Here is a 60,948-nt window from a genome sequence, read left to right on the forward strand (position 1 = left end):
ATGTACAGGCATACATTTAACTAAGTGGAAGCGTATCGTGAAGTAGAAGCGTATTGTGAAGTAGAAGCGTATCGTGAAGTAAAAGCGTTAACAAGTATAAGCGTATCACGAGGTGGAAGCGTTAATAAGTAAAAGTGAAGTAGAAGCATTAACAAGTATAAGCGTATCACGAGGTGGAAGCATTAATAAGTATAAGTGTAGTAGAAGCGTTAACAAGTATAAGTGAAGCAATAGTATCTTAACCAAGTAGGAGTATAAAAACATGGAAGAAAACTTTGATGAAAACTTTGGAAAACCTTAATACTTCAGAAAATCACGACTTGGTATTCTTTTGTAAAATAAGTTTGAAAACCTTTCGTAAACGAGTTTTAAATGAAACTTTGATAATACATTCAGCGCGAGAGTTAATTTGAGGAAAACTTTGAACAAGTAAAGACGTTTTAGAAAACCATTTACAGTATCATACTTGGTAAAACAGTTGACAGTGTAATAAATCATCGTGCATGCGGGTTATCAATCACATGTGATTGATATGATAACTGGCATGTTTAACTTGTATTCCCCCCCCCCCCCCCCTAAAACATGTATAAGCAGTTGAAAAGGTTCATTAAGGGGTATGAACTCACCTGTTGTAAGTGGATCGGGTGAAGGTGCCGGTATAGGATGCTAAGTGTCAAGTGAGGACTTGACCACACACGCGAATCCTATTTAACATGTAATGATAAATTTAAGTATCTAATTATTCATTTAATAACTAATTAAGCAAGTAAGGATGTCTTACGACATAAAAACACTTTGTTACAAGTGCTAGAAGTGTCAAGGGTTGCATAGAAGGTGTGTATGGACTCACATTGGAGTTTACTCTTCAAATGATATCCCTTATGGGTGTTTACGGTTTCAAGAACCTTTCCCCCATGAGTTTACGGCCGTAAACTCATGGTAGTAGTGTCATGGGATGCTTAAAGGCCTTAACTCACTCATGGAGTCATGCTAGAGTTGAATTAAGGGCTAAGGAAGTGATTGGGGCTCAAAATGGGCACAAAATGGAGTTTACGGTCCATTGTTTACTCTTTGAGGAGTTTACGGCCATAAACACAGAATTTATGGCCGTAAACTCATGTTTGCCCATTCCTTTGGTTGTTTGGTGGTTCTAACTCATGTATGTAAGGTTCTAGTGGTTTTTAGAGGCATAGGAAGGTGTTTAGGGCACTTAAACACCTTGAAAAGGTGTTTACGGTCTAAGGAGATGCACTTGGGGAGTTTACTACCTTAAACACATGAGTTTACGGCAGTAAACTCATGTTTGTCACACCCCAAAACCATGAACAGCGGAAACGTTCAGGGGTGGAGGACGTCATGTACAGTATCACAACAGTGTAATATAATAAACAAGCAACAACACCATCCATTGCATTATAAGTAAAGTTTTAATACATGTATGTTCTTTCATTGTAGTAAGACACCAAAAATATACAATCAAAATAAAAGACGAGACTTGTCTGCTCCGTCTTCTCAAAACCTGGCCTCCGTACCTGTCTACTGATGACCTGAGAATATAAATTATTTTGAAAGAGAGTATCAGCTTTAAAGCTGGTGAATTCATAAGTATATTAGTGTCATTGCCTTGCTTGCTAAAAGCTGTTTTAAAAGTCATGTAAACCTTTAAATGAAAATGTTGATGTAGGTATGAAAAACCCTAGAAAATCCCTTATTTTCTATCAGTTTGAGATGTAGTCTTCTACCAAGACCCGAATGTTTTATAAGTAAAATGATAGTTTTTCCTTTAATTGTTTAGTACTAAAGTACTTAGTCTAACTCATCGTTTATGTAATAGTATCACAAAATAAAGTAAACAGGAAAATGTACTACTGTAAGTGTTGTCACTGGGTACTAGGACTAACACAACATCGCATTAAGCGAAATATGTAACCTAATGAACATCCGAAGATTGTCCAGAAAAGTATTAATGTAAGTGTCATCGTTGGGTGCTAGGAGTAACACATCATCGCAATAAGCGAAAGGTATAACCTTATGAACAATCGAAGATTGTCCACTTGTCCTCTGTAGCAGCATCAGGTGGGTGGAGAGGTTAGCCCCGGTTATCGATCTTCCTAGTATAAGTAGTAACCTTAGACCTCCGTAGATGGTCATCGACCACTCGTAGTTCTAAGTACAAGTATCCAGGTAAGTGAATACAGGATAATGTACCTATGTAACAGTGTTCCTCTATGATATTCATGTAAGTTTGTTCATGTAACAGGTAAGTATATGTATATGTACTCATGTATCAGGTAATGTACTAGTATAGACTCATGAATGAACTGACTCTTGTGTGATTCCTTGTAATAGAAGTAATGTTTGATATCTTCAAATTATCCCTATGATAATTTACTGAACTATAATTGGTTGATCATGTAGGTTTATACACTCTTAATACTCAAGGGTGTGGGAACTAAAGGAAAGATGTAAACTATAACATCAATACATATATAAGAATATAAGTGTATATGCATACTTTAGTTCAAGAATGTAAAATGGTTTTGTAAGACATGTTATGGGTTTTGAACAATAATTAACAATGACTTGATGTCATTTTAATAAACATTTCAAAAGTAAAACATTTGATAACAACGTATTTTTAAGATTTAAAACCATTTCATGCATCACATTTTGTAGTATGTGAAATCTGTTAAATGACAAACATAGTTATAAAATACATATCAATGATTTAATAACATGTTTGTTTCTACTTGTATTCCCCCATTAAAGCATTTAAAATCATTTAAAACATTGATTAGGGGTATGAACTCACCTGTAGTTGGTGATTGGGATGAACTGAACGGTATAGGATTGCTAGGTGTCAAGCGAGGACTTGTACACACACTACGATCCTAACGAAGATATAATCACACATATATGCATTCAATTAGTCTTAAATCACTAATTGATAATGTTAAGACATCCTAGACGTAATAAACACTTTATATAAGTGTTTTAGGCCCTAAGGATTGCATCTAAGCTAATGTGGGACAAGGCACTTATGTTTAGGGTTCCAAAGGACCCTATATGTGAGTTTACTCCCCATATACCATCACACATGGAGTTTACGGTTGTAAACTCTTGAGTTTACGGCCGTAAACTCCCAACCATGGGGTATTTGTGTGTTTTGAAGTCCCAAATGATTTCTAGAATTATTCCAACTTGGTGGTTCAATTCTTGAAAGGGTTTAAGGCATAGAAACACTCCATTTAGGAGTTTACGGCCCCAAGGCCATTTCCCTTGGAGTTTACGGTTGTAAACTCCCTTGGGGTGTTGTTTTTGTTGTTTTCAAGTCTCAAGCATAGGTGGTATAAGTTCTAGGCTTTTATTCCAAGCATATGAAGACATTAGGCACACTTTGGTGCCATTCTTTCATGTTTACGGCCCAAGAACAACGTCTTTGCCGTAAACTCACTTTGATAAGTGATTTTGATGTGCTTAAGGCCTTAGATTAAATGGGAACAAGTCTTGATAAAAGTCTTAAAGCTTTAGGTGCCTTAAAACACCATTTTGAGTTTGAAAAGGGAGTTTACGGCCTAAGAAACTCTTGGGCCGTGAACTACCAAACTTGGGTGATTCTTGGTTGTTTTCTTGTCCCTAACACACATACATATGAGTCTAAGGCAGTTGCATAACACAAGGGTCGGTCTTGGCTTTGTTTCGGGAGTTTACCACCCAAGAACACCTTGGGGAGTAAACTCCTAGATCTAGTGATTTAGCCTTCTAAATCATCTTATAAACACATATAAAGCTTTCTAACACTACTAGAAAGAGGTACTCACGATTTGGGATAAAAACCTGAAGATCCGTGAGAGAGAAAATGGCTTTTCTCTAGTTGGAAATGCGAATAATGAATGAATTTGGTTCAGAATTCTATTTATAGTCCCGAGATATTTTTGGCAGAAAATATTTTTATTTCTAAAATGATCTCTAATATAATAGATTGTTGGAATAACAGTGTTGCACAAAACCCTAGTGCACCCACTCTCCTGATATTTCCTGAAGTGTAAACCCTAAATTACTCAAACTTACACGAAAAGTCTGAAATTAACTGTGACTGCTATAACTTCTATTGAAGTGATATAGTTTGTACATAATGGAAATTTCGGGTTGTCACATGTTAGTCCCTAAATCATGCGCTTGTGTGGTTGTCGGTTAAGCATACGGAGTTTTAGGTCGAATTCCAAGCCATACAAAGTGTTAAGGGCACTTTAACACCCTTTGTGGGTGTTTATGGTCTAAGGATGTGTGTTTACGGTCCAAAAACCTTCTTGGGCCGTAAACTCAAGTGTGACATGATTTTGTGTGCTTTGGTGCATAAAATGAAGGAAAATAAGGTTCTATGCACTCTAGAAAGTTCATGGACGCCCTTGAAGTTGTTTGAGGGGTACTTGACACCATAAAAGGTGTTTATGGTCCATGAACATGGGTTTACGGTCCAAGAACATTCTTAGACCGTAAACTCATGTTTACTCCCCATTTGGTCCGATTTTGGTGTTCTAAGTCCTTTCGGGTAAGCCTCTAAGCCATTTCTAAGCATAAGAAGTGTTTTGGAAGGGTTTTTGAGCATCAAAACCCACACTCAAGGGGTTTACGGTTTTGGGAGGCTCCCAAGACCGTAAACTCATGTTCTTGAGGTTTCTGGATGATTAAGTCACGAATTTGCAAGATAGAAGTGTTAAACAACAAGCTAGGGAGGTTTACTTACCGATTTGAGGCTCAGAGGGACGATTTTTGACCAAAACCCATTTGTAGAGAGAGAAAGTAGAGAGAGAGAGAGAGTCTAAGGTGGTAAAAGGTTTCTAAGGAGTGTCCACCCACCCTTATATAGGGCTTGGGTGTTGTACCCTGTATACGACTACCCGATACTTATGTTTAACGGGGTTTAAAAATTTTACCCAGTTAAATGGCCGTAAATAAAAATAAACTTTTTCCAAATAAATGGAAAGATTATTTACGTGACTTTATTTTCGCTTGGCGAATATTAATTAAAATATTCCAACGGGTTTAAGTCCGGTCAAAAATATTTTCGGGATAAATTTGGCTAATTTTTGACGTAACTAATTTCGACGTTAACTTTGACGTTAAAACTTACGGAAATTTTTGGGTTGTCGTACCGCCTGCTGCTCAGGCCCCCATCGGAAGACTACGGCCTTCCTTGTTAGTCGCGTCAAGGGTACAACTATCTTGGAGAAATCCTGGATGAATCTCTGATAATAGCCCGCTAATCCCAGGAAACTCTGAATCTCAGATGGAGACTTCGGAACCTCCCACGTCATCACTGCCTCCACCTTGGCCGAGTCTACCGAAATTCCATTCTGGTTAACAAGGTGCCCAAGAAACTGCACCTCGCGCAACCAAAACTCGCATTTGGAGAACTTGGCATAAAGCTCTCCATCCTCAAAGTCTCCAACACCTCCCGCATGTGCTCCTCATGCTCCTCCTACGTCTTGGAATAAACCAAGATGTCAACAACAAAAACTATCACAGACCGGTCCAGCATCGGTCTGCATACACGGTTCATGAGGTCCATGAAAGTAGCAGGAGCATTGGTGAGGCCAAACGGCATCACCACGAAGTCATAATGGCCATAGCGCGTCCGAAACACGGTCTTCTGCACATCCTCCTCTCTGACCCTCATCTGATGCTACCCCGAACGCAGATCAATCTTGGAGAACCAAGATGCTCCCTGAAGCTAGTCGAAGAGGTCATCAATCCTCAAGAGTGGGTAACGGTTCTTCACCGTCATCTTATTCAGCTCCCGGTAATCTATACACATCTGGTGCGACCTATCCTTCTTTTTCACAAACAGGATCGGGGCTCCCCAGGGAGAACTACTCAGTCTAATGACTCCCTTGTCTATCAGCTCCTGCAGCTATGTAGACAATTCTTGCATCTCGGGAGGAGCCAACCGATATGGTGCCTTGGCTATCGGAGCCGCACCAGGGACTAAGTTGATCCTGAACTCCACCTGTCGCTCTGGAGGTATCCTAGGAAACTCCTCGGGGAATACATCCGCAAACTCTCGAACCACGGGCACATCACCCACTGTCGCCTTACCCGCCTCCTGGGCGTCCATGACATAAGCAACATATCCTGCGCAACCCCGCTGAAGGTAACGCCTAGCTCTCGCTGCTGAACATAAGGCTGGTCCTCGCTGTGGCCTCTCGCCCTGAATCACCAGCTCTCCCCAACTTGGGGTCCTGATCTGCACCAACTGCTGCGCGCAGTCGATCACTGCCCCATTGGGGCTTAACTAATCCATACCGATAATAACCTTGTTTCCTTGTAAAGGTATGGGAACCAGGTCACCGCTCCTCAAAATATCTCAATACACAATCCCGGAAGACCTCTGATGCTTGCACCGACCAGTCGTCTGCAATCTCAACCTCTAGGGGGCAATCCAACATGCCCGATGACTCAAGAAACTTCTTGCTAAGCGTAAGAGAAACAAATGATCGGGTAGCCCCCAAATCAAACAACACCTGAACTGGGATACCGTTCACATGGAACGATCCTAAACAGATCACATACATATAATATATCAAAATTACAGCAGCATAACATAAAGCATAAATAAGAAATCATACACGTCACCACATCGGGTGTGGTGCGTGCCTCCTCTGTAGTCAGCTGAAAGGCCCGGCTCCTCACCACTAGAGCCTCCGACTTGCCCTACCAGCCATCTGTGATCCTCAGGGTCGCTGGAGTTGGCGCCTTCACCGACGCTCATGCTGCTGTCAACTGGGGACAATTGGCCCTCTTGTGGCCCCTCTTATTGCAGTGGAAACAAAGCAACTTAGATGTCTGAACAACCGAGGCAGGAGCAGTACAATCCCTGCTAAAGTGTCCCATCTTTCCGCACTTGTAGCAGCCCGACGATCCCAATCTACATGCTCCCTCGTGCGACCTGCTACATTTCCTGCAGCGGCCCTGTCCTCCACCCGATCCCTTGGGCTTCTTCCCCGAAGCCCCAGCCACCTGCCCCGTCTCTGCCTTCCTCTTTCGGATATGCTCCAAATCAATCTCCCTCTCCCTTGCCCTGGCAATCATGGACTCCAGGGTGGGGCAAGCTGAAAAGCTAACATGCTCTTGGATGTCAGCCCGTAGCATGTCATGATAGTGGGTCCTCCACATATCCTCATCTCCCGCATACTGGGGCACCAATATTGCCCTCTCCCGGAACTTGGCGGTGATCTCCGCCACAGTCTCCGTAGTCTGTCTCATGTCCAAAAACTCTCTGGCCAGTTGCTGAAGCTCTACCGCTGGCGCAAACTCTACTCGGAACCGGGTCACAAAATCCGACCATGACATAGCCTCAACAGCCGAGGCTCCCAATGAGTCACCAACAGACTCCCACCAGTCTCTAGCTCTGTCTCTCAAACACCCTGCTGCATATCTCACCTTCGACCCCTCGGGGCAGAAGCTGGTCAGCTGTGCGGACTCAATGTCCACAATCCATCGTCTGGCAGCAATGGGGTCCTTCGCCCCATGGAAATCCGGCGCACCACTGCCCATGAAGTCCTTAAAGGATAGTGTGCGAGATCCTGACTGGCCAGATGCCATGTCACTCCTGAACGCCCTAAGGCGGTCCTCCATCAGCTCAACTATCCCTTCCTTGATCGACCCAAAAATGATGGGGGTCGACTCAAGGATGCCTCTGGTGATCTCTGACGCGATGAACTTGCGTAGCCTCTCGTCTACTGGCTCGGAACATGATCCCGAACCCGATCCCTCTTCAGAACTGCCAACTGTTGGCCTCTGACGTAGTACCACCATTTAGCAATACATATAGGCAACCATTAGTGATACTAATACCTCTAAAGGGATCACATCTATTACAAGTTCCCCGGTCTTGTCTTAGCCTTCCTCAATTCGGGTACGGATCCTCTGCTTTCAGTAGTACGGGCCCATACTACCTTCCACATCTATCCATACCTTCCTCAAGGACTGCCTTGACTCCACCAGATCCCTTTTACCACTACTGATCTCTGCTACTCTTATCCTAGGCTTACCCTAGGAAACCTCTGACTCCACCCAACCCAGTCCTCAGCTGCTGAAGGTCTCTTTGTAATGCCAGTTAGCCATTACCTGAATACAATCACATGCAACGAGGCTCGGATAATCCTTCGAGTAAGGGACTCATCCCTACAACGGTTAGGACTCAAACAAGAGCTACACAATAGGGTCAAATCCAACACTCTGGGATTATTCGACCCTGATCACATGTGACTTTAACGTATTCACCTAATGACTAACTTCCATCACGTAGAGTCCCACATAGCACAAAGCAAGAAACATTCGTACGGAGGAAAACTACTCAAGCAAGACGGTCCTCAAAATGAGAAGCTGAACCAGCTTATAATGCTAAGCTCATACTACCAGGCATAACCTAATTAGGCTATCCTACTACTATCTACTCAATACTAGCATGCAATTCTCATAAGTTGAAGCACATAAAGCAAGCACATAAGGCATCATCCCTAGATCCTTAGTCCTACTCTAGCATGTTGTTCTACTGAATCTGATAAACATAATATAACATTGTTTGGGTACTTCGGGGAATACATACTTGAGCTCGGCCAGTTGCGCACATCACACACTTCATTCTTTCTTAAAACTCTTTACTTAATCCTTTAGGAAACTTTTTCTTTTTCGAAATCCTTTAATCCCTTGATTTGAGTTCAGGCACCCCCAAAGGTGTGTCCGAATCCCTCAAACCAGGGCTCTGGTACCAACTTGTAACGACCCAATTTTCACGCCCAAAAATTTCATTTAAATTAAGTAGCTTGTAAAATATTTGTAGTAAAACATCGTCCGATCATATCATTTCATAAACATATCTCGTGTCTGAAAACCCAAAACATGAAAATAATAATAATGTTAGAGTACAATCCTAGAACATCTCATAATGCGGAAAACCAAAGTGTGTGTGTATGATGTGCCGCTACCACGCCAGCTCCTTCCCCTTCGCTGAAGAGGTACCTGAAACCAAAACTGAAAACTGTAAGCACGAAGCTTAGTGAGTTCCCCCATCGTACCACATACCATACAATCATATAATGAACAACTAGGAGATACGGGCCTCACCCACACTCCGCTATCTTGGAGATACGGTCCTCGCCCACACTCCGCTATCTGAGAGATACGGGCCTCGCCCACACTCCGCTATCTAGGAGATACGAGCCTCGCCCACACTCCGCTATCTGGGAGATGCGGGCCTCACCCACACTCCGCTATCTGAGAGATACGGGCCTCGCCCACACTCAGCTACTAAACCAAAATATACAAGTATCATGCAGACAACGAGTATAAACAATTCTACGACACTAGCATATATCATCATCAAACTCAACTATGAGATACGGGCTCTGCCCACACTCCAATACAATCATATCATCTATACAGGCCGACCTTGGTGCCTTAGACTCGTTCCTACTAAAAGGAAACTCACCTCGAAAAGTAGCTGCTGAAAGTCTGCTTGCTAGACGTCTGACTGCTGAACCGGTATTCCTCCGGCTATAAATCCATAACATAGATTAGCCACTCATAAATACCCTTAGGTCAGATGACTGACCCACCCCTGGTCCAAGGTCAACTCCATGGTCAAAGCCAACTTCCAGTTGACTGGACTTGCTGAGTCATGGCACAGACTCGCCGAGTCCTTCTCCTACTAACCCAGTACTAACTCATCAAGTCCCTCTTCCACTCACTGAGTCACCCATAACTCACTACTTGGGACGATTTGACCGACTCGCGATCCGACTCGCCGAGTCCGAGAACAACTCGCCGAGTCCCACGAGCAGATCTCCTACTCGATTTCAAATCCTCACCAGAGCATCCATCTTGAGGACTTGGGTTTCTGGGACCATTGCTACACGTTAAATTGCTAATTCCGCGTGCAGCTACGAAGGGTTGGACCTTCTACACTTAAACCCCTCTTACTCAGTAACAGTTCATATGACTCGCCGAGTTTGAAGAACAACTCGTCGAGTTCCAGGAAATCGTCATAGGACTCGCCGAGTTGTTCATCCAACTGGCCGAGTCTAAGACCATCTTCATAGAACTCGTCGAGTCCCTTCGACCCACTTCCCATATAGACCAAATCTGAGACATGCAACGCTTCCAAACCATAGATCTATGTTCCTAGGGCATGCTTATCACGTAAAGTTGCAAACTTTACGTGCATGCATGGCCCTATAAGCTCCAATAGGCAAATCCAAGCTCTTCATGAGGTCAGGCACTTAATAATGACCTCAATCACTTCAACCACAAAGTCTTTATACTTCTAATACATCCATAAGGTCTAGATCTGAAGTCCCTTCGGATCATAGAGCACAACACATGGAGTTTGGTGTTTTAGGGCTTGAAAACCACCAATTAGGGACAAAAGGGGATCTAATGAACTAGTGATCAAGGTAGGGACTTTTCTACCTGAATGGAAGCCTCTTGCAGGTTAGATTTCGGATCTACTTCCCCTCCTTGCACTATTCCACCTCCTTCTCCTTCTCTTAAGCTTCAAACTTCCTTCACAAGGCCAAAATCACTCACAAGGACAAAAAGGGGCTAGGGTTTCGCTCTACAGCTCTTCTGGAAGTGTTAGGGACAAGGGAGGCCGAGTTAGAGTGTTTAAATATGGTTCAAACACCCGGGTTAGGGTTTTTTCCCAAGCAGGGCCTACTCGCCAGTCCGGAAACCGACTCGCCGAGTCCAAAGCTTAGACCCTACGTCTCATCCTGCTCCTACTCGGCGAGTTGGTCCTTCAACTCGCCGAGTCCAAGGCAAAATGCATTATTTAAGAAATATTAAATTACAAGGAATACGTACCAGGAACCAGGTGCTACATGAGGTGTCACACTTGGGGCACTAGACACTCAAGCTTCATGAAGACATTCTACATCAAAGAGGTATGTAATTCTAACTTGATATATTCATATGAATCAATGTTATTATGCTAGTTAGGATGAATACCTTGGAAAGTTCATATTTGCATGTATAATAGAGAAAACATAGATCCAAGGTATTTAGGGTTGCATGTACACTTAGGAGTGTTAGAATGCTCAAAACCCAACAGTGGTATCAGAGCCTAGGCTTGCTTTCTATTATACTTGATGCAAATACATTTTTCGAAGCCAAGAAGCTGTCCAGACAGAAAACTCGACGAGTTCATGGTTTATTGCATGAACGCGACGAGTTCTCTATAGAACTCGACGAGTTTTGGCCCCTGATAGCTTATCTTCGTGTTTTTTGGCTGGAATTAGACTAGTAACATTACCATAAGCTGTTTTTGGACTTATAAACTTGTTTTTGATGTGGTAATGTTCATGCTAATCCAATTTCAAAGATAAATGTCAATAGGTTCATGTTTTGTATTAGTTTAAAAGTTATGCTAATTACATGAAAAAGCTTGATGTGAATTATCTTTGTTCATATGAGTTGCTTAGATTAATAGATAAGTTAATTGATTATGTGTTTTCAATCCATTTTAATCTAAGAGTTGATTCTAAAATGTGTTTTTGTAACTTGTCCTCAAGTTATATGAAAAGTCACATTTAAGTTTCATAAAACTCCTAAAAGTTGGCAATGGTTACAAAAATGAAGAGTCTTGTCCTCAAGTTATGGAGGTTCAAGAGTCACTTCATTAAGTAATAAAATGTGCAACCTTAATTAATTTCATAAGTTACAAAATAAAGAAAAGTTACATTCTTTTATTAGTTTAAAGTCTTCCATAACTTGTCCTCAAGTTATGGAACTTGAAGAGTCTTTTAATTAAAACTACTTTAAACACATCAGTTATGGAATTAATTAGTTTTGAATAGTTTCAAAACTTGCCCTCAAGTTTTGGAATTTGAAAAGTTTTCTCTTATGAATACTATAATTCCAAGTTAGCCCTTAGAATTTTAAAAGTTAAAATTCAACCCTTATACTTTATAATATTATAAGTTAATTATATATATATATATATATATATATATATATATATATATATATATATATATATATATATATATATATATATAAGAGTAAAGTCAGTCTTACCGTTAGTAGGCCTCATTCACGAAGCCGGTCTATAAGGGGGGTATAAGGTTACTGCCTATAAAATGGCAGTTTAATGGGTGTCCACTCTCACCCACCGCTTCCTTGACTGGTGGAGGGTCATTAGCCGAACGGGTAGGACAAGGACTATAATTCTCCTTTCAATAAAAGTATTAATGATAAATACTAAGTAACTAAACTCTTTATAAATACCCAATCTTAGTTACTTAGGAAAATGTGAATAAGGTGCTAATCCATGAAATTACACTTTGCACTTTGTTTAAGCCATTAGTGGAGCGTGTGTGGTTAACCAGAACACTAACCTAGACTTAACAAGGTAGGCAAAGGGTAACTTAATATTTATCATAGTATCGATGGAGCGTGTGTGGTTAACCGACACATCAATTAAGGGGTAAATATTCAGGGTACCAAGTATATTTGCATGGTTATTCACACCTTGTTTTGTAATCCTCGGCTTCCCAGTCACAAAACCTGAAGGGCACACTCGAGATTGAAGCATGCCATTGAAAAGTTCAATGAATCTCAAAAGAATCTAGGAGTTTCAAAACCAATTAAAACCTAATAATACATTTCGTTTATCTTGGTGGAAATTGGTGAATCGTCATTCACCTACCTTCAAATATTTTTTTAGCTTGGATTACAGCATCCCTCTTCCAAGTTATAAAAGTATTGTGTTGGGTCCTAGCCTTAATATTTCATATTGGGTGTTATATTAGGGACTTTAACTCAACTATCTTGAATATCTCCCAAAAGATGTATGGTTTAGACATTTATGATCCTCCCAAATCTCTTGAAACAAGCTTTCCTAAATGAAGATGATGTCCCATGGAAACCATATTTATTTCACCTCCTCCAATTATTCTCCCTAACCCACAAGTTCTTGAAAAGTTTAAGGTCACTCAAGCCCTATTGGCAAGTAAAGGTCTATGTGTGGTCACATCTTGGAGATGTAGTCACATATTGACAAGCCGGGAGAGTTGGGTGTCAAAGTCTTGAGAAAGTTGGTGGCTCAATCACTTTCTAAGTCACATAGGGAGTTCCTTTGGGACTCCTATGAAATAGACTATGACAAGACCCTTAATGATCTTATCTATTTTGCTAAGATCAACTTCCTAAAACTTTATGGACATTGACAATAATGACATTGGATGTCCAGTAAAGCTCGCTCTTCCCAATGGAAAGGGATCGGCCATGTCAAATTGGATGACCAAATGGTAAAGAGAGAATCTAATTCTGTGATAGTCCTGCATACCATTACCAAATGGTCCATATGTTTATATTACCAAAGGAAGGGGCATTAGTTGCGAAGCTGCCAATTTTACCTAACTCTGCTAAGTTTCTATTATGATATTCTTGATAAATGATGTGACTGGGTCACATGTTGATGTTTTAAGAATCAAAGAAAAGTGAAGAAACTTAAAGAAAGAATATGTTGAATCTGATCGCGTGGATTGATTTCTATCGCATAGTTTGAAGATCAGATTCTTGAGCTACTTCTTAGGAGTTATGATATTTTGCTTAGGAATAGATAACAACAAGTTTTCATGTGGATTGTAAGGATAAGTTTTTTCCGCAAAGTTTTAAAATAAGAGGTAAATCTTTTGATTTTATTTATTTTAAAATATCCTTACAATGGCATTTGTGAAAATCTGTGTTGCTTATAAGATTCCATTAAGATCAGCAGTGGAAATATGAATTTGATTCTTTCATTTGTGGTAGTATCTAAATTTACCAAATAAGGAAAGATTCTCATCACCCCAGTTTCAGTTGGATAGAGACTTGGAATCATGCAAGTTGTATAGCATGATGGATGAGAACTTTCAAGCATTGGAAAAAAATTAAGACTAACTACTTGTTCACATGGATGTGTGAGTCAAGTAAAGGACTAAGGGATCGAGTACACATTCTTGTGCACTGGTTAAGTCCACCACAAAAGATCGATAAGACTATTCATCATTATTTACTAAGGTTTAGTAAATATGGTTATACTTACAAGCTTAAGTATAAGTTCTAAAACATTGGAAAAGATCCAATGTATGGCAGAGCGAATAAGAAGAATCAAATTAGGCAGAAGGATAAAAGTTTCTCAAATCTGGAAAGATGGGAGAGTACTTTAGTATCAGTTTTTGTGATCATCTTAACGATTAAGAAACCATATCACAATTAGTTCTCTAAGGAAATCTTAGTGCAATCTTATGACTAAGAAGAGGAATCTTGAATTGTTGGAATGGTTAAATCAAGAAGATGATTCATAATTCGTTCCAATACTAGTCTTAGAGTCATACTCCAAGATTGTAACTTGAGTGACATGTCTTAGAGAAGGTTTAAAACACTTGTCAAATGTAAGAGTAAAAGTTTTCTACTTTTGTACATTTGAAATTGGTAAGTTGTGATGTTTTGGATAAAACAAAGACCAACTAAGGCCAATTGTGTGAAGTGTTTGTCTTGATTAAAATCCACACTATCTCTTGAATATTTGACAAAAGAGTCTTATATGTCAAGAGGAGAGTGGGAGTCTTAAAGGTCTTGAAAGTCTCAAGAACAAATCAAGAATAAAACTTGAAGTTCTTCACTAGCACATGACTTGAGGTTTATAACCTATCGTGTGGACATATTCTGTGCCCATTCCAATTAAAGTTGGCTTTGCATATGAGTTCTTAGAGTTCGCAATTGGTTGCACAACAACTTGGAAGCAACGGCAGGCCCTTGAGCTGCCAGATGGCAAGAAATTAAGATTGAGTTCAGTCCATATGAGTTTGAATTTGTGATTATCCTTGTCTTGTGACTATGGTTTTGACAATTCACATGGATAAGAACACATACACCATTAAATCTAAGTGTCATAAGGTTTCTCTCTGATTCATGAAAATGATGGTGAGGAAACTCTTTCACTAAGTAGATTTTAGCTAGGTAGCAAGTGTGATATTTGCATTCTCAAAGTCGTTAGTGGAGTTGTGTGGTTAACCGACACACTAACATGGACTTGTGAGAAGCGGCAAAGGTCTAAACAATTGAGACTATGATTACGACATCCCTTTTCATAGTTTTGAAATTGTTTAGACACACCTATGAGCTATCTAAGATAAGGTGTATGATTTTGATAAAGTTTTATCAAAGCAATCTAGTATCAGAAATCTGAACTTTGGTAAGAAAGTCAATAGGGTATTGATTTCTAGAAGTCCAACTGATTTCTGAGTACATGTCAAAGCTAGTGGGAGCATAAGTGTTATGTTAATAATCATCATGTTAGTGGGAGCATAATAATTATGATAAAGGTTGCAAGTTAGCAAGGTTAATTATAGAAAACAAAAGGTTTCAATTGGGAAAAAGTTGTTTTGCTATAATTAAGGGAGAGGAACTTATACTTCATCTCAAATCTAAAAGCTTTGATTGAGGTTTTTAATCATATTTAGTCAAGGATATATATATATATATATATATATATATATGAATTTCATGTTGGAATGGCTCAACATAAGGAAATTCTGTATATGGGTCTATTATTTGCATTCTCAAATTCGATTATGATTACGGCATCCCTTTTCATAATCTGAAATTATGAGAACTTGGCAAATAGAAATATTGTAGCAAAAGGACTGGTCTAGTATCATGTCTTTATGTGAGACATCATGAATTGTGTCCCATATGCTTCGCATATAGGATCGATTACATGTGCTATATTCATCCTTTCTAAAATTTTCCAAATGCCTGGGGCATTAAGAAGAAAAAAGGTCTAGAATTAGATATGACTAAAAGGATTAAGCAATTGTTGAGGACAATCTAAGGTTTACCAAAGATTGGTTGCTCAAGGACAATTGAAAGTATAGTGTTAATTGTTGGAAGGACCATATTGACATAATCTGTAAGGAGGCAACTCTTGTTCAGAAGTAGTCAAAATGGAATATGGAAATGTTTCAAAGTTAGAAATTATTCAATCTATGTAAGATTAGGAAACTTAATGAAAAAAGGATGTTTCCAAGGAGTTGATCTCCTTTGGAATGCTTTGTAATGTTTGTTGTCAAGTCTTTGTGACTTTGTGCATAATCATTACAAGAAGATCAATGCATATAAGTTTAGAATCTAACAGATTTTAGTAAATGGCATGAATTTGGAATTCTTGCATTTGCAGTAAGGAATTGGGAGTGTGAAAAGAGAATCGTTGAAGTTATGTTCAATTGGTCTATTTCGCAAAGTAAAGATCATAGACAAACATAGTATGCATACTTGGTGTGTGACATGACTAATGTTTAGAAAACATACTGTACATGCTTGGAGCATGGGACAACTAGTGTTTTAATTCAAGTATAAAGTTGATAGTTTGAAACAGTATACAATGAATACTGTGTAATCATATGGTGATAAATAAAAGGTGTTTTATTTATATTCATAAGTTCTGAGACCATATTGGATTTGATTATTATTGTGTTTCACTTTGTATGTTTTGACTTCCAGAATAACTAGGTCATTGTTCTGAATGACTAAGTTATTCAAACCATCCACATTCGGTCATATGTTGGAAGTAGATATGAATCAAGATAGTCATGGTTTGGCTTGTAGAGGTCTAAGATGTTGGACAAAGGGCTATAACACTCATGAGTGCTCATAAGTTCTGAGTATTGGATTCAACCCGCATTCATTGGAATCACTTCATGGATTTTATCACGAGTGATCATGAGACGATAATATCTTATATTCTTCAAACCTAGATATATGAGTTGTTACTATGAGTGGGTTATACATTGATTGCACGAAAACGCATTGGTAACTCGATGTTATAAAACGTGCCTTTGTGTATGATTCAACAAGTAGTAGAATAAGCCATGTGAGTCAAAGTTTATCCATTCCTTTTACCTACGGGATAAAAGTGATATTTGTGGGCCCCTCGATGATTTGGTGATGACAAATGTAAGTGCTCGTCCGGGCCAGGACTGATTTGATTTGTTCAATTAGTCAGTCGTCATAAATCGGAAATCGGGAAACAACAAATGGACAGAGAGAATGATTATAATCCATGTCTCATTCCATATGATATCTAGAATGGAGGAATATATGATCCCTTATCTAATGGACAAGTCATCGACAAAGGTCATAGATCATCGGCAAGGTCAGAGTTCAACAGAAGCTTTTGAGAGCTACGATTGCCAGTCGGTTCTTGAAGTCATACTTGCAATAATAGTTTTAGACTTATCCAAGTGGGAGATTGTTGGATTAATGTCTAAGTCCATAACTATAATTGGTAAGACTTGACCCGACCCGACATGGTCCATTTGGGTTGCATGGCATCATGCATTTGGATAGACTATAATGAGAGAAATAACACTTAAGGTTTGTTAATATATTATAAGTTCTAATATATTAATAAGATTATTTAATTAGAATTGATCAAGAATTAATCTAGGATTAATTAAGTGATCAAATAAGACTAATTAAATAGATGGGTTGATTGTGTAAATCATCCATACTTGTATAGTGGGCTAATGCTCCATGGATTATCAAGTTGGGCTAAAACCCATAGGATGCTCCATGGTGTATTTGAACACATGGATCCAAGGAAATGGAAAGCCATGACAATTAGGGTTTACCCTAATTGTGACACTATATAAAGATCTTATTGGTGACAAAATCAGCACTAGAGTATATGTGAAAGGGCTAGCCGATTTTTATGAAGTGTAGATTTCTCTCAAGTCTTTCCAAGTGTATTTGGTGTTGTGTGAACCATTTGAGGTGTCACACTTGGGGCACTAGGCACTCAAGCTTCATGAAGACATTCTACATCAAAGAGGTATGTAATTCTAACTTGATATATTCATATGAATCAATGTTATTATGCTAGTTAGGATGAATACCTTGGAAGGTTCATATTAGCATGTATAATAGAGAAAACATAGATCCAAGGTATTTAGGTTTGCACGTACACTTAGGAGTGTTAGAATGCTCAAAACCCAACAATCACGTGGCCTCTCTGCATCAGAACAGCTCCCAAACTTGAAATAGAGACGTCACAGTAAACCATAAAATCATCCAAACCCTCAGGGAGCGTCAGAATTGGGACCTCACAAAACCTCTGCCTCGGATTGTCAAAGGCTAACTGCTTATTAGGCCCCCATCGGAAGGTCACATTCTTCTTTGTAAGGCGAGTTAGGGGCACAACAATCATAGAGAAATCCTGGATAAATCTTCGATAATACCCCAAGAGATCTAATAAACTCCGAATCTCAGATGCGGTCCTTGGGACCTTCCAACGCATCACCATCTTAATATTGGCCGGGTCGACCAAGATCCCCTTTTGGTTGACGATGTGCCCGAAAAACTGCAACTCACGCAACCAAAACTCGCATTTAGAGAATATGGCATAAATCCTCTCCCTCCTCAAGGTCTCTAACACCTCCTGTAAATGTTGTTCGTGCTTCTCCTTAGTTAGACCATAATATCATCAATGAAAACAATCACATACCAATCCAGCATCGGCTTGTAGACCTGATTCATGAGGTCCATGAACGATGCTGGTGCACTGGTGAGCCCGAAAGGCATCACCACAAACTCGTAATGACCATAACGAGTTGTAAAGGTTGACTTTTGCACATCCTTATCCACGACACTCATCTGGTGGTATCCTGACCGCAAATCAATCTTGGAAAACCAAGATGCACCCTGCAGCTGGTAAAACAGATTGTCAATCCTTGGGAGTAGGTAACGGTTCTTCACCGTCAGCTTGTTCAACTCCTAATAGTCAATACATATCTTGTGTGGTCCGTCCTTTTTCTTCACAAACATGATCGTTGCTCCTCACGAAGAACTGTTAGGATGGATAAAACCCTTGTCTAGCAGCGCCTGCAGCTGCGTAGACAACTCCTGCATCTCAGGTGGTGCCAGGCGATACGACGCTTTGGCTATCGGAACCGTACCAGACACCAAATCAACCCAAAACCCAACCTGCCTCTCGGGAGGCACTCCTGAAAAATCTTCGGGGAAAGCATCAGGAAAATCCGCACAATGGGTACCCTGCTCAACTCCGTCGTGGCCTCAACCAGCGTGTCAGAAACATAGGCTAGAAACTCAGAACAGCCTTGCTGCAGAAATCTCATGGCCCTCACAGCTGAACAGTGAGCTGGCCCATGCGATGCTCTCTCGCCAGTAATAACCAATTCTCTCCCACTTGGGATTCGAAATCTCACCAACTGCCATTCGCAATCAATCACGGCCCCATTAGGGCCCATCCAATCCATCCCGATGCAAACCTTCGATCCTCACAAAGGGATCAACACCAAATCAATAGAGAAACTCTCGCTAAACATGCTCAGTACACACCCACTAAAAACCGTCGAAACAAAGACAATACGGTCATCCGCAATCTCCACATGCAATGGGGAATCCAAATTCCCTGGAGCATCTCGAAACTTCTTGTTGAGCGCAACACATACGAAGGATCTGGTAGCCCAAAATCAAGTAGAACATGAGCATACAAGCTATTGACCAAAAAGGTCCCTATACAGGATCATAATAAACATAATCATAAAAAAGCAAACAATAAAAGATAGGGTTAGAACACATATCGATCACTACATTCAGCGCTGCGCGGGCCTCATCGGTGGTTAACTGAAAAGCCTCGCCCTTCACCACAAGGGCCACCGACTTACCCTGACGACCATTAGTAATCCTCCAGGTGGATGGTGTGGGTGCCACAACTGCTCCCCTAGACAATCTCAGAAAATCAGCCTTTTTATGGCCAATCTTATTGCAATGAAAGCAAATCAGAGCCCCCTTGGGGCAATCCCAACTCATGTGAACCGACTAGCCACAACTGAAACATCTTGAACCTGCTGCTCAGTAAGCTCCACTATGCGACTTGCCACACTTAGCGCAAGGGCCCCGACCCTGCTGGCCTCTGGTGTGGGTATCAGAGGTCTTATGCCTCTTGGCTTGACCCACGACTGTCTAAACCTGCTCTGGCTTCCACTTCGCCTGTAGATCCAACTCAATCTCCCGCTCGCGGTCCTTCTCGATCATGTCATTCAGGGTCTTACACCCCGAGAAGACCACGAACTCCCTAATGTCGTCCCTCAGCATAGCATGATATTTCGTTTTCCTCATCTCCTCATCCTCAGCATACCGTGGCACCAACAATGCTCTCTCCCTGAATTTGACAGTGATCTCCGCCACAGTCTCTATAGTCTGGAGAAGGTCCTAGAACTCCCTCACCACTTGTTGCACCTCTATATCTGGTGCAAACTCCCTCTGGAACCTCTGAACAAATTCATCTCGTGTCATCTCTACCACCCCTTCCGTCCCTACGACTCGGGTAACCTCCTCCTACTAGTCCTGCGCTCTGTCCCTCAGTAAGTAGGACGCAAATCCCACCTTTTCCCCCTCAAGGAAAAAGCTTGTACATTGAGCATTCTCCATGTCAGTGATCCAGCGATGACTAGTGATGTTCTCCTTATCCCCAAAGAACTCAGGCGCTCCACACACCTTGAACTCCGAGAATAAGGGAGTTCGCGCCCCAGTCTGCCCTGCTTCAATATCGACTCGAAAAGACCAGATTCACTCCTCCATTAGGTCCAAAATCCCCTCATTGACAGTACCGAAGTGTTGGGTTTTGAGCATTCTAACACTCCTATGGTGTACATGCAACCCTAAATACCTTGGATCTATGTTTTCTCTATTATACATGCAAATATGAATATTCCAAGGTATTACCCTAACTAGCATACAATCTTTGATACTTGGGTAATAAAATGGATAGAATACATACCTTGTTGATGTAGCTTGACTCCATGAAGCTTGAGAGCCTAGTTCCCTAAGTGTGACACCTCAAATGGTTCACACAACATCACCAACATATGGAATAACCATGAGAAGAAGACACTTCATGCTCAAATCGGCTAGCCCTCATATATGTATCACTAGTGCCAATTTCTTGAGCCAAAGGGGTCCTTATATAGTGTGCACATTAGGGTTACACCATGTAACCCATGCGTTTACCCATTCCTTATGCTCCATGGGTTTTAACCTCCATGGAGTATCCATGGGTCACCACATGGGTTAAACCCATCATAAGGAATCTTGGATCATAAGCCCACATATATAAGAATGAATGATTTACACAATCAATCCCCATATATTTAATTAGTCTATTTTTTATCACTAAATTAAGTCCAAATTAATTCTTGATCAGTACTAATTAAATAACATGATTTCATATTAATATATTAGAACTTATAATATATTAATATGTCACAAATTCCTCTTCTCACAAACGGTCTATCCAAATGTTCGGATGCCATGCAACCCAAATGGACCATGCCGAGTCGGGTCAAGTACATACCAATTATAGTTATAACTTAGACACTAATCCAACACGAAGATCACGGGGACAACGTCAAGAATACCGCGAGTAACCTCGGCTGCCATAAGCTCATGCAGCCTCTCATTAATCGGTTCAGAGCCATAGCCAGAACCTGAACCCGATCCAGAGCCAAAACCAATACCTCCTTATCCCAAATGAGTGAACACCATCCTCAAACTGAAACATAAGATATAAAAAATCAAAAAACATTCGAGGGGATCTCGTAACACACATGCACGCTTAGAATCCCCAGATCTATACTTGTCTCATGTACATGTCCTGTGCTTCCAATAGTACGAGCCCAATACTACCTTCCACACCTACATATACCTTCCTCAAGGTAGATACTGATTCCTCTAAGTTACCATACTATGAAAAACTTATGCTACACATTATACACATCCTAGGCTCTTCCAGGAACTCTCAACCCTTACCACTAGCAGTACCACGAACATCAATCAACACCGTTAGCTGCCCTATGTAGTTGTACACAAAATAGGATCGCATAGACTGTCGGATGGAGATTCTACCCTAAGTCCACAACCAAACAAGGAACAGAAAATAAGGCCAAATCGATCATTCTAGGGCTATACAACCATAAGCATATACAACTTTGAAAGCATACACATAGCAAATAACTGAGTCAATATCTATTCCAAGTAATAGATGGCACCAAATTCTATCGAGCTATAAGGCATCATGTAAATCATTCAGTTCTATCATATTATTCCTAAAGGTATCCTTAGCCCTAGTTTAGAATGCAGTCCACGTATCACGCATACTAATCACAATACATAAGTATGGGTAACTTGGGAAACACCTACTTGAGCTCAGTTGATCACACGCATTGTATTCCCCTATTTCTTAAAAGAATCTTTTTTCAAAATTTTAAGTTCTTTTTTCTTTTGAAAAGATTATCATTTCCTCAATTTGAGTTCTGACATACTCGAAAGTGTGCCCGAATCCCTCAAACCAAGGCTCTGATACTAACTTGTAATAGCCCAAAAATTAGGATTTTTTTTTTCATTTAAAAAAACAAGAGTTACAGCCATCATATTGTTCCAAAAACCATCACATAACAATAATGTCAAATCATCATAGTACAAAATCAAATATGCAGAAAATAGTGAGGAGTGAATGTTGTGCCATCAAGTCGGGCCCTTCCTCTAAGTACCGAAAGTACCTTAAACACAAATACAAACTGTAAGCAAAAGCTTAGTGAGTTTCCCTAGAGTACCACATACCAATCATAAATAAGATAGTGCTATGGGCCAAACCATAGTCTTACAAGCAATTTCCTTTCGAGGGCCAAATCTTGGTCTTACAGACAATTGCCAGGGGCTAGATCCTGGTCTTTCATACAATTGCCATGGGCCAGATCCTGGTCTTTCATACAATTGCTAGGGGCTAAATCCTGGTCTTTCATACAATATCTCAAACATAGCTAACAACCTATATCACAAATAATGGGCCGACCTTGGTTCCTTCGACCCATTGATACAATGAGAAAACTCACCTCAGTCCGCTGATAAATAACTAACTGCTCGGCTACCGAACTAGAAGATCCCACACTAAACATACACAAATTACCCTAATCATAGATAGGCTATAAACCATAATCATGGGACTAAGCCCTAAGTCCAAACTCCTAAGCTAAAGACCCATTCACCTTTCCCATAATAGGCCTAACCAACCATGGCCCAAAACACAATAATAGGCCCCAAGGCCTAAAAGGCCCAACTTATACATCCTAAGGAACACTAACAGAATTCCGAGGTTCATCCATCCTAAACAGGCCAAAACCCAAACTAACCGAGGCCCATAAGTCCCAATCCCAACGACGTCTAAAAACTCACTGAGAGGCGTACATCGGCGTACTCTCGGTATGCTTGGCGTACTCGTCTGTTTGCCAGTACGTGCGGCGTACTCCTTAGTACGCTCAACGTACTAAGTTGCTTACGACCTTAAGCCATTTGGTGCTTAATCCTTACAGCCACTCGATCCAACTTTCATATTTCTACCATTATGGGATTCTAAGACATAAAGTTGGCAACTTTATGCCTTAGCATGTGTTAATGGAACCAAACATCCATTTTTGTCCAACAAGGCTCACACTAAGGACTTAAATTCATGCGTGGCTCATATCAACGACCAAGATGACATTTTTATGCATCTAAAACATCGAAGGGACTGAGATCTAATACTTTTAACTTCTGAAGTTGCCCAAACTCACAAAAGAACCCATGGGACCAAAATGAACCCATAAACAAGCCCTGAATTCTAACAACCAAAAGAATCATCAAGGTAAGAACTTTTTACCTTCAAAAGCTTGCTAAGTTGATGTAGACTCTAGATCTAGAAGCTTAAATTCAACAAATGCTTGATCTTCAAGTTTTTCCTCTTGAAAACACACCAAAGTTGTAACATCCGGATTCCTAGGTATTTTATTTTGAGTTAAAGATAGGGACTCGACGAGTTGACACCAAGACTCGTCGAGTAGGATCGCGATTCGCTGACTGGATTAATGATTGGACTCGACGAGTCGGCTAGGTGATTCGACGAGTCTGTGTTGGCGGCAGAAACCCTAAATCTTTGGGCATGTGCCCTATTTAAAGGCCCTTATGGCCTTCATTTGCGGCAACTACACCCCTGAGAAACCCTAGAGAGCAAAGAGAAAGCTTGTAGAGCAAGAGGAGGGCTAATTCATCATTCTTTGGTGTGTTTTAGCAAAGGGAAGGAAGGATTTGAGCTAGGCTGACTTGTGGGACTCAAATCTTCCATCATTTCGTTCAGAGCTGCTGTAGGAGGTAAGGATTCATGTCTATCTTCATTTGAGTAATAGATTTCATGAATCTAGGGTTTCTTCTCTTCACTTTTGGTAAGTGATCTAGTGTGTGTGATGTCCCCTTGTGACAATATTATCAGATATGGACCTTGAGAGGTCCAGAGAGTCCCTTTCTTCAGCTTTATGCAATCCTTTATGAGTTTGGGGCCTAGGTTATCGTATTAAGAGTTATTTTGGCATATAAAGATGATAATGTGATGCATGGGCCTAAAGTTCGAACCTTTACATGACTTTTGAGTGCTAGAAGGTTAGATCTACTAGTTGGAGAAGCAGATCTGACCTCAGAAGGTCGTTTGAGTGTTGCCATAGAAGGAACTCGCCGAGTCCATAAGGGGACTCGACGAGTCGAGTCGGGTTACCCCGCGATTCATGACCAGTAGTAACCTGTCGAGTGGAAGGTTTGCTCGACGAGTCGAGCGAGGTTTAGATAGACCCAGAGGACACGCTTGGATTCACCGAGTCACCTTTGTCCACTCGACGAGTCTGGTCAAGTTGACGTTGACTTTCGTTGATTTTTAGGGTCTAGTCAATGTTGGGACTTTTGAGCCACTGGAGGGGTAAAATGGTCTTTTACCCTCCTGAGAGAACTTAGAGAGGAAATAGCCTAGCCTTTAAGAGTCGTATTGATTAGAGTAATTATTTTATATGATTAGGCGGAGGCTAGATCAGTATTTCCGAGTTCGAGATTTACCGAGTTATCCGAGGTGAGTCTTCTCACTATACTGTACCTAGAGTGGTACCTATGTGTGACCGGAATGTCTTATATGCTATGAGATGTATGTGTTGTATGCTGTTATATGATATATATGTGTTATGTATGTTATGAATGATAAGGACCGGAAGGTCAAGTTAGTATGGACTGGAAGGTCAGGAGGTTACGGATCGGAAGGTCGATACGGGTAGGACCGGAAGGTCTACCAGGATTTCGGGACGGAAGTTCCCTGAGACACTTGGACCGGAAGGTCCCACATAATTATGGCCTTGGGTGGCGTATGTGTTGTATTTGGTATTTTGGGGAACTCACTAAGCATTTATGCTTACAGTGGTTGTGTTATGTGTTTCAGGTACTAGCGAGGATCGCGGGAAGGCGCCGGCATGATCCGTACACACTTGTGGAGTTTTATGTTTTGAGATTCTGGGATATGTTTTGTTATGATAACATTGGATACATTATGTTTTGATATTATCTTGTGAATAAAAGTATGTTTTAAAAATGAAATTTTGTGTTGGAAATTTACGTCGTTACAAAAGTGCCACAAAAGTCACTTCCAAGCTCAAGAATCACTTAATAGCTAAACTAGGGTTTAATTGGCCGTGAATAACAGTGGAGGCTGGTAAGGGTAAGCGTCCAAATGCCATAATGATGCTTAAATAGGGCTCATGCCCTAAAAATTAGGGTTTAGTCTTTGGCTGCGTACGCCCAACGTACGTGGCTAAGCTTCCTGATCCAAGGTGCGCATGTACGCTAAGCGTACCAAAATGTACGCCCGTACGAGGGGACCATTTTTGCAAAATATTTTAAACTTCAAGGACCAAAGAGAAAATACCTGGAATCGAATGTTACACATTTAACAAACTTTTTCAATTATTATATATATATATATATATATATATATATATATATATATATATATATATATTAGTTTATTATTATAAATGGACGTAAGATATATGCGGAGTCTAAAATTATCACTCAAAAAGAGCCATTATAGAAAAAAGGGGCTCCAACATATACATCCCCACTTATAAAGTCGTGTCGTGTCATACCAATGTGGGATACTAACACGGATCCTAGAGATAGAGCATTGATGAGGATATATAGACAAGGATGTGTCAAGTTGCTAGACACCGATATCAATACCATGTAAGACCAAGTGGTATACTTATAACAAACATGTTCGTGGTCTATGTGGCCACGAACAACAATTGTGAGCACCACCCCATATTCTTAGTGGTGGCTAGTGGTGAAAAAATTTGTGGTCAATTGTTATGGAGAGGATGAACCACCACATCAATGAGCTTTTTTCTTTCTCTATCTCTCTCTACCTCTCTCTACATATTAATTAATTAAAAAATATATTATTTTTATATTAATAATGAAAAAATAAGAATGATATAGTAGTAGGTATCCCAACCTTTTAGTGGTTGAATGTGGTAATGAGTTGGCACCCACCACTATAGTGATTAGTGGTGGGTATATATAACGGATGACCTAATATGTATGTAATGTCTTATATTAACTCTCTAAAAGAGTCCTTATGGTGAAAAAGAGGAGATACAAACATGTACAAAGACATAAAAGATTGTGTTGCATCGATGTGGGATACAATAACAATAATAACATAATTAAACCGAATTATGAAATCTTTATAATAGGGTTTCTTAGTTGTAGCCACACCAGGTTGCTTGGTACTCATGCAATGCAACTACACAAAAGCATGATATGAAACCAAACTTGATAAAATGATCCATTTAATATCACAGTCATTGAATTATATCCTATTATTCATATCTAACGAGGTTGCGTGTTTGACACTCATGCAATGCAACTACACAAAAGCTTTAATTAATCGAAACCAAACTTGATAAAAAAATTCAATATTACGTGTCATTGAATTATCCTATAATTCATATCCAACCAGGTTGCATGTTTGGTACTTACTCATGCAAATGCAACTACACAAAAGCATGAATGAAACCAAACTTGATTAAATGACCTGATATAACGAGTCATTGAATTATGTCCTATTATTCATATATATCATTATTTAACGTTGTATTTTTATTTGAAAATATACCGAAGAAATAATATAATTTTGTGTTCTAATCATCAACTTAGAGAAAAAGAGAAAGACAACCGATAATTCTAACTTTTAGTCGTTTAACAATTAAATATTAAATAATTATAAGGAGTTTTAAATATTTTATTAATATGTTGAATATTGCTTTCCAAAGGACCTTTAACCAGAAAAAAAAAAAAAAAAAAAAAAAAACAAACTCGATACAGCTTAAAAGTGATAATCAACACTGCTGCTAACATGTGATATGCATTAATTTTTTTGTTTAGTTAAAAGTCAGAAATTAAAACTACAAGTTTTGTTATTGTAAGTTTTTTTGTATAATTTTTGTCTGGTTCAATTTCCGTGATTAAAACAGTTAGTAGCAATTTTTCTGGAAAACCCGTTAGACAGCTTAAGCTGTTTGAAGAACTCATCAAAGTAGGTTGCATTTGGCAGCAAGGCTTGTATTAGATCAAACTTGTTTTTTATAATTGTACATTCCACACCACCTAAATTGTATTAGATCATAATTTGAGTCTCTTTTGATACTTATGTTAATTTTATTTACAAAAAATAAAAGTGACACTAAAATCACCAACATAATATAGTCCTAAATTAGCAATTCATATTCCATGTAATTAAATTTCACATGATCACACACATGCTTTAACTCTTCCTAACGTGAATAGTCAATGTTAATCTTTTGTTATTGATTATTTCTTATTTCGAAATGTTACGAAACCCATGATCTTACTTCATTGACCATTGACTTCATATAACAATAAATCTTTTAAAAACCAAATCATTGTGCACGTTGATAAAACAGTTGACTTTACCTCTTCATATACAACATGTTCGATCATTTCCCCTGAATTCATAGCTAACCTCTTGCCATTTTCATTAATCTATATACAACCCACTCTCCTTCAATAGCAATGGCTCTCGTAAATCTCATCTTTATATTGCTCTTCTTGGTGTCACTAGTGTATTCTAAAGGTACGTTCTTATCTATTTTGACCAAATCATTGCTTTTTTATATTATCTCCATCTTTAATGATCTAATCTTTTATATAACTAAGCAGTTACACTTGAGAATTCTGGTTTTGAATCTCCACCAACAAATCTAACCACAAACTCTACTTCCCAATTCATACTCCTCGATACCAAAACCAACCGTATCCCCGGTTGGTCATTCAACGGTACCGTTTGGTACGTGACAGCTGGCGAAAACGTTTCTCTACCCGGAAACGGTCATGGAGTGCAATTAGGTCCAAATGGTATGATTAACCAAACATTCAAGCCGGATGGAAATTACGATTATGTCCTCACCTTTACACTTGCTCCAAGCAGCCCAGATTGTGCCAACTCCACTTCTGTAAATGTTTCGGGCCCTAGTGCTTCTGAAGTATTCTTCTTCAGAGAATCACTAGGGACCGAAATGTGGCAAACATATGCTTATTCGTTATGGAGCCAAGAAAACAAAAAGGGTCTTATGAGCCTACAAATTCAAAGTACTAGTAATAGTAACAATATAACTTGTTGGCCTATTGTGGACACTATTCTAGTCACCGGGATCCACGGTCCAAGATGGTATTCAGGTATGTAGTCGATTACAAAATATTAGTATTTTTGATATTTAATAAATAATTTAATATTTTCCTTAACAGATAATGGGTTTGTGAATAGTGGATTTGAAGTGGGACCAGCCTTTATCGAGAACTCCTCTCAAGGAGTCCTACTTGAGGCTGATTCCAGCTATCCAGACAGTTCAGTCCAATCTCCGCTCCAATATTGGACCATTTTAGGTATAGTGAAATACATTGATTCGAAACACTATGCGGTCCCACGTGGAGGTCGAGCAGTTGAGTTGGTTTCTGGTAATCCATCGGGGATCGTGTCAAGTGTAGGCTTTTTGAAGCACGGGCAAGTTACCATTGATTTCATCATGGGTGATGCCAATGACTCGTGTGTTGGGGATTTCTTAGTGTTTTTGCAAGTTGGAGACACGATGATATGGAACTTTACAATGAGAAGCATTGGTGTTGGATCGAGAGAAGCACATTCAGTGACTTTCATGGCAGAATTTAGCAACACTGAATCGGTTCTAATAAGTTTTACAAGCTTTAACGAGACCCGAACCAGTAACAATGTGTTATGTGGGCCCGTGATTGATAGCACAGTGCTTCGGTTTTCTGATGGATTACATTCAAAAGCACATAAGGATATCGGATTGGTGACTTTCAGCTTTCTTTTGGCAATGACATTACTTATTTTCGTGTAAAGTTCGCTTGTAGAATTTATTCTTTTATTTTCGATCATTATATTAAGAATTTTGCATTTAATTTTTGTTACAATTTCTATAATCAGACTGTGAAACAAAACTTTGCGTAAACTATATTTTTACCTTCAATTTGCATAAAATCAAATGAAAAATCACCTTAGTTCATTTAACCAACAACGCTTAGACCATGCGGTATGGGTCCAAACGAGAAGAAACGCGGATGAGGTGGCACGCCTCAACGGCGTCATGACGAGCTGCACCCCCCCCCCCCCCCGCTACATCTCGTTGTTGCTCGTTGCGGCTATTCTCGTTGCCGTCTCGACCAGATGAAACTAGTAAAAATGGAACGTTACCATTTTAAACCGTTTGAAAATGGTTATTTTAATAAAAAAAATATTAAAATTATTTATCTTTTTCCTTTATAAATACCTATTATATCTAAACAATTTTTTAAACACATAACTTCTATCTTTCTCTCTATAAATCTCAATTATCTTCAAAAAAAAATTATGGATCCTTCGACTCGTCCGATGATTCCGATGACGATATATTTTTCAGGATGATGTTTCAGTATTATACTAACGAGCTACTACAACTAGACCTAGCCCTGCTACTAACAAGACGTGCGATGTTAAATAGAAATCGTGAGGAAGGACACGAACGTCTATATCGCGATTACTTTGCGGATAATCGTGTATACGGGTCGAAGGACTTCACAAGAAGATTTCGTTTGAGTAGGGATCTGTTCCTATGGATCGTCAATGCCTTGGAAAGCCGGTATTTCTTCTTTACTATACTCTTATACAAAAAAAAAAATAGTACATGTTTCTTTAATTTTACAACATATACAATATATTTTTAAACTGTAGTTAATATATGTTTAGGTATGAATTTTTCTAATTGAGATATGATGCTAGAGTAGACGAATGTTTACAACTTTGCAGAAATGTGTTGCGGCCATTCGTTTGATGGCTATGAGGGAGTCACCCGACACCATGGACGACTATATGAGAATGTCTGAAAGAACCGCAAGGGAGAGTTTGTATACATTGTCAAGGGGTGTTGTTGAAACATTTGAAGACGTGTATTTGCGGAAACCTTCGTTTCATGATTTGCAATAATTGTATGCAGCGCATGAAGAATGCCATGGGTTTCCCGGAATGATCGGAAGCATTGATTGCACACACTGGAAATGGAAAAATTGTCCGGTAGCATGGAAAGGGCAATACGCAAGTGGTCATCACGGATCACCTTCGTTGGTTTTAGAGGTGTTGCTTCTCAAAATTTATGGATTTGGCATGCACTTTTTGGGGTTGCGGGTTCCAACAACGACATCAACGTTCTTGATCAGTCGCCAATATTCGGCGATCTTTTGAATGGAAAGGCCCCAGATGCTCCTATCACAGTGAATGGAAACGAATACAAACATGGATATTACCTTACAGATGGAATATATCCTCAGTATTCTACATTCGTGAAGGCGTTCTGCCACTCGGTTGAAGAACGAGACAAATTTTTTAAGAGAAGACAAGAAGGAGCACGTAAGGATGTGGAATGTGCTTTTGGAGTATTGAAGGTGAAGTGACATATAGTTGAACATGCAGCACGACAATTGGATTTAGAAACTCTACGATATATCATGTATGCATGTATCATAATGCATAACATGGTAGTAGAAGATAAAGGGCGAAATATTGCACATTATATCCTAACGGAGCCCAAAAACGTTCAGTTTCAACTAGGAACAGTAGATTATTTGCATCACGTTGTTGACATTCAGGACGTAAATAAACACAGACAACTTCGAGAAGACTTGTCGAATTACATATTCTATGGTAACAATAACGATAACGAATAGCTTTGTATTTTTTTTTTTTTTTTTTTGAATTTGGATGTTATATATATATATATATATATATATATATATATATATATATATATATATATATATATATATATATATTGAATTTGAATGTTATGTGTAATTTAATCTCTAAGTTAATTTTAATCTTTAAAAATTATTATATGTTATTTATAATTTTTAAACATTATATTATATTTAACAAATATTTGTCTAAATTAAAAAAATCGAAAAAAAATAAAAAATAAATTATAAAATGGAAAAAAAAAGTTGGTGTCATAACAAGATACAACATGGTGACCATTTCCCCACTTGGTGTTATAACACCATTGATGATGTGACATGTGATGTGGCACCAAAATTGTGTTACATCTAGCTGCCCACACCTAGTGCTCTTATAAAATTATACCATAATAAAGCAACATGCTTCAATGACCTGTACAAATCATGCTACAATGACTTGTACTATTCGATTAAACGTGATGCATGGAGACTAGGGATGTCAAAAAGTCCCGTGGGACCCTGCTCCCATGGAGGCCCCGTCCCGTTTGGGGGAATGTTTTTAAAGAAATCGGGGGCGGGGGCGGGAGCAAGGTTAACTCCCGTTTTAATTTTAGGGGCGGGGGCGGGGATAGGCAATCCCGTCCTGAAACCCCCATGCGGACCCGTTAATAAATACATATATATTTGCATATATTAATTATATAAATATAGTAAACAATAACATGATTTTGAGCTTCTAAAATTCATTAAAAACATGTTTTTAAGTTGTTAGTATAATGTGTTTAAGATGTCATAACTTTTTTTATTTTTATAAAGGGGATTCGGGGGCGGGGGTGGGGGTAATAAAGGGGATACGGAGGCGGGGGCGAGGGATGCACTCCCCGTCCCGTTTGCCCCCGTTGACATCCCTAATGGAGACGCGAAGTTGGGACTGTTTTGCATCCTAAACTCTGCAGGGAGGTAATCTGTCACATGTTACAGAAAATAAAATAAATAAATAAATAACAAGAACCAATTCTTTTATGGTCTTACTAATACTAAATTGCAATAAGCTTAAAAAATCAGGCAAAGAAAGCCTTAATGGGGACATGACTTTGATCCAGTAAGCTATATAATATATGACATATGGGGTTTCTATTTAACTTAATACAGAAAGAACAACTTAATGGAGAAATATTAAGTCACCTATTTAGATGTAGGTTTAGATGTATCCATTGCGGTTTCAATCCTTAACTTTTATAAATGTTCTTGTTCTTCCGGTGCAATATATACACGCTTATCTACAGGAATTTCTAGCCATTGTAGAACCTGATGATTAAGAGGAAAAAATTCATATTGTTGGTTTAGAGAACAGATATATACAAAAATCATTTTTAATCATTAGCTAAATTTAATTCGTTAAACATGTTTTGTTTTATATTAAATATATTTTATATGTTTTAATACATAATATCAATAAACAAGTTACATTATATTATAAAAAAAATAGTTATTATATATGTTTTTTTTTGTTGTTCCTATATATATATATATATATATATATATATATATATATATATATATATATATATATATATATATATATATATATATATATATATATATATGATTTTAGTGTTATTTATGACATGTTTATTGTATTTTCAAATATGTTGTTCCATATAATAAGATCATTTTGAAGCAATAGTAAACACATATGAATCTAAAGTGGCGTAGCCAAGTTGGATGGATAAAATATCTTTTTAGGTACATTAACAAATAATCGGATAGGATCACCACTTTTATTTTTATGCACAAAAAAAAAGGAAACAACAGAAAGAATATAACAACCGTGATAAAATTGGTGAGTTTTACAATTGTTGTTATATTTCCATATGTGAGGCATGTTGGAGACTTTTTAGGTATGACATTCATTATAGAACACCGTCTGTCCAAAGATTGTCGTTTCATATTGAACACAAACAGCCTGTTGTCTTTAAAGCATACCAATAAGTTACTAAAGTTGTTTCTAAACCCACTGTCGCTGCTTCTCCATTTGCGGCCTGGACGGAATGTACCAAACATGATGCAAATGCACGGAAACTATCATATGTTGAATTCCCAACTCAATATGTTCGTAATAAATCAGATACAATAAGGACAAGAAGAAAACAAAGGCCAAGGCAATTTTATCTCATTACATGGAAAACAGAGAAAAAAAGAAAAAAATTTACAACATTTTATCTCATTACAAAATCTTAACAAAACCCATATACATACATATATATATATATATATATATATATATATAATTTATTTAATTGTTTATTACATTTTCAAGCTTGAAGTTAAAATTGGATGCAATTTTCAACCTTACATTGTCATACATAGAGAAATCATTATTGAGTTGTGGAGTAAGTTTGAAGCAAATACCCAACATGCCATTTCCTGGTCATAGATACATTCAAGAATCCTACAACATGTTAATTCAAGATGAGCTAAACTGTGATCCTCCTATTCTTGAAGTGGAGCATGAAGACTTGCATTCCAAATTAAATGTCAAGCAAAAAAATGTTATGAAACAATGATGAATGTTGCTAACAATAAACAAGGGCATGTCTCTTTCCTTTATGGTTATGGGAGAACTGGAAATACATTTATTTGGAAGACCTTGTCTGCTGCTATTTGATCCAAAGGTGAAATTGTTATCAACGTTGCTTCAAGTGGAATCGTAGCACTCTTGCTTTCTGGTGGTAGGACAACTCATTCAAGATTTAATATATCAATTAACTTGAACAAGGATTCATTTTGTTCTATCGTGCCAGACGACAATCTTACTACACTACTGAACAAAGTGAGACTTATCATTTGGGATGAAGCTCTGATGATGCACCGTCATTGTTTTGAAGCATTTGATATGACACTTAGAGACATTATACGTTCATCGGACATGCATAAACTATTTGGAGGCAAGACCATTGTATTTAGAGGTGACTTTAGACAAATTCTTCTATTAATACAAAGAGACAATCGTTCGGATATTGTGTAGACATCATTGCATTCATCCAGATTATGGCATGAATGTATAATTTTACGTTTAACAATAAACATGAGGCTTCAAGTTGGTTCTCCAACTAATGATTTAGATGAGACAAAAACATTTGTTGAATGGATTCTTAAAATTAGTGAATGTAATATTGGTGGTCCTAATGATGGTGAATCTCAAGTTGAATTTTCAGAAGACATTATCGTTCGCTTTATAGGTGACCATATCCATTCAATTGTATCCATTATTTATTTGTATTTTGAAAACCATATTGATGATCCTTCTTATTTCAAGATAAAGCTATTTTGGTCTCTACAAATGAAGATGTTGATGTTATCAATGACTACAAATTAGCATTAATGAAAGATGGAGAGAAAATGTATATGAGTTTTAATTCTATATGTGAGATAGAGTAGGCATATTGTTTTGAGGAATCAATTTACTCTCCAGACGTGTTGAATGCTTTTAAGGCATCTAGAATTCCCAACCATAAACTTACACTAAAAGCAAGTTTTTCGATCATGTTGCTTCGTAATATCGACCAAACCAAAGTCTATGCAATAGTATCAGGTTACAAATTGTTAGACTTGGAAAACATGTCATTGATGCAAAAATTATAGCAGGTAGATTCTTCAAAGAAACTAATTACATATCTCGCATGCAGTTGATTCCGTCTGATAAAAGAATCCCCTTCCGTTTTGAGCGGAGGCAATTCTCTATAATTGTTTGTTATGCTATGACCATTAACAAAAGTCAAGGACAATCATTATTAAAAGTTGGATTGTACTTGCGTAAACCCATCTTCACACATGGTCAGTTATATGTAGTTGTTTCTCGCATCATAAGCAAAAATTGTTTGAAGGTATTTATATGTGATCAGGAAAGTCGTCCAGCTAATAAAACAAAAAATGATGCTTGAAAAGAGGGTTTTCAACGATTATGGATATTCAAACATTTCATTTTAAGTTTTAGATATTTTAATATAACTAGTACCGCAAACTCTGTTTATGCTACTTGATCTTTTGTTTAAAAATTATTGTATATGTTTTTTATGACTTTATATGTTTTTTATACATTCCCTCGCGTTTTACACGAGTCATAATCTAGTTTTGATATTATATTTGGTTCGCGAAGCCTAATCTTGGATAATCCACAAAAGACACTTTTCCAATTCATATATGAAAAAGAAAACAACGTTATAGGAAAGTATATGGGAAGTTCAAAAAATTTAAAAAGATCCAAGATTTGCAAAATCTGAGGCTTTATACTTACACATCCAAAAATGGATACAATAATTTTAAGTTTAAATCAGTTAGTAGCAGATTTCTGGAAAAACCGTTCGGCAACTTAAGCCGACTTGAAGAACTCTTCAGAGTAGGTAGCATGGTTGCCAAAGGCTGCGCGGCTGAGCAATCAATGGGACCATCGCCAAGGCCCACACCTCTTGATCCTTGTCATTCGTCGTGTTCAGGATCAAACTCGTCTTATAAAATTGTACATACTGCACCACCTAACTTATATTATATCATAATTTAAGTCTTTCTTGGCACCCATGTTAATTTCATCTATACAAAATAACGGATGACAAAAGAGTGAACGATAACGTCTTCTGAAAATTCATATTCCATGTAATTAAATAACACATGATCACTTTAACTAACGTGAATAGTCAATGTTTAGTCTTCTGTTAGTGATTCTCTCTTATTTCGAAATGTTACGAAACCCATGATCTTACTTCACCGACCATTGACTTCGTATAACAGCAAATCTTTTAAAAACCAAATCATGGTACACGTTGACAAAAGAGTTGACTTTGCATCTTTATAGACAACATGTTCGATCATTTCCTCTAAATTCATAGCTAACCTCTTGCCATTTTCCTTAGTCTATATGCAACCCACTCTCCTTCATTAGCAATGCCTCTCGTAAATCTCATCTTTATATTGCTCTTCTTGGTATCACTTGTGTATTCTAAAGGTACGTTCTTATCTATTTTGACCAAATGATTGCTTTTTTATATCATCTCCAATTCTAATGATCTAATCTTTTATACAACTAAGTAGTTACACTTGAGAATTCTAGTTTTGAATCTCCACCAACAAATCTAACCACAAACTCTACCTCCCAATTCATACTCCTCGATCCCAAAACCAACCGTATCCCCGGTTGGTCATTCAACGATACCGTTTGGTATGTGACAGCTGGCGAAAACGTTTCTCTGCCCGGAAACGGTCATGGCTTGCAATTGGGTCCAAACAGTATGATTAACCAAACATTCAAACAGGATGGAAATTACGATTATGTCCTCACATTTACACTTGCTCCAAGCAGTCCCGATTGTGCCAACTCCACTTCTGTAAATGTTTCGGGCCCTACTGCTTCTGAAGTATTCTTCTTCAGAGAATCACTAGGGACCGAAATGTGGCAAACCTATGCTTATTCGTTATGGAACCAAAGGGGTCTTATGAGCCTACAAATTCAAAGTACATCAACAAGTAATAGTAATAATATAACTTGTTGGCCTATTGTCGACACTATTGTCCAAGTTGGTATTCAGGTATTTGGTTAATTGCAAATTAATTTTTTTGAGTATTTCAAATATTTAATAATTTTTTTTAACAGATAATGGGTTTGTGAATAGTGGATTTGAAGTGGGACCAGCCTTTATCGAGAACTCCTCTCAAGGAGTCCTACTTGAGGCTGATTCCAGCTATCCTCACAGTTCAGTCCAATCTCCGCTCCAATATTGGACCATTTTAGGTATAGTGAAATACATTGATTCGAAACACTATGCGCGAGGTCGAGCAGTTGAGCTGGTTTCTGGTAATCCATCGGGGATTGTGTCAAGTGTAGGCTTTTTGAAACACGGGCAAGTTACCATTGATTTCATCATGGGTGATGCCAATCACTCGTGTGTTGGGGATTTTTTTAGTGTTTTTGCAAGTTGGAGACACGATGAGTTAAATTGGTAAAACGTGAATTGTATATCTTCTCAGAATGTCACAATTACATAAGTATTAATAATAGATATATTTACACTATGATCCCTCTAGAATATAAACATGTAATTAATGCCTAATATATATAACATTTGTCTAATATTCCCCCGCAAGCTAAGGTCGGGGAGCGACTCTTAGCTTGGACCGCAAGAACTGAAAACGTTGAGAAGGCAGTGGTTTAGTGAACACATCCGCAATCTGGTCATCTGTTTTGATGAACTGAACCAGGAGTTGTTTTTGAGCAACCTTTTCTCTAACAAAGTGAAAGTCAACTTCAACATGTTTGGTACGAGCATGAAAGACAGGATTAGCAGATAGGTATGTAGCACCAAGATTATCACACCATAGAACTGGAACAGTACGAGTAGAAAATTGTAGTTCCTGTAGAAGAGTTTGAAGCCATGTGAGTTCAGCAACTGTATCGGCTAAGGCTTTGTACTCGGATTCTGTTGATGATCGCGAGACAGTCTTTTGTTTCCTAGCAGACCATGAGACAAGATTACAACCGAGATATATAGCAAATCCCCCAGTGGATCGACGATCATTCGGACAACCAGCCCAGTCAGAATCAGAGAAAGCATTCAAGACATTAAAAGTGGAATCTGTGTAAGCATGAAGAACACTATCGGAATTGTGCTGAAATAAAAGTCCACTTGTTACTGTGCCAAGTAAGTAACGCAAAATGCGTTTAACCGCAGACCAATGATTCTGATTCGGAGAGTGCATAAATTGACACACTTTGTTTACCGCAAACGAAATATCCGGCCGTGAAAGAGTCACATATTGAAGTGCACCAACTGTTTGACGATATTTAACCGGGTCTTCAAATGGTGGACTGTCGCCAAGGGCAAGATTGGCGGTGGTAGTAATCGGAGATGGCACAAATTTGGCATTAAACAAATTCGCACGTTCAAGTAGCTCGAGTATGTATTTTCTTTGAGACAAAACAATGTCGGACCCCTGCTTAATAACTTCAACCCCCAAAAAATAAGATAACGACCCCAAATCTTGTAGAGCAAAAATGCGACTAAGATGCTGAACAACCCGGTCGATATCAGCGGTACTATTTCCTGTGAGAATAATGTCATCAACATAAACAAGTATATACAAGAAAACACCGTTAGAGGAGTATATAAACAGCGAAGGATCCGTTTTAGATCCACGAAAACCAAGAGCATGAAGTGCAGTTGACAACCGATGAAACCATGCTCGGGGAGCTTGCTTAAGTCCATAGAGAGACTTGTGGAGAAGACAAACATGATCAGGTTTGTCCGGATCAACAAAACCCGGTGGTTGTTGCAAGTAGACTGTCTCTGTGAGATCGCCATGTAAGAAGGCATTTTGAACATCAAGTTGTCGTAAGGGCCAATTGTGTGAGACTGCCAAGGATAGAACCACCCGAATTGTAGTCGCTTTGACAACGGGACTAAAAGTCTCATGATAATCAAGACCATGTTGCTAACGATAACCTTTTGCAACAAGACGCGCTTTGTAACGTGTAATTGCCCCAGTTGGATCACGTTTGAGCTTATAGACCCATTTACAACCAAAAACATTAGCATTCGATGGAGGAGGAACTAAGGACCAGGTGTTGTTGCGCTGAAGAGCAGAATACTCGTCGGCCATGGCCTGACGCCATTGAGGCGATTTGTTAGCAACGTTAAAGGTGGCTGGTTCGGTAGGAACAGTAGTAGTATGATAGGAGGCCGGACTATATGGTTGAGAGGGTTTAGGATTAGGACGCAAATTAGAGGGACGAGGACGAGGTAGAGAGGAGGAACTGTCGGGTTGGGAGGTAGAATGTGCTAGTTGAGATGTGGTGTTTTCTGGTTGAGAGGTGGTGGTAGTTTTAGGGCGTCAAGCAAAGGTATAAAGGAGAGGCGGAAGAGGAGGTTCATGTGGAGATATAGGGGAAGAAGATGATGCGGGAGGTGGTGTAGGTGATGTAGGAGGTGTAGGGGATGTATTGAAAGGAGATGGTGTAGGTGATATAGGAGGTGGAGGGGATGTATTGGAAGGGGATGGTGTAGGTGACGTAGGAGGTGTAGGGGATGTTTTGGAAGGAGTTGATATGTCAGGTACAGGTACAGGATTAGGATAAGAGGATGTATAAGGATCAAAGGAAGATGTGGGTGGAGATGATGGGCTGATTTGGTAAGGGAATAATTGTTCATGAAAACGAACATGACGAGCGATATAAAGGCATTCGGAAAAAGGGTCAAAGCACCGATAACCATGGTGGGAGGTGCTATATCCAAGAAAAATGCACGGAAGAGATCTGAAATCCATTTTATGCTTGTTATACGAACGGAGATGTGGATAACATCGACAACCAAACAAACGAAGAAAGGAAAAATCAGGTTTGTGTTTGAAAACATGTTCGAAAGGTGAGATATTGGAGTTGGTTCTAGAAGGCATACGATTTATGAGATAGACGGCTGTGTCAAAAGCATAATGCCAAAACCGTTGTGGAACACCGAATTGAGCAAGAAGAGTGAGGCCGGTTTCGACCACATGACGGTGACGACGCTCAACAACGCCATTCTGTTCACTGGTGTGAGGACAAGACAAGCGATGAGTAATGCCGAGAGATGAGAAAAACTTAGAGAGGTTTCGAAATTCACCTACCCAATCAGTTTGAACAGATTTTAGTTTGGTTTGAAATTGTCGTTCTACTGTAAGAAGAAACTGTTGGAAAGTACTAAAGACATCAGATTTGGATTTTAAGGGAAAAATCCACATAAAACTAGAAAAATGATCAACACATAGTAAGAAATATCGATGGTCTTCAAAAGAAGTAACAGGGGCTGGTCCCCAAACATCACAAAAGAGTAAATCTAAAATATGAGAACTTTTATAATTAGAAGATGATAGATGAAGTTTTGAAGATTTTCCAATAGAACAAGAATCACAAGGTGAATTGACAAAATTGTTTGATAAAGGTAAACTATATCTAGAAATCATTGACTTCAACAGCTGCGGATGGGGATGTCCAAGTCGTTGATGCCAAGTGACGGAAGAAGCACGAGTAGCGGAGAAAGCAACTTTAGACGAGGTAGACTGCAACTGCGGAAGGTGGAAGGAGTAAAGGCCGCCACTATTGGGACCCATGAGGAGGGTAGTGTGAGTATTCTCGTCCTTCACAGCAAAAAAGGAAGTGTGAAATTCAAAATAAACATTATTATCATCGCAGAATTTTTGAACAGAAAGAGGGTTTTGTTTGATTTCTGGAACATGAAGAATTTTGGAGAGATGAAAAGTTTTATTAGGAGAATAGAGTTTAGAGGAGCCAATATGGAGAATGGGTAAACCTTTACCGTTGCCAACATGTAAGTTGTCATGGCCATGGTATGCCTCGGAGTGATCAAAGCTCGAGAGATCGGATGCAACATGATGACTAGACCCAGTATCAGTGACCCAGGTAGAGGAGGCCCGGGATCGATAATCTGCAAAATTAGCGGATGGTTGTTGTTGTCTCACACGTATGGTGGAGGGATCTCGATTAGGGCATTGAGACGGAACATGCCCAATACCGCACCTGTTACATGTACCATACAAAGTATTTTGATTAGATGCCCAACTAAATTGGTTTCTATTACCTCCTCCTTGTGGACGATTGTTGTAGCTGCCACGCCCACGGTTGTTTGTTGATCGGCTGTTGCGATTGTTTCCTGATCGATTTGTGTAAAAAGCTTGGGCTGATGTTGAATTAGTTGGCTGGAGCTGTAACCCCAGCTGTTATGCAAGCTTTTGAACAGCTTGGATTGCTTCATCTTGTGATAGAGACGAACCAGCAGCCATGGAACCGGGTTGTCTAGTGGTGGTTGTGAACGCTTGGGCTGGTGGCATCACTGTGGAGGTCTTTGTAATCATGTAGTCATGGTCAGACAGTAGACCATGAAGTTCAGCAAAGGCTGTTGGAGACTGTCTTGCTAAAAGGGTAGATTTCAAGCCATTGTATTCTTCTCTTAAGCCAGAGATAACTAGCATGACAAGGTCCTTTTCTTTAACTGGTTCGCCAATATTAGCAAGAGCATTAGAATACTCTTGTGCACGGGTTAAGTAAGCAGATGAGGACTCATCTTCTTTCATTGTGATTTTCAGAAGTTGGGTTTTAAGAGTATATTCACGAGAAGAAGTATGAGGAGCATAAGCACTTTCTAAAGACAGCCAAAGATCACGTGATGTATTACCTTGAACATGCTGAAAAGACGTCTCAGAGATGGTGGACAGAATAAGCATTCGAACATGCGCATCATTAGAGACCCATGTATTGTAACAAGGGTTAGTAGTAGATGTGGATGTGGTCATGGTGTCGCCTTCTTTTCCTGTAGGGGTGGTGGACACGATGGTGGCTGGTGGGCACTGTATGGTGCCATCAACATACCCGAACAGGTTGTTTGTAACCAGAAAGGGTTGTAACATAGTTTTCCAGTAGCCATAGTTGTTTGGGGACAAAGTAAAGGCAAATTTATGAGAGTTGTGGGCTGTTTTCTCTGCAGTAGTGAATGCTGTGAGAGGCGCCATTGTATTGGCTAATGTCAATGTGTACTGATCGACAAGAGAAAAGAGGAAGAAAGAGTAGAAACAGGTGCAGGTTGATGATCTTGAGGGCTGCTGTGGCGCCAATTTTAGGGTTATGGAATAGCGGCTCTGATACCAAGTTAAATTGGTAAAACGTGAATTGTATATCTTCTCAGAATGTCACAATTACATAAGTATTAATAATAGATATATTTACACTATGATCCCTCTAGAATATAAACATGTAATTAATGCCTAATATATATAACATTTGTCTAATACGATGATATGGAACTTTACAATGAGAAGCATTGGTGTTGGATCGAGAGAAGCACATTCGGTGACTTTCAAGGCAGAATTTAGCAACACTGAATCGGTTCTGATAAGTTTTACAAGCTTTAACGAGACCCGAACCAGTAACAATGTGTTATGTGGGCCCGTGATTGATAGCACAGTGCTTCGGTTTTCTGATGGATTACATTCAAAAGCACATAAGCATATCGGATTGGTGACTTTTAGCTTTCTTTTGGCAATGACATTACTTACTTTCGTGTAAAGTTCGCTTGTAGAATTTATTCTTTTATTTTCGATCATTATATTAAGAATTTTGCGTTTAATTTTTGTTACAATTTCTATAATCTAACTGTGAAACAAAACTTTGCGTAAACTACATTTTTTACATTCAATTTGCATAAAATCAAAAGAAAAATCACCTTAGTTCATTTAGCCAACAACGCTTATAAAATTATACCATAATAAAGCAACATGCTTCAGTGACCTGTACAAATCATGCTACAATGACTTGTACTATTCGATTAAACTGTGATGCATGGAGACGCGAAGTTGGGACTGTTTTGCATCCTAAACTCTGCAGGGAGGCAATCTGTCACATGTTACAGAAAATAAAAAAATGAAAAACAAGAATCAATTCTTTTATGGTCTTATCAAATACTAAATTGCAATAAGCTCAAAAAATAAGGCAAACAAAGCCTTAATGGGACATGACTTGATCAAGTAAGCTATATATAATATATGGGGTTTCTATTTAACTTAAGACAGAAAGAACAACTTAATGGAGAAATATTAAGTCACCTGCTTAGATGTAGGTTCAGATGTATCCATTGCGGTTTCAATCCTTAACTTTTGAAAATGTTCTTGTTTTTCCCTTGTAATATATGCACGCTTATCTGCAGGAATTTCAGCCATTGTAGAACCTGATGATTAAGAGAAAAAAAAATTCATATTGTTGGTTTAGAGAACAGGTATATACAAAAATCCATTTTAATCATTTGCTAAATTTAATTCGTTAAATATGTTTTGTTTTATATTAAATATATTTTATATGTTTTAATAAATAACATCAATAAACAAGTTACATTATATATTATAAAAAAAATAGTTATTATATATGTTTTTTTTTGTTGTTCCTATGTTTAAAAACATATATATGATTTTAATATTATTTATTGTATTTTCAGATATGTTGTTCCATATAATAAGATCATTTTGAAACAATAGTAAACATAGGGGTGAGCATTTGGACCGGTGGACCGGACCGTTTTTTTGGACCCCCGGGTCGGTTCTCGGTTCTAAGATTTCTCGCCGGTCCGGTCCGGTTTTTACCGGGTTTAGAACCGGTTGGACATGATTAAGATTTTTGTGACGTTTTTTAAACGCACATAACTCATTCGTTTTAAGTCGGATTGACCTGCGGTTTTTTCCAACATTTAGTTTACAGTTTGTAGATGAATTTAGACTATAATTTTGTTTATTTTGGTATTATATTCACCGTGTTACAATCCTTCAAAGTAGAGCTATCAAAGCTGAAAAATTCAGCTTTTCAGCAACATTTTGTAAGCTGTAACGTTTTTTAAACACCCATAACTCATTCGTTTTAAGTCGGATTGACCTCCGATTTTTTCCAACATTTAGTTTACAGTTTGTAGATGAGTTTAGACTATAATTTTGTTTATTTTGGTATTATATTCACTAAGCTACAATCCTTTAAAGTAGAGCTATCAAAGTTGAAAAAATTCAGCTTTTTAGCAAGATTTTATAATCTGTGACGTTTTTTAAACACCCATAACTCATTCGTTTTAAGTCGGATTGACCTATGGTTTTTTCCAACATTTAGTTTACAATTTGTAGATGAATTTAGACTATAATTTTGTTTATTTTGGTATTATATTCATTGAGTTACAATCCTTCAAAGTAGAGCTATCAAAGCTGAAATATTTCAGCTTTTTAGTATTATTTTATACTATAATTCCGAGTCCGCGTTTAGCACTTGTGGTAGAGTTGTAAGTAAATATCAAACTAGTTTATCGACATTGATAGTTGAAGCTTTGTTATGCACCCAAGATTGGGTGATAAAGTTTACAAATCCGATTGTTGACAACGTTGGTGACATCTTGAACGATGATGATATAGCTTTGGGTAAAAAAATTACAATCTTTATTCTTTTTTTATACAATTATTATTTTTTATTAAATACTAACAACATTTTTATTTGTGTTTATGTAGAGATTGCACAAGCTTTAAATATGTTACATATGGATGACAATGATATGGGGAAGAGGTCAATGGAAGATTAGATTATGAGTTTATGAAATTTGTTAGTTTGATTGATTTTAAAGTTTAAACTATGATTTTTGTTGTTACGGTAATACTTTTTTATGTTTGTCTTAAAATTGTTTAACTTTTGTTGGTGAACTTGATTTATATGTTAGTTGCTTTTATTTGGAAAATTAATTTTTGCAAATTGCAAGTTATAATATTATACATCAATGTAGATTAGTTAGGCATGAAACGGAAATATATTAATTTTGCAAGTTATAATATTATACATCAATGTAGATTACTTATTATACTTTATGCAATTAAAGTTGTACCGGTCCAAACGGGTCCAAAAACCGGAAAACCCAGACCTGGACCCGGACACGGACACAGACACGACTCATCCGGTCCGGTCCATGGTCCACAAAATTCTCCATAACCGGTCCGGTCCAAGAGCCGGTCCGGTCCGGTTCGGTCCGGGCCGGTCCAAATGCTCACCCCTAAGTAAACACATATGAATCTAGAGTGGTGTAGTCAGGTTAGCTCAATAAAGTATCTTTTTAAGTACATTAAAAAATGATCGGATAGGATCACCACTTTTATTTTTATGCAACAGAAAAAAGGAACAACAGAAAGAATATAACACGATCGTGATGTAATTGGTGATTTTTACAACTATTGTTATATTTCCATATGTGACGCATGTTGGAGACTTTTTGGATATGACATTCATTATAGAACACTGCCTGTCGAAAGGTTGTCATTTCACATTGAACACAAACAGTCTGTTGTCTTTAAAGCATACCAACAAGTTACTAAAGTTGTTTCTAAACCCACTGTCGTTGCTTCTCAATTTGTGGCCTGGACGGAATGTACCAAGCATGAAGCAAATGCACATAAGCTATCATATGTTGAATTCCCTAACTCGATATGTTGGTAATAAATCAGATAAGATAAGGACAAGAAGAAAAACAAAGGCCAAGACATTTGGCTGAATAAATCACGTGTCTCCCAAGTCTAGTGACATTTATTACCTTCAGATTTTGCTAAACAAAATAAAGGGTCTTACTTTCTATGAAGATATTAGGACGGTTAATAGAACCATTTATGAGTCTTACAAAGATATTTGCTATGCTTTTGGTCTATTACATGATGATAGAGAGTACATTTCGTCGATAAACGAAACATATCATTAGGCTAGTGCTTCTTTCCGAAGGTTTCTTTGTTATGTTGATTACATCAGATAGTTTGTCGAGGCCTGATCATGTTTTTAAAGAGTCCTATAAGTGTCTTTTGGATGATGTCATTCATGTTCATGAAAAAGAAATCGGCGTCACAGGTAAATAAACTGATTTATAGTTATTTTTAATTCAAACTAATACAAAAAAAATTGCAAATTTCATGAATTTCAACTTTAAATAAAGTTGGATAGAATTTAACAAACAAACGTCATTATTTTGTATGCTTAGTATTATAGTTATTTTTAATTCAAACTAATACAAAAAAAATTGCAAATTTCATGAATTTCAACTTTAAATAAAGTTGGATAGAATTTAACAAACAAACGTCATTATTTTGTATGCTTAGTATTATAGTAAATGTAATAACACAGCCAAAACCCACGTTTTTACTTCGTATTAAAATATACATTTTAATGTTAGTATTATAGTAAATGTAATAACACAGCCAAAACATTTTTACTTTGTATTAAAATATACATTTTAATGGAAGTGCATTGCTACAAATTGTTCTAAAAATGACATTTTTGCACAATTTTCGGTTAAATCGTAATCATCCCCCCCCCCCTATTTTTTTTTTTTTTTTTTTTTTATCATTTTCACAAAAAAAATTCTCATTTTAAACCGTTTTTTCATATGTCAGACTAATCTCATAAATGGAAATAAATTGCTATAAATTACTCTTAAAATGCTATTTTCACAATTTTTCGTGATTTCAAAACATCATCATTTTACCATTTTTTTCATTTCAAAAACAATAAATTTTTTAGTGTTCTTTTTAATCCAAGTGTATAGTATGTCGATATCTCCAGAAGTATGTTGCTAAAAATATATCTAAAATGTGTATATTTTGCACTATTTTCATTTGCTGTGAAAACAAACATCATTTTTACCATTTTAACCTTGACAAAATAGTCTTGTTTTTACCAAAATGTTCTCGTTACAAACCCTATTTACCTGATTTCAAAATTCCTCTTTAATAAAAGACCTTGCTATAATTTTCTACATTTATACATGTATCTAAAACAAACCAATTTTTACATTGCGAAGACAGTCAAATTTTAACAAAACTGTGCATATGTTAATCCAATTGTATATGTTACTAAAACACGCCTATAATGGATGTAAGTTGCTAAAAAATTCTTAAAAAAATTATTAATTTTGCACAATTTTTACCTTATACATGGAAAACAGAGAAACAAAGAAAAAAATTTACAACATTTTATCTCATTACAAAATCTTAACAAAACCTATATATATATATATATATATATATATATATATATATATATATATATATATATATATATATATATATATATATATATATATATATATATATATATATATATATATATATAATTGTTTATTGCATTTTCAGGCTTGAAGCTAAAACCGGATGCAATTTTCAACATTACATTGTCATACATAGAAAAATCATTATTGAGTTGTGGAGTGAGTTTGAAGCAAATACCCAACATGCCATTTCCTGATCATAGATACATTCAAGAGTCCTACAATATGTTAATTCAAGAGTCCTACAATATGTTAATTCAAGATGAGCTTAACTTTGATCCTCCTATTCTTGAAGTTGAGCATCAAGACTTGCATTCTGAATTAAATGTCGAGCAAAAAAATGTTTATGAAACAATTGTGAATGTTGTTAACAACAAACAAGGGCATGTCTTTTTCCTTTATCGTTATGGAGGAACCGGAAAGACATTTGTTTGGAAGACCTTGTTTGTTGCTATTTGATCCAAATGTGAAATTGTTATCAACGTTGCTTCAAGTGGAATTGTAGCACTCTTGCTTTTGGTGGTAGGACAAATCATTCAAGATTTAATATATATCAATTAACTTAACAAGGATTCATTTTGTTCTATCGCGCCAGACGACAATCTTGTTGTACTACTGAACAAAGTGAGACTTATCATTTGGGATGAAGCTCTCATGATGCACCGTCATTGTTTTGAAGCATTTGATATGACACTTAGAGACATTATACATTTATCGGACATGCATAAATTGTTTGGAGGCAAGACCACTGTATTTGGAGGTGACTTTAGACAAATTCTTCTATTAATACAAAGAGTCAATCGTTCGGATATTGTGTAGGCATCATTGCATTCATCCAGATTATGAGATTATGGCGTGAATGTATAATTTTACGTTTAACAATAAACATGAGGCTTCAAGTTGGTTCTCCAACTAATGATTTGGATGAGACAAAATCATTTGTTGAATGGATTCTTAAAATGAGTAAATGTAATATTGGTGGTCCTAATGATGGTGAATCTCAAGTTGAATTTTCAGAAGACATTATCGTTCGCTCTACAGGAGACCATATCCCTTCAGTTGTATGCACAATTTATTCGTATTTTGAAAACCATATTGATGATCCTTCATATTTTCAAGATAAAGCTATTTTGGTCTCTACAAATGAAAACGTTGATGTTATCAATGACTACAAATTAGGATTGATGAAAGATGAAGGGAAAATGTATTTGAGTTCAAATTTTGTATGTGAGACAGAGTCGGCAGATTGTTTTGAGGAATCAACTTACTCTCCATACGTGTTTAATGCTTTTAAGGCATCCAGAATTTCCAACCATAAACTTACACTAAAAGCAGGTTTTTCAATCATGTTACTTGTAATATCGACCAAACAAAAGTCTATGCGATAGTATCAGGTTACAAATTGTTAGGCTTGGAAAACATGTCATTGAGGCACGAATTATAGACAGTAGATTCTTCAAAGAGACTAATTACATACCTCACCTGTAGTTGATTCCGTCTGATAAAAGAATCCCCTTTCGTTTTCAGCGGAGGCAATTCCTATAATTGTTTGTTTTGCTATGACCCTTAACAAAAGTCAAAGACAATCATTATTAAGAGTTGGATTGTACTTACGTAAACTCATCTTCACACATGGTAAGTTATATGTAGTTGTTTCTCGCGTCATAAGCAAAAAAAGTTTGAAGGTACTTATATGTGATCAGGAAGGTCATCCAACTAATAAAACAAAAAATGTTGCTGGAAAGTGGTTTTTCAACGATTATAGATATTCAAACATTTCATTTTAAGTTTTCGACATTTTAATATAACTAGTAACGCGAACTCTGTTTATGATGCTACTTGATCTTTCTTTTTTTAATTTATTGTGTATATTTTTTTATGACTTTATATGTTTTTTTTATACATTCCCCAGTGTTTCACACGAGTCATAATCTAGTTTTGATATTATATTTGGTTCACGAAGCCTAATCGGATAATCCACCAAAGACACATTTCCGATTTACATATGAAAAAGAAAACAACGTTATCGGAAAGTATATGGAAATTTCAAAAAATTTAAAGAGATCCAATATTAGTGAAATCTGAGGCTTTATAGTCACACATCCAAAAATGGATACAATAATTTTAAGTTTAAAATAGTTGGTAGCAGATTTCCGGAAAAACCGTTCAGCAACTTAAGCCGACTTGAAGAACTCTTCAGGTAGCATGGTTGCCAAAGGATGCGCGGCCGAGCAATCAGTGGGACCACCACCAAGGCCCATACCTCTTGATCCTTATCATTCGTCGTGTTCGGGATCAAACTTGTCTTAGAGAATTGTACATATGCATCACCTAACTTATATTATATCATAATTTGAGTCCTTCTTGGCACCCATGTTAATTTCAACTATACAAAATAGAGGGTGACAAAAGAGCGAACGATAATGTCTTCTGAAAATTCATATTCCATGTAATTAAATAACACATGATCACATATACTTTAACTAACATGAATAGTCAATGGTTAGTCTTCTGCTAGTGATTCTCTCTTATTTCGAAATGTTACGAAACCCATGATCTTACTTCATCGACCATTGACTTCATATAAAAGCAAATCTTTTGAAAACCAAATCATGGTACACGTTGACAAAAGAGTTGACTTTGCATCTTCATATACAATATGTTCGATCATTTCCCCTAAATTCATAGCTAACCTCTTGCCATTTTCCTTAATCTATATGCAACCCACTCTCTTTCAATAGCAATGGCTCTCATGAATCTCATCTTTATATTGCTCTTCTTGGTATCACTAGTGTATTCTAAAGGTACGTTCTTATCTATTTTGACCAAATCATTGCTTTTTTTTTTATATTATCTCCAATTCTAATGATTTAATCTTTCATATAACTAAGCAGTTACACTTGAGAATTCTGGTTTTGAATCTCCACCAACAAATCTAACCACAAACTCTACCTCCCAATTCATACTCCTCGATCCCAAAACCAACCGTATCCCCGGTTGGTCATTCAACGGTACAGTTTGGTACGTGACAGCTGGCGAAAACGTTTCTCTACCCGGAAACGGTCATGGAGTGCAATTAGGTCCAAACGGTATGATTAACCAAACATTCAAACAGGATGGAAATTACTATTATGTCCTCACCTTTACACTTGCTCCAAGCAGCCCCGATTGTGCTAACTCCACTTCTGTAAATGTTTCGGGCCCTACTGCTTCTGAAGTATTCTTCTTCAGAGAATCATTAGGGACCGAAATGTGGCAAACCTATGCTTATTCGTTATGGAACCAAATGGGTCTTATGAGCCTACAAATTCAAAGTACATCAACAAGTAATAGTAATAGTAATAGTAATAATATAACTTGTTGGCCTATTGTCGACACTATTCTCGTTACCGGGATCGATAGTCCATGGTGGTATTCAGGTATGTCGTTAATTGCAAAATATTTTTTATAAGTATTTCAAATATTTAATTAATTTTTTTAACAGATAATGGGTTTGCAAATAATGGATTCGAAGTGGGACCAGCCTTTATCGGGAACTCCTCTCAAGGAGTCCTACTTGAGGCTGATTCAAGCTATCCTGAAAGTTCAATCCAATCTCCGCTCCAACATTGGAGCATTTTAGGTATAGTAAAATATCTCGACTCGAAACACTATGCAGTCCCACGTGGAGGTCGAGCAGTTGAGTTGGTTTCTGGTAATCCATCGGGAATCGTGTCAGATGTAGGCTTTCTGAAAGACAGGCAAGTTACTATTGATTTCATCATGGGTGATGCCAATGACTCGTGTGTTGGGGATTTCTTAGTGTTTTTGCAAGTTGGAGACACGATGATATGGAACTTTACAATGAGAAGCATTGGTGTTGGATCAAGAGAAGCACATTCCGTGACTTTCAAGGCAAATTTTAGCAACACTGAACAGGTTCTGATAAGTTTTACAAGCTTTAACGAGACTCAAAACAGTAACAACGTGTTATGTGGGCCTGTGATTGATAGCACAGTGCTTCGGTTTTCTGATGGATTACATTCAAAAGCACATAAGCATATCGGATCGGTGACTTTTAGCTTTGTTTTGGCAATGACATTTCTTATTTTCATGTAAAGTTCGCTTGTAAAATTTATTTTCTTTCATTTTCGATCATTATGTAGGAATTTCGCCTTTAATTGTTGGTACAATTTCTATAATCTAACATGTAAAACAAAACTTTGCGTAAACTATATATTTTTACATGCAATTTGCATAAAATCAAACGAAAAATCACGTTAATTCATTCAACCCAACAACGCTTATATAATTATACCATAATAAAGCAACATGCTTTAATGACTTGTACAAATCATGCTACAATGACTTGTACTGTTCGATTAAACGTGATGCATGGAGACGAGAAGTTGGGACTGTGGTGCATCCTAAACTCTGTAGGAATGCAATCTGTCGACATATTGCAAAAAAAAAAAAAAAAAAAGGATCAATTCTTTTTAACTTAATACAGATAGAACAACTTAATGGAGAAATAGTCACCTGCTTAGAGGTAGGATCAGATGTATCCATTGCGGTTTCAATCCTTAACTTTTGAAAATGTTCTTGTTTTTCCCTTGTAATATATGCACGCTTGTCTGCAGGAATTTCTAGCCATTGTAGAATCTGATGATGAAGAGGAACAGAATTCATATTAGACATAATTTGAGTTAGTTACATTTTTGGTCCTTGAGTATAGTTGATTTTTTCAATTGGTTCCAAAAGATTTCTATTATAATTTTGGTTGTTATCATTCGAGTTTTTGTAACATTTTTGGTCCGAGTACTTGGACCTAAAACGTTATAAAAACCTCAAATATGGACCAAAATTGAAAAAATCAAGCATACTTGAGGACTAAAAATGTAATCTACTTTAATAATTTTAATATGAAATATAGTGAATATGAATATGATGATTTTAAAACCTACATTTTCAGCATACTGGAATGCTTCATTGGTCTTCAAGCATGACTTCAGTGACCGAAGAACATCCTAGTAAATTAACATGCAAAAGAAATAAATTTTACAATTAACATTTAGTTCCATAGTTTAGAAATATATGTTTGTTATTTTTTAAAAGAAAAGTGTCACCTTTTGTGCAGATTTCTTTGCACTAAGTCGTTCATCAATGACAAAGGCAACCTATTAATTAAAAGAAAACCAAAGAATCAGATTCTAGCCATGGCATCATAATCAGAAGAGTAAATTACAAGAATGGTCCTTGTGCTTTACCAAAAATCCCAGGTTTGGTCCATTTTATGAAATTTTACAAATATCGTCCCAAGTTTGATTTTTGTTGCAGTACTGGTCCCCAACAAATGTGAAACAACTTTTGTGCTATTATGTAATTTCTTGTACCTTTTAATACGTATTAATTAAAGTTCAACTGAATTACATTTTGGTCGATGAGTATATTTGACTTCAACATTGCTCCCAAAAAGTTTCTCTTGCAACTTTTGTTATGTTTTTTGTCCTTGTTTCAAGAAAATGACTATTTTTGGGACTCAACGACCAAAAATGTTACAAAAACTTCAAATAATAACCAAAAGTGCAAAACAAACCTTTTTGGAACCGAAACCTCAAAAATTAGATAAACTTGGGGACCAAAAATGTAATTTACTCTTAAAGTTATGAACAAGTAATGAAAAAAAGTAAAAGAAATTACATAAGAGCACAAAAGTCATTTCACATTCAACGCCACCACAAAATCAAACTTAGGGTCTGACATTAAAGAAATTTCAAGAAATGGACCAAACTTGCAATTTTGAGTAAAGCACAGGGACCATTCTTGTACTTTACTAAATCAGACTTAAATACGAAACTTTAAAAGATATTAGGGTAAAATGGTAAAAATATACAGAAAAAAAAAAAAAAAAGTAACCTTGTTAAGCAACCTCTTTGGTTCCTTGAATGCTGCTTTTTTGGCCCATTGATGGAATAAATGTGAAACATATGCACGTTCTTCACTGCTGAATCTATTTGATCAATAAAACATATAATTCAAATTATGTTAATTTCAACACTTTGATACTGAAACTAATAATATAAAGAACACATTCTGACCTTTTTAAGAAATCATTGCCATTGCATGGAAAGATAATTTCACTTGATTCTTTGGAATCTTGATCGAATAAATTACTGTTTGTTTCATCAGTCTCCGGTTTTACTTTTACTTTTACCAGATCATCAGTAAAACCAGAGTTTTTATTTGGAATATTCTCCTGCTTCTTCCCTTGTAAATAAACAGAACTAGACTCGTCCTATAAAAAAAAGTCAAAGTCAGATTGACTTTTATTATGATGTAAAATTAAAAATTGTAGTTATACTTATACACACCTGAATTTCTAGAAGATGGGTTGGAATTTCTTTGAGGAAACGTGAAGGTCGAAGAATCTGAAAGAAAAATATAAAAATTATAAATATATATGTAAAGAATGAATGAATAATTGATTTTTGTTAATTGTTATACCACCTGCCAATTTGAATCCATAGTGACATAAAGAATAAAAAGCTTCTTTCTTGCCCGAGTTAATGCCACATATAGTAAACGTCTTTCCTCCTATCATTTATTCACAGAAGATAAATACAGATTTAACCCCTGATTAAAATGTAAAAAAAAAAAATTAATATCAAACTTACCTCAAGGGAGGCACATTTATCTATCGTGACACCGTTATATTCATGCAAAAGGGGTATTTCAGATTCGTTTGCCTAAAATATTTATTGATCCATGAGAAGTTAAAAGTTTTTATTATAAAAATAAAAATCCACATATAAAAGTTTATTTACAGAATTACAGTGTACCTTTACTATGAAGACAGTGTCCCACTCCAATCCTTTTGACTGCAAGTAATAATCAGATAATAAAATTAAATAATTGAATATATTTATTTACTTCAGATTATGACTTATGTATATATATACCTGATGAATGGTAGTAAGAGTAACAGCATGATCATTATCATGTCGCCTCACACGAAAATTTTCTGTTTCTCTTTCAGATATAAAATCTATAAAAGATTTAAGTACATTTACACACCCTTTTTCTTTTTCTTTTTCTTCTTTATCTTTTTCATCTAAATCAAAGTCGTATGATTTTAAAAACTCAGAGACATCATCTAGTAAATATTGGAGAACCTGTATAAACAGTAAAAAAAAATTATTTATCTAATCAACTTTTTATATAAAATATAAAATATATGTTTATGTAGTGAAAAAGACTTGACTTACTGATCTAAGATCATGCTCTTCATTTAGCAACTTCCCTCCATCAACATCAAGAACAGCTCGTTGCTCAAGAACATACTTCTGTAATATATATATATATATATATATATATATATATATATATATATATATATATATATATATATATATATATATATATATATATATTACTATATGCAATTATTAACATTTAAACAATATTTAAAAAGATGATAGATATACCTGAGGTATCAGTTGGCTACTGATGTGATGACAGCTGAAATGGATTGTTCCTGTAAATGTAAATGTAATCATAATTTTTTTTTTTTTTATCATGAGAGATATAAAGTTTATTAGTTTGGTAAAAATTAAATAATTTTTTTTACAATAATTAAATTTACCCTGTGAACAAGCTTTGAAATCATGTCTAAAGTAACCAACACCTTTCGTCCTTGAGTGAGGTGACTCCTAAAATGAAAGAAGGAATTAAGTTAAAAAAAGGAAAATGTTAATAAAAATTACTTCATAATCACAAGCATATAACTTTTTTAAATTTTAATGCATCATACCTTTTGAAGACACCAGAAATCTTTGCACTAAATATATCAGAAGCAGCAGATATGAAGCTGCATTTTCTTACAGTTGAAACTTTATTAATATGATCAATCACCTACAAAGAGAAAAAAAAGTGAAGAAGTTTTATTATTTATAAACTCATGATGACATCAGCATAATGCTACTATAATTTATTATTTATAGTTTTATACCTTCTTTTTTTCATCTTTTTCAAGAGGCAACAGGGCCTTAAATACTCGCCTATATGACCCATCATCACATGCCACCAATGTTGTTCTAAGCATAGATATAATAGCCCTTACCACCTGTCAATTTTCCATCAGTAACTAAAGGGTAAAACGGTAAATGTATCAAAAAAAATTGGATATAGGATTTGACCTTTTTTCTATAAAAAGCAACTCCATGAACATTGAATGGAATTTTTCTTTCACGAAAAGCTGTTTGGAACACTTTACCTGAAACCTGTTACATAGAATGTAACTTATAACAAAGAATAAAGAAAAAAAAAATATTTTTAAAAAAATGTGGTTGACCAGTTGACCTGTCTCCTGTAAAGAACAGCTATCTCTCCAAAACTGCCTTTGATAGATGAAGAAGTGAGTTCTAATATTTTGTCAACAACAAATGAACATTGTGCATCCTCATTACAACATTCTTTGACACTAATCTGAGTGAATAATCTTATAATCAAAATCATGCAAATCAAATATATATATATATATATATATATATATATATATATATATATATATATATATATATATATAATATTTCATACACAGTTTATAAAAATAACAAGTTAGTTACCTTAGAACCAGAAGAATTATCAGTCAAAACCTTATTTAACTGACATCTTTTTGAATTATTTTGTATAAGAAATGATGCAGCATCAACTATACAACGGGTAGAACGGTAATTCTTATTTAATCTGACCTGAAATAAAGCAATGTAAAGAACATCAAGAAGTATTTTTTACTTTCTCCACAATTTGCACACAAAAAAAACAATAATGATTATGTAAGTGCTAATCAAACATTCAAACCTCCTTGTGAGGTTGAAAATCTTTGCGAAATGACTTGAATCCGCTTACATTAGCACCATTGAAACTGAAGATCGACTGCATCATGATTTATAAATCATAAACTCAATGTATTATTATTATTATTATTAATAGAATCTAGATAGGATTATATAATTACCTGATCCTCATCTCCAACAATAGTTATGCGTTTATGTGATGCAAGAAGTTTTAATAAATCATATTGCATGCTACTTGTGTCTTGAAACTCATCTACTACAATAGCTTGCCATGATTCTTGACACTCCTTGAAAACTTCAAGTGATATAATTATATAAAACCAATAAATGTCAAAAAATGAGAAGCTTCAGTGCTTAACTTTAATAAAAAAACAAATATATGAGTCTAACCTTCAGGGAAATCAGTAAGCAGCTTGACGGAGTAGATAATTAAGTCATGATAATCCAAAGCATTACATGATTGTAATATTTCCTCATATTTTGTAAGAATTGCAGCCTGATACAGATTCTCATATCAGAATAATACTTCAGAAGCTAATAAATTAAGAAACTAGAATATCCAATTCAAAGTCATCTTACTCCAATTGCATTTCCTGAATTCTTACAATCTTCATAACTTTTTCCTGAAGCTTTAGCCTGAAAAAAGAACATTGTTTAAGGCTAACAGATGATTCGTGTGTCAGAAAAAAAAACAAAGAAAACTCAAATGACATAAGTTGACTTACTTGAGCCACAAACTTCATCCACTTCTTTGACTTTTCTCTGAAGTCTTCAGGGCAGCTTTTAATGACATTAGACTCCTCACAAAGTTTGTCATCAGAATCTGAAATCTTTATTTTATTTCCACTCTCTGAGAGACGAACAGCTTCAATCACTGCTTTTCTTTGTTGCCCCTGTCCATACACCAAAAACTCTGGTGTTCGACCTACCCTATAACATGGGCAATATAGTCATTAGTCAATATGGTTATATGAAAAATAAATGAGAAAGATTTACTTTTACATACTTCTCAGCATGTAATCGACACAGTTGCAATGAGAATGAATGAAAGGTGCTGATCATGAGCTCCTTTGCTGTTGCCTTTCCAGCCACTGCTGCAATCCTGTCCCTCATTTCTGAAGCAGCTGCTGTGGTGAATGTCATAGCCAATATGTTGGATGCTTCAATCCCCTGAATTTGGTTTTTTGAACAAAAGAAACACATGTAAAAACTTGTAGCTCTCAATCACAATGACAAAATGACAAAAGAAAAAGTTAGTACCTTGTGAAGAAGCATTAAAACTCGCCCAACCATGGTGGATGTCTGACAATAGAAAGAAATAGGAGAATATGTAAGAATTAAGAAAGGTTTAAACAAGAGGAAGAGAGTGGTAAATAGTGAAAGAGTTGAGAAATACAACCTTACCACTTCCGGGACCCGCAACAATCATTAAAGGTATTGAAATGTCACTGGAGGCTGCTTCACGTTGCTTATCATTTAAAGACTGCATATATTTTGCATACTCTGTAGGCATGCCTTTAATTATCAAAGCCTCAGAATTTTCCTCCAAGATATTATCAGTTTTGAAGTTCTCTAGCCCAACAGGACTCAAGTTGGATTTAAGTTCATAGTTGTTCTTTTCAGCATGTGCTTTCTTCAACTGAATGTCACAGCTAGACTCCTCGGTTACTATCTTGGACTTTGTCTCAGACTCACATATCTCATCGATTTCAGCAAGAATGGAATCATCAAAATCTTCATAAAAAATAGTGGGCATTATTGTGGAGATCTCTTGAAGACTATAACATGTCTGTTGCCTCACTGGAGTTACGGATGAAGTTGCATTACAATCTACAGGTCTGATTGGAGTTTTGAATGAATCTAAGCTTGGTTTATTCTCATTTGGGTTATGAGAGCCTTGGTTGAAGTCAAATCTACTCATGGGAACTCCCTTGGCACATGAGCTCCCATTACAATTTATTTGTCTGACTGGAGTTTGAAATGAAGTTTCACTATAATTTATTTGTCGGATTGGAGTCTGAAACGAAGTGAGAGGCTTTTCATTCTCATCTGGCAAACCCCTCGTCCTGGCAAACAAGCCACCATTACTTTTATCAACAGAAGGCACCTTGAAATGCGAACTGCTGAGACACCCGCTCTGATTTAACTTAAGATCCCTAAATGGAGTGGGAGTGTTCACTGAAATGTCTGCAAGAGGCAGTCTATTGACACTGCTAACAACCGGTGGAGTTTCAATCCCCTTCACAACCCCGATTCTACAGAACAAATAAAACAGAAACTGTAAACAAACTTCACCTAATATACAATCGGGAAAAAAAACTGCAAAAATCAATATTATTTTTGATGTTAAATCGAAGCCTAGAAGAATGGATTAAAGGTTTTACTTTCGAGGAAAAGAATTGGAGGCCATGGAGGCATCTCGGGGGCGTTTGCGATCAAGAAGAGCCTTCGCAGCTCTGAAATTTGCGGAAATTCGAGCCTTTTGTTCATCTGATAGTTGTCCTACACCGATATTTTCTTTGTTCATCGTCTTGGGAGTTCGGATAGGATCCAAATGCGAGCTCCGTGAAGACGTTTTAGGGAAAATTTGATCTGATATATGAATCGATCATCTAAAACGGCGTAAGTGGAGGTTTGTGCCCCGTTGCGGTGGTTCCCTCCTTTGTTGTTGCGTTCAAACTTCAAAGTTCAAACATGTCCTTTTTGTTGGGGGCTTCGGGTCGAGATTCAGTTCGGGTAGACCCGTTTAAAGACGATGATTTATTTTTATTTATTTATTTATTTTGTCAAAAAGTTAGGAGTAAATTACACATAAGTATGTGCCGTGGTGTAGTAAAAATTATTAAAAAAATGAGTAATGTAAACCTTATAAATGATTACTTTTTTTTTAAATAACTACATTCCCTGGAACATCTTGTTCCGGAGAGCTTTCTAGAATTCTCGAGTACGGTTTCGGAATACAGTTTCCTAGCTTTTTTTTTTATGTGTAACATGTGGTTTTTCTTTTATCGTAAGTTTTCGTTTTATATAATGTATAGGTTTTGCTTTTATAAAATGTTTATATTTTGTTTTTATAAAATGTATACCTTTTGGTTTTATCAAATATAAAAAGCAATTAAAATCAACAAACAACTAATAAAAAATAAACAAAATAAATGATGTGTCTATAGGTGGTATTATAAATACGATATTTAAATTATCTTTGCCATTGTACCTTAAAATTTCCGTTGATTGTTTTCGATAACCCAAAGCCAATGGACCGATTTTACCCTCTATAGAAATCGATTTTCCGGTGGTTAACACCTCAAAGAACCAACACAAAAACACCTCACAATTCTTTCTGCTATCAATCTATTGTGATACGTCTGGGGCCTTTTTCAGGGTCATCTTGAAGCTCTCAAGTATGATTGAATTAGTTGGTTCGGTACCACATTAGTTGATTCTCACTAGCAATTTGTTGATGTGGACTCTTAGACCTATACACCAATCATAATTTTCCGAACAGTAGCCGCCCTTCTAATGACTATCGTATATAGTCATTGTGTCTTCAAATCCAAACCCAAAAATCAATGAGTTTGTGGTATGTTAATTGGGATGTAAAGCTACAAAAAAAATGTTAGAAATAATTAATTAGTATATAAATACTCAGATAATGTAATCCAAACAAAATTCTACCGTATCACACTCTGCTCGGGCTGGGTAAATGGATCCGTCAGCCATGTCACTCAATTCATATGCATCGGTGTTGAAAGCTGACGACACCACCGAGCATCATCCGCTCTATGCTCTAGCAGCAATGAGATCCACATCATGAGGTGTTGTCAATTAATTTTTTTTTGCAGTAAATTAAGTATTATTATTAGAAGCGTAGTATGTAATAATCAAATAATTATATTACTTACATCACATGACAACCATCCTCCATGACTATCCACATATAACCATGTCCAAAACTCAAGCGTAGCAAAACCGGTCAAATAATTATGAGCACACAACAGCGAACCATCCTGTTCTTTATATACAATGTGTACGGTATGATCTACAAGATTTTCCAACAGTGTTGGCTGTTGTTGTGTAACATCTTTCCTTTTCATTTATATCCATGGCGACTTATATCATATAGACATAACTTTTTGGCGTTTAGAACGCCTAAGAGGTGCTTGCGTTGGTGTTTTGTAATCATCCCGCGAAATCTTTATTACACCCGACAGGTGAATAACCGGAGACTACTGCTCAGGGCCAACATTCAACGACTGTTCAGGGCTGACATTTAGCGGCTTTTTTCGGGGTTGCTTAAGACATAATCATGCTTCCATAACTAATTGTCATTGTAGTATCCCTATACGGTTCAATAATGTATACTTGTAAACGATGCAAAAACATAACAACCATAAACTATGAAATAATTAAAAATGTACCTCCATCCCCTTCGAGGTACCAACGTCGTATCCGGGAGTCTTATTGACAAGTTTTACAACCATAGCTAAAGTAGCCTCATGCTCTGCTAAACGCTCCTCCTGAGACTGCAACTGCTCGCAACATTAATGAACCTCATTTTTCAATTGACCGACCTCGTCCTACAAGTCACTAATAATTTGGTCATTTTCAATTTATGGGTCAGCGGGCGGCGACGGTGGTGGTGGTGGGTGAGATGGATCATATATCTATGCTTCTTTTCTCGATGCTCGTGGGCTGGGGAGTTTTTGGGTGATGGTGTTAGGGAAGGTGCCCTGTGAACTTCAGGGTCTGGAAAATTAGGGCGCTCAATCCAATCCGAGCTAACAACCCACCATTTAGCACACATCTCATTTTCTGTTGGCTCCAACTTTAGTACGAGTCTATTACATTGCTAACAAAATTATAAAATTGTAAATAAACACGAATTATAAAATAAATAATAAAGTAACCATACGTCGTCTATTAGTAAAAACTAGTTGCAGTGAGTCTTTTGTAACGACCTAAGTTTTGACCATGCAACATCATGTAGGATCACATTTTGTTGTCGGATACCAAATAAATTGATCACTGGAAAAGTCTCAAGAATCCATATTTGAATGTTAGCAAACAATTAAATAAAAGTTAGTTGGAATGTTAGTAAACAAAAATAAAACTTTCATTATATAGTTACCTTAAAAGCGTATAAAAACCTTGTAGGGTGTAGGTCAATCTTTGAGGTCCGTTCTCTTTCAGTTCTTCTGGATGTAAAAGCTTCTCAACCTTATTGAATACAATATGTAGTTGTTTGTACTATTGATCCCAAATTA

General features: G+C 36.9%; 4 protein-coding genes across 4 annotated transcripts; 3 read left to right on the forward strand and 1 right to left on the reverse strand.

Annotated features, from left to right (window-relative positions):
• Positions 1-27,926: 27,926 nt before the first annotated feature.
• Positions 27,927-29,404, forward strand: LOC111902133 (protein DUF642 L-GALACTONO-1,4-LACTONE-RESPONSIVE GENE 2). Its single transcript, XM_023898001.3, has 3 exons — positions 27,927-28,063; positions 28,150-28,665; positions 28,735-29,404. Exons 1-3 carry the CDS (start codon positions 28,003-28,005, stop codon positions 29,346-29,348), a joined length of 1,191 nt encoding a protein of 396 aa, XP_023753769.1. The 5' UTR covers positions 27,927-28,002; the 3' UTR covers positions 29,349-29,404.
• A 4,896-nt stretch (positions 29,405-34,300) lies between these two features.
• Positions 34,301-37,209, forward strand: LOC111902138 (protein DUF642 L-GALACTONO-1,4-LACTONE-RESPONSIVE GENE 2). Its single transcript, XM_023898007.1, has 4 exons — positions 34,301-34,454; positions 34,532-34,616; positions 36,320-36,786; positions 36,860-37,209. The coding sequence occupies exons 1-4, from the start codon at positions 34,301-34,303 to the stop codon at positions 37,207-37,209; spliced, it is 1,056 nt and encodes a 351-aa protein (XP_023753775.1).
• Positions 37,210-49,544: 12,335 nt separating this feature from the next.
• Positions 49,545-51,010, forward strand: LOC122196252 (protein DUF642 L-GALACTONO-1,4-LACTONE-RESPONSIVE GENE 2). Its single transcript, XM_052767738.1, has 4 exons — positions 49,545-49,654; positions 49,745-50,269; positions 50,335-50,900; positions 50,996-51,010. The coding sequence occupies exons 1-4, from the start codon at positions 49,594-49,596 to the stop codon at positions 51,008-51,010; spliced, it is 1,167 nt and encodes a 388-aa protein (XP_052623698.1). The 5' UTR covers positions 49,545-49,593.
• A 41-nt stretch (positions 51,011-51,051) lies between these two features.
• On the reverse strand, positions 51,052-58,342 carry LOC111902129 (ATP-dependent DNA helicase SRS2-like protein At4g25120). Its single transcript, XM_052767527.1, has 28 exons — positions 58,069-58,342; positions 57,084-57,939; positions 56,945-56,986; positions 56,691-56,854; positions 56,410-56,614; positions 56,264-56,320; positions 56,075-56,180; positions 55,846-55,979; positions 55,689-55,763; positions 55,454-55,579; positions 55,188-55,313; positions 55,025-55,108; positions 54,838-54,951; positions 54,640-54,740; positions 54,472-54,538; positions 54,325-54,363; positions 54,095-54,184; positions 53,789-54,001; positions 53,669-53,707; positions 53,504-53,575; positions 53,337-53,423; positions 53,201-53,257; positions 52,928-53,124; positions 52,746-52,839; positions 51,956-52,006; positions 51,794-51,856; positions 51,369-51,491; positions 51,052-51,278 (listed from the first exon to the last, which is right to left on the reverse strand). The coding sequence occupies exons 1-28, from the start codon at positions 58,209-58,211 to the stop codon at positions 51,189-51,191; spliced, it is 3,615 nt and encodes a 1,204-aa protein (XP_052623487.1). The 5' UTR covers positions 58,212-58,342; the 3' UTR covers positions 51,052-51,188.
• Positions 58,343-60,948: the final 2,606 nt, after the last annotated feature.

Source organism: Lactuca sativa, chromosome 9, assembly GCF_002870075.4.
Source record: "Lactuca sativa cultivar Salinas chromosome 9, Lsat_Salinas_v11, whole genome shotgun sequence".
NCBI classification, from domain to species: Eukaryota; Viridiplantae; Streptophyta; class Magnoliopsida; order Asterales; family Asteraceae; genus Lactuca; species Lactuca sativa.

Excerpts from the sequence above, each read along its gene's own strand:
- LOC111902133 (XM_023898001.3), top strand. The coding sequence starts at position 28,003 with ATGGCTCTCGTAAATCTCATCTTTATATTGCTCTTCTTGGTGTCACTA. Across the intron at positions 28,064-28,149 it reads GTCACTAGTGTATTCTAAAG|TTACACTTGAGAATTCTGGT; the intron begins GTACGTTCTTAT and ends ATAACTAAGCAG. Across the intron at positions 28,666-28,734 it reads CGGTCCAAGATGGTATTCAG|ATAATGGGTTTGTGAATAGT; the intron begins GTATGTAGTCGA and ends TTTCCTTAACAG.
- LOC111902138 (XM_023898007.1), top strand. The coding sequence starts at position 34,301 with ATGAGGCTTCAAGTTGGTTCTCCAACTAATGATTTAGATGAGACAAAA. Across the intron at positions 34,455-34,531 it reads CATTATCGTTCGCTTTATAG|ATAAAGCTATTTTGGTCTCT; the intron begins GTGACCATATCC and ends TCTTATTTCAAG. Across the intron at positions 34,617-36,319 it reads ATGAAAGATGGAGAGAAAAT|TTTTGAATCTCCACCAACAA; the intron begins GTATATGAGTTT and ends TGAGAATTCTAG.
- LOC122196252 (XM_052767738.1), top strand. The coding sequence starts at position 49,594 with ATGGCTCTCATGAATCTCATCTTTATATTGCTCTTCTTGGTATCACTA. Across the intron at positions 49,655-49,744 it reads ATCACTAGTGTATTCTAAAG|TTACACTTGAGAATTCTGGT; the intron begins GTACGTTCTTAT and ends ATAACTAAGCAG. Across the intron at positions 50,270-50,334 it reads TAGTCCATGGTGGTATTCAG|ATAATGGGTTTGCAAATAAT; the intron begins GTATGTCGTTAA and ends TTTTTTTAACAG.
- LOC111902129 (XM_052767527.1), bottom strand. The coding sequence starts at position 58,211 with ATGAACAAAGAAAATATCGGTGTAGGACAACTATCAGATGAACAAAAG. Across the intron at positions 55,980-56,074 it reads GCTTACTGATTTCCCTGAAG|TTTTCAAGGAGTGTCAAGAA; the intron begins GTTAGACTCATA and ends TATCACTTGAAG. Across the intron at positions 52,840-52,927 it reads GGCAATGATTTCTTAAAAAG|ATTCAGCAGTGAAGAACGTG; the intron begins GTCAGAATGTGT and ends TTGATCAAATAG.